This window comes from Parasteatoda tepidariorum, chromosome 8, assembly GCF_043381705.1.
Source record: "Parasteatoda tepidariorum isolate YZ-2023 chromosome 8, CAS_Ptep_4.0, whole genome shotgun sequence".
In the NCBI taxonomy this organism is placed as follows: domain Eukaryota; kingdom Metazoa; phylum Arthropoda; class Arachnida; order Araneae; family Theridiidae; genus Parasteatoda; species Parasteatoda tepidariorum.
Window position 1 is genome coordinate 2,313,606 of NC_092211.1, and position 72,089 is coordinate 2,385,694.

At 28.8% G+C, this 72,089-nt stretch overlaps 4 protein-coding genes across 7 annotated transcripts in view; 1 reads left to right on the top strand and 3 right to left on the bottom strand.

Annotated features, from left to right (window-relative positions):
• Positions 1-5,993: 5,993 nt before the first annotated feature.
• Positions 5,994-24,820, bottom strand: LOC107442270 (Heat shock protein 60A). 4 transcript variants are annotated; one of them, XM_043048205.2, is made up of 12 exons: positions 24,684-24,820; positions 23,050-23,218; positions 19,975-20,227; positions 18,851-18,933; positions 18,408-18,503; positions 17,312-17,405; positions 17,060-17,228; positions 14,555-14,762; positions 13,351-13,488; positions 11,368-11,542; positions 10,430-10,608; positions 5,994-6,315 (listed from the first exon to the last, which is right to left on the bottom strand). In XM_043048205.2, the coding sequence occupies exons 2-12, from the start codon at positions 23,212-23,214 to the stop codon at positions 6,172-6,174; spliced, it is 1,704 nt and encodes a 567-aa protein (XP_042904139.1). In that variant the 5' UTR covers positions 23,215-23,218; positions 24,684-24,820; the 3' UTR covers positions 5,994-6,171. The 4 variants fall into 4 exon arrangements, with proteins under 4 accessions (XP_042904139.1, XP_071040518.1, XP_071040519.1 ...); XM_071184417.1 differs by having other exon boundaries at positions 24,627-24,761; XM_071184418.1 differs by having other exon boundaries at positions 24,540-24,693.
• A 329-nt stretch (positions 24,821-25,149) lies between these two features.
• LOC107442236 (10 kDa heat shock protein, mitochondrial) lies at positions 25,150-31,873 on the top strand. The gene is made up of 4 exons (XM_043048206.2): positions 25,150-25,441; positions 27,957-28,118; positions 30,346-30,435; positions 31,652-31,873. Exons 1-4 carry the CDS (start codon positions 25,439-25,441, stop codon positions 31,700-31,702), a joined length of 306 nt encoding a protein of 101 aa, XP_042904140.1. The 5' UTR covers positions 25,150-25,438; the 3' UTR covers positions 31,703-31,873.
• Positions 31,874-33,126: 1,253 nt separating this feature from the next.
• On the bottom strand, positions 33,127-54,705 carry LOC107442255 (leucine-rich melanocyte differentiation-associated protein). The gene is made up of 8 exons (XM_043048207.2): positions 54,419-54,705; positions 50,982-51,082; positions 47,273-47,399; positions 45,727-45,866; positions 40,144-40,273; positions 36,016-36,094; positions 34,981-35,064; positions 33,127-33,818 (listed from the first exon to the last, which is right to left on the bottom strand). The coding sequence occupies exons 1-7, from the start codon at positions 54,578-54,580 to the stop codon at positions 34,985-34,987; spliced, it is 819 nt and encodes a 272-aa protein (XP_042904141.1). The 5' UTR covers positions 54,581-54,705; the 3' UTR covers positions 33,127-33,818; positions 34,981-34,984.
• Positions 54,706-72,024: 17,319 nt separating this feature from the next.
• Positions 72,025-72,089, bottom strand: part of LOC139426309 (PWWP domain-containing DNA repair factor 3B-like) — a 2,954-nt gene continuing 2,889 nt past the window's right edge. Inside the window, exon 1 of the mRNA XM_071184592.1 lies at positions 72,025-72,089. This exon is cut by the window's right edge and continues 2,889 nt beyond it. The gene's annotated coding sequence lies outside the window, so the exon portion shown is untranslated.

The window sequence follows — 72,089 nt, forward strand, 5'->3', positions numbered from 1 at the left end:
CTTGGTAAAAAAAGAAAAAAATTGTTTCTTTTCAATTTTTTTAAACATATGAATTAATATTAATAACCTTTTTATTAATATATAAAGCATGCAACTATATTTGAAAAATTGATCTTTTCAGACTATATTATTTAAATTTTTATTTGATTTAATATCATTAAAATATTACTTTTTGAAAAAACCCACTTGAAGTTTTCAATAGTACACCTACTATAAAATTATATGAAGATTCAAGTTTCTTTTACTTTATTAATATTAAAAACTTAATCATATAAATCATGGAACTCTATTTGACAAATTTATGCTGCACAATAAATTATATAAAAGTAAATGCGAAACAATAAGTTTTAGTAAAAAACATTTTTTTTGAAAAAACCCACTTGTTGTTCCAAGTGGGTTTTTTCAAGGTGGGCCCACCCAATAAAACCCGGGTGGGTTTTTTCAAAGTGGGCCCACTTGGCGAACCCTGGTTAAGGTTGAGTGAGGTGATTATGAATCAGGCTAATTATGATCAGCACCATTTTTTAAAAAACTCATGCAAGGTAAAAATTAAAGAAAATATGTTTTATAAAGTTTTTATGATAAGTATACTATGTTTCAGAAACCTATAAATAATTTTTAAATAAAATTATATCGAGTCAGTATTCCAATAATTCTAATCTTTGAAAAGCAGTTTTGGCACTTGTGATTCAAAGTTACCCTTTAAAAATATGTTCAGATAAAAATTTCAATAAAAACAAGTTGTTATAATTCACTATATGTGGTTAGATTATCCTAAATGAAATTTTTGCTTTCACGAAATTTCTGGTGAGGTAATCATGATCATTTCTTTAAGAAACTAAACAGAATATTTATTATCTAGATGTTAATTTTTTTTTTTTTTTGCAACATTAAAGAAGTGAAAAAATCACTTTAAAGCATTTATCTATATTGTTTTAGGGAGACATTAAAAAAGTTATAATTAAAAAAAGTCACAAGTGGTCATAACTATCTCAACTCCTGACTGATTCTAATTTATTTTCATAGAAGAGAAAACTTTAAAAAAATTCATTAAACAAATTTATAAGTATGTAATGAATGGATGATACCTGTGAATGAAACACCTGCGACAGTCTCCTTTACTAAGTAAAATGCGCTTAAAATTACTAAAACTTTTACTATTTTTAAAAAGAAGATGGAATTAATTAGATTAAATGACAGAAAGTAAAGATATCTCCCGCTTTTTTCTTTTTTATATAAATAAGAGTTCAATGCAAATCAAAAAATTTTTTCATTTTTAATAGGAAGTATTAGGGAAGATTTTTAAGCCGGTTTCTTAACCAAAAAAGTCATCAAAGTTTGGCAACAACTGTACACAGGCTCCAGAAAAATTAAAAAACATTAAAGAAAGAAACCAACTAGTCATAGCCTTCCTAGGCAAACCACTACACATTTTGTAAAAAATGTTTTCAAGTCTAAAAACACATTTTAGCACATTGGTGAAGCTAGTTGGCATGAGCACACAGTAATAAGGAAATATCTCAAAATATTATCTGACAAAGAGTAAACTGTATTTTGTATATTAACTTTTTCATTGAAATGATAATTTATAAGATATATTTGTTAGATATGTAAATATGATTGGCATAGTTTCTTAGTGATTGTAGTTGGCAGAAATAGGCTGCGATATAAAAATATCCTTACTGCATGTTACAGAATCAACTCCTGACTTCACTTTAATTAACATAAAATAAACTCGCAAAACCATTTATTACAGCTAAAATTTATATTTCTTTCCATGAAGAGAATTCTTAAATGAGACAGAGGAATACATACTAAATAATAAAATTAATAATTAAAAATCACTCCAGCAGATACAGAAGTATGGCAGAACAAAAGAAAAATAACTTTAGGCTTGTGTAAGATAAGAGTTGGGAAAAAGACCATCATTCCTTTCTAACTAAATTTATTTAAAACCATTTTTAGCTCTATTTCAGTATGATTGTTTGAGTTAAAAAGATTTTCATAAGAGCAGTCAAATTTTAGGATTAAAACATGAGGAATATTAAAAAAAAGAAAGAATGAAAAACAATTATAAAAGAGGATCAATTTTTTACTTAATCAGTTGGCGATTTTAGATTATATGAACAAGTATACTGATATGGAAATATCTCCTGTAAGTTTACCAACAATCTTTCTGAAAAAAAGCTTATATTAATAGATATTTTTTAAAAAAAATTTGCATATACAGAGTGAAATGGTCCTACCCTTTTTACACTTCATATTCTTACCGAAATTATATTGTTTATACAAATTAAGTACAAAACATCATTATTTATATTCTTGCGTACTTAGAAACATTTTTAAAATACAAAACACCATTTTGCATTATTATTACTAACAGCTTTCATAATTAACATACTTTCATCTTCAATAAAAACTTTTCCAGTGGGGCGACTAGAGACATCACAGTTTATGAAGCTACAACCAGTAGTTGAGGTAAAAGAATCTTGAATTTTTTGGGAATCCTGGATACTTTCATTCGATTTATTTTCATCAGCAGACAAAGAACAATCAGTTGATACTTCATAGGATTTAAAATTAGAAGGACTAGAATTTAATGTGCTAGCTGCAAGAGTCATAGGAGAAGAGAGAGAATTTAAAGCAGACAATTGCTGCTGGCGCATTCGCCTATTTTGTCTAGCTACACTTGTAGAACTCATATCTTTTTATTCATTAACTAAGTTAATGAAGAAAACAGTTTTTTATATATTGCATAAACATCGATATAAAAAAGTTACTTTCACATAAAAATTGATGCTCATTCTCTTCCATAGACCCCTAGAACATATTTAGTTTGTCACAAAAATTGACTGTCGTAGCAACAACAAAGAATTTTTATAACAAACAAAACATAGTGGACGAAAACGAAACCATCGAAATAATAGTAATGCTATCACTTCAATGAGTTTTTTCAGTTTTGAAACGTTATATACATGAGTTGAACCAAAATAAAACTGAACCAGCACTTATAGATTTATCAGTTTCGTTCGAATTGTTAGAAGTTTCATTTCGATGATAAGGTTTCCTACTGTCTATTTTTGTTACACTTAAATACTTACGGTAGTTTTCTAATATTCAAGCTATAAGCAAACTTATTTTTTGCAAGAAATGTCTTAAACTGCTCCTCCAAAGCGGATTTTTATTCGATCAATCATTTTAAATTAAATTCCAGTTAATCACTTTCAACAAGTCTTAAAAACTCAGGTCACTTTTCAAAATAAAAGTTGAATTTTTAGTTAAACCTGGGGGATACAACCGTATAGGTACTAATTACCAAGGGTGTAGGAAATTCTAATAGTTTAATATTCCAAAAGAGCAGTTTTTTTTTCCTTTTTAGTTTTGAATTTTCTCCTAAAAATTTTGTATTTTTAGCAGCTTTTCAAAATGCTTTTAGAAGGCATAGATTGCAAATATTTTTCTTTAACAAAGGAAAAATTGATATCGCCCCCACACAATTCTTGAATGAATAAGTGTTAAAAATATCAGAAACAGCATCAGTGTTAAAAAAAAAAAAGAGATAACCTAATTAGATAGAAAAAGCGATAATTCATGTTAATAAAGAAACTGACATTACGTTGTTTTATATTTAACATTTTCATAAAAGTAAGTTTTTTTTTTCTTGGAAAGTAAGTTATTTTGCATAAAAAGTTGAAATAAGCTTTGAAAATTTATATTTTAACAGTTTTTGTAGCAATTTCTTTTTATTCAGTCAAAAAATTCCCCAGGTCACTTGAAAGTGCAATAAACTCACGAGCCCAGCTCAGTAGCCACTCCCAAGTATTTCATCAAATATGTTATATGCTATCATACGTTACGGACCGACGCCACGCTGAAATGGATTGTGGTTAAAATGAATTGTGAAAACGTTGAAAAGAACAATGTGAAAACCACGCTTTTGCATAATACTTACCGAAAATCGACAAGAAAGAAATCTAATTTTCGAAAAAAGAAAATTAAGCACTTTTTAGAACATAAGTTTTTTTTTATTTTATTTCAGAAAGACACATTATAAATGAAAAATTTGCAACTTTCTTTTTTTGGGTGGAAATTAAAGGATTATAAAGTAGAACTGGATATCTTTAAAATGGGAAAGTAAGGTACTGTTCCTTATGCATTATTTTACACTGATCCAAACTATTCAGATACTATAGACTAACAGTTCTTTATGCATTATTTTACACTGATCCAAATCATTCAGATACTATAGACTAACAGTTTATAAGTTACAATGGTTATTTTTGCAAAAAATATTCTGTTTGAGTAAATATTTAAAATTGCGAATTTTTTTTTTTCGTTTTTGCTGAATCAAACGTAACCTGGCAGTATTTAAAAGTTGCGAAAAATTTTATGAACGAAAAATTCTACTTATAATAAATGTTCATGTAGACCAGGGGTTTCCAACTTATATGAGGCTGCAATTCAAAACACCAGTCAAATGGCGGGCCGCAACTTTATCAAAATTTTATATAGGACGCTTCAATGTTTGAAGGAACATTAAATATTACTGTTAGATATTTATCTAGTTGTACAAAACATAAGTATTGAATTACAAATAATAAAATATTTTCTTGGATGGTAAGACTGAGAAATAAATTTTTTTGCTCCGTTAGTATGTTAAATTTCACAGAAACGAAAAAATTAGTTTTTTTAAACGAGTATTTAAAACCCATTTAGATTTTTTATGAAAATTGTCCCCAAAAAATGACAACTAATATATTTTAGTTCACAGGCCACAAAAAAAGGCTTCGCGGGCCGGGGACCGCCAGTTGGTAACCACTGATGTAGACATACACTTAGTTAAAACCTTTTATTTTTTTATTTTTACAGTTTACATTCCTAGGAAGAAAAACTACCAAGTAGGAATTAATGAAAAATACTCAATTACAAAATTGCTGATCAGGATAAAATGTGCTTAAGATGGTATGTCAGGTATGAATGCTTAGTCTGTTTAGTTTGCTCAGTCAAAAAATGAAACCCAAATATTTTGAAAATGTGGGATCTTAAAATTAGGCACAAAAGCAGACTATTCAAAAGCTTGAAGGCTAGTAAATGTGGAGCCCAAACCTTGCTAATCAATTGTTTAGATAGCAAAAAGACGAAATTTACTTTTCATAAAACAAATTCCTTATAACTTCTAAACTATTAGTTCTATCATCTCAGGATTAGCATTTGAAAAAAAGAAAAACTTTTATAATTATTTACTTCTCAATAAAGAGAATGCTCCTTAAATCTATCCAAGAAGAAAGGAGTGTACAGAGGAGAGATCTATGGCATATTTATAACAAAATTAAATAGTTTTTCATACTAGAAATCAGCTAGGCTGTGCAATTAAATATGTTGTACTTTACTTGATTCTTTAATTTTTTTTTCATTCTAATATTCCTTTGTGCCCTGTTTCATTCTCTTTGCATTTTATTAATGAATATCTTCAACTTAGAATTTTAAAATATTTCAGGACTTTCTTTAATTTTGTTAAACTGGAACATCTAAAATAATTTATTACCTGCAACTGTCTTCTATGAGGGTAAAAATAAACTTTTTAACACTTATTGCAACACATTATATTAACTTTGATAAAAGACCTATTGAAATTTTTATTACACTTTGGTTTAATACAAATAGCTTTCATCTTTTAAACTCTTAAACGTACATAAGAGTTAATAAATCAAAGAAATAATTGTAGCAAACCATGCACCACTTATATTTCATATTTAATTACTAAAACAATTTAAGTCAATTTTAGAAAGCAGTTGAAATTAAAAGATGAAGACTTTTTTTTATTACAGAGCATTTGTTTTATTATTTATTTAACTTCAAAGTATCACTTAGAAATAGTTGTCCCATAGCAATAGTTGCTTTATTTCATTTGATTACATAAGTTTAGAAATCAAAAAATTCATCATTATAATTTAGAGCATAATGTACCACATAAGAACACAGGAAAAAACAAGTTAATAGAAAAAATTGTTTATTATACAAGGCTCTACAATGAATTAACAAAATGCATGACTTTTGAGAACAGTGATAATGTTATGATTAAAAATGCACAATTACTCGTAACACCTGTTCTTGATCCCTAATCTCTGAGTATCTGTCAATTGTCTTAAAATTCCTAATATAGTTTTATATTTAATAACCTCCCATGCCACCCATTCCTCCCATACCACCCATAGGCATTTTGTCTTCTTTTTCTGGAATATCAACTATGACACTTTCAGCTGTAGTTAGTAGAGATGCAACACCGGCAGCATCTAGAAGAGCAGTTCGAACAACCTGCAATAAAAATTTTGAACATTAATAAATTCTGCACATTGAAGGTTTATATTATTTTGGGTTTTAGCTCAAACTAAAGGACTATCATAAGGTTCAACAATGGAACAAAAAAAACTTAGTTGTTCAGGAAAATGTACATACAAAAAGTTCAGCAACATGCACATAATTGGAAACATGAAAGGATAATTAACATTTTTAAATAATTAAGCATAAATTAGTTTTTAACCATTAAAATTAGATAAAACTATAAAATTGGTTCGATTCTTGAGAAATCAAATATTAAATATCCAACTTTTAAAAATTAAGTAAGCCATAATTTATTCGATAATGACAAATTTCTTTTAAATTTTGCAATTTTACATTGTTAAATGATTAAAAAGGTTAAACTTTTTAATTTTCTCTTTAACTATTTGTACCATATTTCAGTGGCTGTCTATAATTTGAGGGTCAAGAATCCAAGTCAGTCTAAGATTAATAATGTATGATTATTCATTCAATAATTGTGAATTAATGTTGAAATTAGTTAGTGGAAGTGAATTAGTGAGGAAATTATCTTATTAATAAGCAGGGGTGATTGTGAAACAAAGTGAAAACCCCTGAACATTTTATGTGTAAAAAATAGATATCTAGATAGCAATTTATATACTACAGATGTTTCATAGTTACAAAAAAAAAAAAAAACTTAAAATTAAATTTCATACCCATGAGGAATATCACACCTTAATATTAACCAATTTAAGCAAAATCTTAGTTCTTACAAGTATCGCAATGTTGGATTTTTAAAAATTGCCTGAATATGAATAGTGATATAAGATTTTTAAAACATGTGAATACCAATCGCAATGTGTAACTTAAATGAGACCAATACGAAAATTGATGCTTAATATGCAAACCGCGTGAATAGGAATACTGATATTAGCGGATTCTGGTGAAGTTTTAAATTATTCAAAATGGCAAAAATCAGCCAAACTAAAAGAAACGTGTGTACCAGGGCTCGAAAAACCGTCCGACCGCGGCGGCCGAAAATTCCCCGCGGACAATTAATTTCTCGAATCCAACGTCCGCGCGGACGGCCATTTTCCCGTTAATGTTTGTGATACATTTTCAATTTTGGTTATCTTACAAGAGTCTAGCACTTCACTTCTAAATGGTGTAATTGATTGCGTATGGTGCAATTTATGTTTTCTCTGTCAAGCGCTTGAAAGGGGCTTTTCAGCAATGAACTTAGAAAAAAAACCCATTACGTACTGGTTTTAAACAAGTAGCATTATAAACGCAATTATGAACATCTACCTAAATGGAAAACCCCTTTCAGATTTCTGTGACAGAAACCTCTGTAAATTATAGACTTTATTGTGGACCGGCAAACTCATTCACTTAAAAAACGCAGTACCCTTGGATAAATTAACATTCCAGATAACTTGACCTTTGTCATTTAAATTATTTCATTAAAGAAAGAAATTATTTCATAAAAGAAATACTAGGTACAGATGTGCCAACCTAGCAAAATTAACATTCAGGAGTTTCCTAAACAAGAATTCAGGAGATTTCAGGAGGGATAAAAAAAGGCGCACGGTATGCGATATTTGACACTTCTAAGGAATTTTAAGTAAAAAATTTATTAAATATAAGAATGCAAGAAATTTTACACACTAATAGAGCACAAATTGTGGAAAAATATTAAATAGAAATAAAATAATTAAACACAGATTTAGAAACAAAATTATATTAGGTAGATACTCTTTATTTAAAAAATAAATACCATTTCCTTAATAAAACATTATTCAAAAACCCTTGACACTGTAATAAAAATGAACAAAAACTTTTAAAAAATAAACAAATTGAAGAACTATTTTATTTTAAAAAACCAATTCAATACTAATGTATAATAATACTAATGTCTGTAAAATAGATAATCAATTATCCGGGATGCTCGGGACCATCGCCATCCCGGATGACTTAATTTCCCGGTTTTCTGGATCGACCAAAAAATGTCGTTAATCGATGTTTTATCGAGCCCAAATTACAAGGAAAAAGTGTAAAAACATTTTAAAGTAAGAGAAAAAAGAGCACTCCTAAATCGAAAAAGGAAAAAAATTGTAGAAAAATAACATATAAAAGAATAAAAAAATTTGCAAGTTTAGACAAGAAAAACAAGCTTAAAAGGAAAACTTATTAATCTAAATAAAAACAACACTTGAAAATTATCGAACCGAAACGATAGTTAAAAAACGGCACTAGCATAAATATTAAAACCTGGAACAAGGCAAGATCAATTGAATTTATATAAAAAAAAAAAAAAAAAAAACCCTAATGATAAAATTTAGGAATAAAAATAATTTATTAAGTGCGAAATTTATCAGGAAAAGAAAAAAAAAAAATCAAACGTAGTGGAATCAGAAAAACAAAACTGCAATCTACTTCATAAATTAATTGTATGTTTAAATTAATAAACAATTTTCCTTTTATTTTTTTTTATAAAAACACTACTTTTAATTAAAGCAGGTGCGATTCTACATCAAGAAAAACTTGCGAATGGTACCGCACTTCCAAAGAATCAGAATTTATTCAAAAGGAAAATTTTTTTATTTTTTATTAATCAATGTCAAATAGATAAATATATTTTTCTCTTTCATCTTCTGTTTACTGATATGCATGTGCAATGCATTTTCCCCACCCCCTCGTAAATCAAACAGAACACGAAATCAGCATGCCACTCCTCTGAGTTCGATTGACGGCCTAAAGGAGAAAATAAAGATCTAAAATCTTCAAGGTCGCGGAAGAAATGACGTTTCTCTGGGTAAACGGGGGAAAAAATTCTCCCCTTTGTCACATTTTCCTCTACTCAACTTCAAGGATGAGTCCAATTTCCACTTTTTTTTTCCATATCGTTTTAGTTCAAAATGGCGGGAGAAACGAGCGAAACTTTTTCCCGGATTATCTGGATACCGCATAAATGGTTCTCTACTGTATGCATAAAAAAAGAGTTGCAGATTTAGCTCTTCGCAATTAAGTCTTGCTAAAGTCATTGGTACATGATTTTTTGAAATTGGTTGCATACTTCCGTTTCTACTTAGACATCCTTGAAAAAAAAAAATTTTAATATACGAAGACTAAGCGAATAATGGATATCACGTTGCTAGTTTACAAGTTTGTTGCCAACCGTGGTAAAATACGAATTGAAAACTATAAAAACAGAAAGATACAATATCAATTATAACAATTGAGAGTACGAGTTTCCCCACTCCTGTACGGACGTCACTCGATATCGTCATGTGACGTCATCACATTCAACTTCACAGGAAGATTCCTACGAATCCAAGTGTAAGGGGGCGGGTGAAGTAGGAGTGTTAAAGAGGGGTAACGTTGAAGAGGAGGGAAAAATAAAGCACGTGCAGCTACGCCTCAGGCAGATGGTAGTTCGATAAGAGGGGATGGAATCCCCTCCGCAATCGCGGAAAAATTAGGTAATTTTGAGTTTGGCCGTTGATTGCAGTAAAATTCGGGAGTTTTTTAAATCAATTCCGGAGGGCGGGAGAATAACTCAAAATTCGGGAGAGTTGGCACGTCTGTAGGTACTATTAGTAACCTAGTATTTCTTTTCTTACTGTATAACGTAATCGTAGTATTTGTACTCCTAGTACCTACTAATTCATTGCGCAATTGATATAAATGTTTGTAATAAATGAAAGGAAATAATATTTGTATTTATTTAGAAGCGACGGGTATATTATTGGACAAGCCGTCCTCGGCGACGGGTAAAATTTCTGAGTTTTTTCGAGCCCTGTTGTGTACGTAAGCTTATCGTTAAATGGTAATTAGTCAAAATTTCATCCGATTAAAAGTTTTTGATTAGCAGAAGTACAAGAACCAATGGTCCTGAGAAATTAGATATTCTCAGAAAAATTATATGTCCTGCTCTTAACTTTTAGACCCAGAGAGATCATACGAAAACCACGGAACTCAGGGATACCCCCATATTACAATCACTCCTGAATAAGTCATTAATAATTACCTAATTTTAGTGGTAAGTAATTACTTTGACAATAACAAAAAACAAGACAATAAATTTTTGATGATTTGGCTTCTATGACCAACTGATATAAAAACTTACTTTTGTTGGATCAATGATTCCGGCACTGATCATATCAACGTATTCTCCTTTCATGGCATCATAGCCAAAATCTCCTTTGTTACTTAGGACAGTTTGTGTTACAACAGCTGCATCAACACCAGCATTGACAGCTATTTGTGTAATAGGCATCTTCAGAGATTTTCGCACTATGTCAATGCCTGAAAACAGAACAATTGTTAAATATTTTAATTATAAATAAGTATTAATTTTAATAAAAGAAAATATAGCACTTTTACAAATAATTAACTAATGCTTTATTTTTTTTTCACAAGAAATGTTAATTTATTAAAAAATTTAATGAATACAATCAGGATTTCTAGCAAAGCTTCTGAACCTTCAAATTAAAGAATAAAGTAGATCTTCATGGCCCTTATGATTATTACAGTACATCACGTCAATATATTTCAGTTATTTATTAAGATTTGTTATTTAATTTATATTGTTTTGAATATTACATTTAAATTTGATCTATTAAGATACACATAGCATTTGAAAGATCAAAAATAGCATCAAGAACTCTTTAAAAATAATTTTTTTTTTTATTTAGTAAGGACTAATATTTTAATAAGCTTCAAGAAAAGTCTAGATATTTGAAATAAGTTTAAATAATTTTATAATACTATTTAGATACACATTAAATTTGTCAAGACTGAACATAAAGACAATTATTTATTTATTAAACAAATGCCAGCTTTTGACTATTAGGTCATTAGGCTTCTAGCTCTCCAGTACTTCATAACAATAGTCAGTCATAGTGCAAAGCACGTATACAAATGCACAGCCGTCATGGCCTGTCCGGAATTGCATAAAAGACAATCTGATGACGTATTGAGCTTGAGGCGAAACAAATTAGAGTGGAGACAACCATGCCCAGTCAAAAGTCAATATAAATCAACACTAAAAGAAAAAAAAATTACCTGTTTTTTGATCATCATTTTCAGGTTTTAGGGTATTCAAACAGTCAATACACCTCAACAGGGCAGTTCCACCACCAGCAACAATACCTTCTTCAACAGCAGCACGAGTAGCATTTAATGCATCATTTACACGATCCTTCTTTTCATTCACTTCCAACTCACTAGAACCACCAACCTATAAAAAGTTACAAAGTTATCTTCTCATCTTATGCATATAAAAATGTTATTAGGTCTCACTAAATTTAACACATTTACTGTTAGGCATTTTGATGTTATCTAATTATATTGCACATTTAATTAGAGAGAATTACATGAACAACTAGGCAATTATACCAAATTAAAACTTAATTTTCTTTAACCTCCTAAACACAGGGGTAAATAAATATTTTTTTCAGGGCAGGACAGAAAAAAAGTGGCACAACAACATAGGTAGAAAGGAATGTGGTAAATTCTAGAGAGCCTAGAGTAAAAGAGAGTGGACAAGGGAGAAGCGATTCCTGATTGGTGGAAAGAAAAACTCTACCGCCGGAGGCGAGAGTGGAAAATTCGCCATTGGAATTACACGGAGTGAAAATTACCTGACTAAAAAAAAAAATATGTTCTGTATTAATAAATGCATGTAATAAGTTCATTACTTACTTTTTTTCAATAAGAAACTTCACAGTTACAGTAAATGTTAAAATTATGGCTGAAAATTTGGATAGTTGTTAGTTATTAGAATTTATCCTTATTATCACTTACTTGCGTGCATATAAAGTTATGTTTATCTCATTGTAAAGAGAACAAGGTGATGAAATAACTAATGGTTAGATAAGAATAAATGTATTTACTTTTAATGCACATAATTTCTATCTAAATTACTTATAAATTTTAAGATTTGAGCATCTTTTTATCAAAACTTCAGAAGTGCAGAGTTTGGCGATATTACTTTGACATGTTGGCGCGTTACAATGTTCCCGTTACAATGTTACAATGCGCGTTACAAAGTAGCATTTGTTTACTTTTCGTTACCAACTGTATAAAATGCTAGTTTGTTTTAAATTTCAACTAATTATGGAAATTTTTGTTTACAATTTGTTGAAATAAACAATACCTTTTCAGGTGAATATGCGATAATTTTTTCCTGAAAAAGTAATAAATAATAATAAATTATATAATTTGTATTATTAATTACTATTTCTGAAATAAATGGCACAATCATTATTAATTTTTATATTTTATTTAAGGCATTTATTAAAAGCTGAAGTCTTTTCATAAGTCTTTTTTTTCATTGACGTTAATTTTTTAACAATTTCAGATGCTAGACAATGTTTCTTAAAAAATCTGTAATATCATGTGCTTTCCAATCTTAAAGTTTATATTATTGATACTTTAGTATACTCTTAGAATAACAGAACCTTCAGAATAACACCAAATGAGCGAGTGGCGCCAATTTCGGTGTATCATCTGGCAACCCCCTTGGACAAAAATCTGACGGCAGCGCATGCGCTCTTGGATATTGTCATCACTCTTTTCAATACAGGCACTCTAGTAAATTCTAGTTGACTTAGGTCATGAACTTCAACAGTTCGCTTTGGTATTGAGGAAATATTGCATGAAAAATTCAATGGAGCATAACTCAAGCAACTAATTTAATGTTTAAATGGCATCAAAAATAATTAACAATTCTTTCTCACCTTGATTTATTTTACATAGATTTACATGTAATTAGATACAAGTAAATCTTAACAAATAATTTAAAAAAAAAAAAAAAAACTAAAAAATGTAAAATTTGTCCATTAAAATGAAGTTTCAAGAACTTAGACTGCATTTAACTGTTCAAAAACAGTTCTTAATTCTAAAATATTTTAAGGCATAACAAAATTAAACTTTAAAGAACTCAAATTATTTAAATATATTATTTATTGATAAACAGAACTTGGGCATAATATAAACTAAAACCATGTCTGAAGGAAAAACAATTTAAAGTAGATTTTTGCTTACTTTTAACAAAGCAACTCCATTGGATAATCTTGCAAGGCGTTCTTGAAGTTTCTCTTTTTCATATGAAGATGTAGTTTGTTCAATTTCATCTTTAATTTGACTAATTCTTCTATCAATATTTTGTTTCTCTCCTTTGCCCTAAACACGAAGACAAATATAAATCTGCTTTATAAATTTAAGAGAAAATTACAGATAAGCAGTTATGTGTTAGATATGGTAGAACAATGAGTATGCACTTTTGAAATTTTATTAATTAGAACTACTTGGTGTAATAAAATAAACATTGTTTATTGCTCTTTGTGAAGCAAGAAAATTAACAGAATTTTCTGTTATGAAAAATTTTAAAGGACAAATATATTTTTTTTAAATTAAAAATATTGCATCTAAAAGAGGTCCCACTTCATTTCAGAAATAATCCAATTTTTCTAGATATTATTTAAACATAATCCCAATCCACATATTATCTACACAATGTAATTTTTTTTCAATATCAAGAACTAGATTTTATGGGAAGCAAAATATCACTGAAGAGGATATTATGTAATAAAAAAAAATAACGGAAAAGTAGAATTCAAGATATATGATTGTAATAAATGTTTCTTTAACTTTAAACTCAATAACTTGTCTCTCAGCAATTTAAACATAGGATATTTTTCTGGAACATAGAATTTTAGGTTATTGTAAAAAAAAAAAAAAAAAAAAAAAAAAAAAAAAAAAAAAAAAAAAAAAAGGATTTTTAGAGGCAAAATTAAATTTCTTGACTATTCTAGGTTTTCCTTTACCAGCTAGGGCCCTGATCTAAACCAAAATTTTTGAAAAGGATAAAAAGTTTTGAAATTTTAACATTTAGAAACACTGGAATAATTTTATACATTGTAACAAAGTTATTTCTAAAAACAATATGAAAGTATGGAGTGAATTTTTTCCAGTTCAAAACTTACTTTTAATCAACTATTGTTAGTTATAATTGTATAATAATAATACATTAGCATACATCTGCATTAAAAATTAAAGTTTTAAATATAATTTTTTTTTTACACATTATGACTGTCACTTTAGGTTTACGTAAGGCGAAAGCTTGTCCAACACGATCTAGTAAAGCAATTATTAAAAACACAGGCTGGTTAAAACCATATGGCATATACAAATATTACAACATTAGTTTGCATTGTAAATAGGCACATGTTTAGAGCTGGAAAATTACCTTTAATAATAATGTATCATCTTTTGTTATAACAACTTCTGAAACTTCTCCTAGGTCATGTGGCTGGATATCTTCTAACTTTATCAAATCGGCATCATCACCAAACACAATGCCACCAGTAGAAATAGCCATATCGTGCAGTGTACTTTTTCTATTATCACCAAACCCAGGAGCTTTGACTGCTGCAACCTGTAGTCCTACTTTTAACCTATAAATTTTTAATCATTAGATTTACGTTTAATAAACCCAAGATTGTAATAGGAATGCTTATAAAATAACTTTATATTTTGTTATGCAACTTATCTTATTTAAAAAATAACGTATTTAGCCAAAATGCTACATAATAAATGAATTACATATTTGCACTGAACACTGAATTACAATTTTAATAACACGTCAGGCAAATTACTAACCAGTACTCAAAAAGTACTCTATACCGGGGAGTACATATATTTAAGTGCTAAATTTTAATTTGCGCATACTTCTATACACATATTGAAATTAATAATATTCAACTATTGAATACTTAGAGCAAGGATATACAATTAGCCATGCATCCAATGCGAGCTATGTACTATAATTAACAAAACATACAGCAAGTCATTTAAAAAGTTACAAGAAGCTGAAAAATTGATATACGCATTGCATGTACTTCATATTGTATCGATTAGGAAAATCACTTTTAAAACCATAACTAAAATTTAATGCGGATTTGTGATCTAACTAATAAAAATACTAAAATGACATGAAAGTTAAATTTTCAAAACACTTCTTTTAACAGGGTTCCCACTCTTTTAAGAAAGCAAAAATTAACACTTTTAAGAACTTTTTTTGAAAAATTAGACTTTGTACTCCATTTTTGATGATATCATCGAAACTGAATTGCAAAATTAAGTACAGAAATTCAGATTTGCAATTTTTTTCATGTATATTAAAAAGAGTAAAAAAGAAATTTGGCAAAAACATTGAAAAAATTTATTACAAGTTTTTATAATTCACTAATAGACCAGCAAATGTGCTATATTTACTTTTATGATGAACTTTAATAAAATTATTTCCAGCCAAACATGTCAAGAATTAACTTTATATTAAGTTGCAATGCTAACTGAATAAAATGATTAAAACCTAAGAATTTTCTAGTTGAGAAGATTAAATTTTTATGGAACCATCTGCTTATCCTTAAGAAATAAAAATAATAATGTAAAAATCTAAACTTATTTAACTTTTTTGATAGAAGCAAATCACGCTTTCCTAATTAGTTCTCAGGAAAAAAAAACTTTAAAGTACTTTTGAAAAAAAAAAAAAATTTAGGTTTTCATCAAAAACCTAGGTGGGCTGGGATTTTTTAAACCTTGTTTCTCACAGATCTGTTTAATTTTTAGTACAATCATGAATTTTAAAAAAATGCTATTTTTTCTACATATTTACAGTTACTTATAACACATTGAAATATTATACAAATTTATTTAATTCCAACATTTTAGGAAATAGTTTGCATTATGGATTCTAGTTTAAAATTTTTCTTTGATACTTCTTTTCTTAGCATTTTACTTAATTCCTATAAGCAGACTCATTATACCAGATGGATTGAATTTCGTGAATTTGTCTACTTTTTAGGTTAGTGTGGGTCTTCTAATTAGGTACCTTAAAACTACCCCCCCCCCCAAAAAAAAAATTATCTTCCAATTGTAGCATCCCCCTTGTCCACACTATTATTTTCTTTTAGAATGCTCCACTCTCTCTTCATAGAGTATCATTGTTGCGAATCCGCCACCTCCATCTAGGGGACAAAACCGAAACTCATTTTAGCTGTAACCGAAACTGATGAGTTTATGTATTATTTTTTTTGATTTCGAAGGAAGGGAGCAACTGCTACAATCAAAATAATTACTTCGGAGCTTTAATTGTAAATATACTGAATTCAGTAAAAATACTTATAAATCACATGTCTAGTTTATTGAATACTTTAATATTCTGTTTGTTTTTTAGAGGATTACATAAAGAGGCATACCATATTACCATATATAAAAACATTTTGTGGAAATGCTGGATGAATATACATAATTATCTTACACCAGACTTTCCAAGGTTTGAATTTATAAACTAAACCTTTGAGATTTTACAGGATGCAAGTACAGTAAAATAATTGTGAGTGAGCAACTACTAGTTAAAAGCATTCGTCCTCTAGGCCAAGTAGATTTGAATTGGGAAAACAGATTTAAAAAAAAGTAAGTTTCCAACAAAATAATGAAAAAAGGTATAACAAGAAAAATTGAAGAAAACAGGGTCAGTTTCATTTCTAACTGGTATGGAAATCAAAGATATTGAGCATTTAATATGTCAACCTTTCACACATTAATTATTGCAACTAAAGAAGTTTTTATCCTCAAGTATGTCTTAAGCTTCTTGGGATTATTCACTTATTTACAAAGTAAGGTAGCACATTTACCACATTTCATATTATCAAGATGCCACCAAAGGCTTTAAACAGAAAATCTTGTTTACCTGTTCAATACCATGGTGCTAAGAGCTTCACCATCTATGTCTTCAGCAATAATGATCAATGGTTGACGTTTAGAATTTGCCAGTTCCAAAGCTGGTATAATAGATTGAACACTAGATATTTTCTTCTCACTGAATAATACCAATGCATTTTGGTATTCTATTTTGGCACCTGAAATAGGTTTTTAAACATTTAATCCTCTTTCTTAATGCTTGCTAAAAATAGGAATAGTTTATTCAAAGCAATAAATTTACCTTTAGCTGTATTAATAAAATAGGGTGATATATATCCTCTATCAAACTTCATTCCTTCAATAACTTCTAATTCATCAGTTAATGTCTTACCGTCCTGTAACGATTAATGCAATGTTATACACAATAGGAAATTAATAAATTATTTAATTTTAAGAGTAAAATAACTTTACTAAAAATAATCTAATAATTATTTCAAGGGATTCATACTCTCTATAAGGTACACAGTAACATAAGTAAAAAATCGTGAAAATATGGGAGGACTTAATTATAAAAGCATGAAAAATTGAAATTCATATCACTTTGGTTTATATTACCAACATCAAGAATTCCTAACAAAAGACATGACACTTACTACCTATAAACTTTTTTAATATAAAAATATAAAATGAAAATTACCTTTTAATATAAAATGAAAATTACCTTTAGTTCAAGAAGTAAATATAAATCCTCACTATTGCAATAATTGAATTTTTAATTATTTATAATACGGTAAGAGGTTTATGAAAATTTCGTTTAGGAAATAATCGTGTAAAAATCACATATTAAAACAAGTCAAAAGTTCTTAAAAATTTGATTTTTTAGGTTCTCAACTTCTTTTTCCAACTTTCTCTAAATTTACCCAGATTTTTTGTCCACTTTTAATTTTAATGAGTCTTTCAGGTTTAATCTTTTGATGGAGACGATTTGATAAATTATATTAGCACTAACCGAAGTTTGTTATTTTTATAACTTTAAATCTGATTCAGCCTTTTAAAGACAAAAGGAATTTTCTTGAAAATTCCTTTTGTCTTTAAAAATCATTTAAAGCTATTGTCAATGGGTTAAAACTAAATTTCAAAAGTTCTATAATATATTATATACCAATAATGAAATTTTGTTAATTGAACTTTTCACTCTTTATGATATACTAAGATCTTCAAACTTGAAAGACAAAAATTAAATAGTTTCAATGAAATGATTGAGTCATTTAAATCTGATTTTAATAAAATCATTTAAATTAATGAACACTGGTGCTTACAGCTTCATGACTATGAATAAAGTTAGTTCATCAGGTAAATTAAATAAAAAGATACAAAAATGTAGAATTTCAGATTACCTTAACAGTAATAACACCATCATTACCAACTCTCTTCATTGCTTCTGAAATTAAATCACCAATAGCTTTATCTCCATTTGCTGATATTGTTGCAACCTGAAAAATTACAAAAGAAAAGAAATTAGATGAATTAGTAAATGAACAAGTAACAATTGAACCATGTTTTGAATTGTTACCACTTATGCTCTGCTGAAAGTTAATTTGTATGAAAAGATTCAGAATAAGCTGCTACATTGATCTTAGTTTTCAGACAACAATTAGAAATTATGCCATTCAAAACCAGATTTTTTGAAAAGATAAAATTACATTATGTACTATAAATGCTTTTAGAAAATTTGAACAACTGAATTTATTAAAAAGGAAGTTAATTTCAATTATTATTTTAACTTTATTGATGATTAAAATACAAAAATGTAGTGAAACAAAAATTTAAAAACAATTACCTGAGCGATTTCATCAGGGGTAGTAACTTGCTTTGAATTAGATTTTAACTCTTCAACTACTCTTTCAACAGCCATCATAACACCTAAAATATAAAAGTGCACAAAATTTAATAAAATCAAAAATGGTTCTGATGGCTTTATGTTAAAATAATTGATAATCTGAAAAAAAGCAGAATAAACAAAATTGAAAACAGTAAATATTTTAAAAGTATTTCTAAACATCAGATTAAATGTTTATAAATGAAACTAACGTAAAACTTTACTTCTGTACCCAAATTAACAATACTAACCACTTTAGATGTAGAGATAAGATTTAGTACTTCTGCTGTTCTGACTAAAATAATTTTTATTACATTTCTGCACAGAAAAAAATGTTAATTTCACTTAAATTTTTTTTTTTGTCACATAATTGTAATCATATTTACTTAACTATGACTAAATATGATGCGAAAAAGAATAGCTGAATCATATGAATGTTATCTTAACCTACACTAGCGTGTTAAAGTCTTATAGATGTCAAACTCATTATAAATGGTTGATAGAAAATGTAATAAATAATGTATAATTTTATCTCTAAACGTTTTTAATATGCCTATCAACCAGAAAGCAAAGCTAGTGCTACGAAAGTCACTTTAAATCTAATGCAATTTTCATATCAGTGGGATATTTGTTCTTTGTGATGTGATTTTCTTACATCTAGGAATTGGATGAAAATACAATTGAAAGATACAATTTTAACAAATAAGCGTAAGTTTTGCATATTTATTTACGGAAAAAGTGATTTTAACTTTAATTTATCATTGACATTTATTTTTGAAGAATTAGTTCTTACACGACTCAAATTATATATATATAAAAAAAGAAATATTCATCTGAACTGAGTGCAAAGATTTAAATTTAATCCGAAGATTACATTTTCCATTAAATTGCAAGAAAAGTAAAAATTCTGAAATCAAGTGCAATATATATGTTGGCTTGACTAAATAAAACAGAAATCATCTCCACAAAAGAAAAACCCGCATAAAAGGGTAACAATGCCTTTCACACGTTGATCAAAAACTATTGCACACAAGTGTATGTTGAAACGATAGATTTTAATTATCAGTTATAATGTTAAAAAGTACCTTTTCTGAATTCAGTAGGATTAGCTCCCTTAATAATTTTTTCAAATCCTTCCTTGGCTATTGATCTAGCCAAGACTGTTGCTGTTGTGGTACCATCTCCAGCTTCTTCATTAGTGTTATTAGCAACATCTTGAACCAACTTAGCACCAATATTCTGGAACTTATCTTTAAGTTCAATAGCTTTGGCAACTGTCACACCATCTTTAGTTATTTTTGGGGATCCCCATGACTGTTCAATGATGACATTCCTGCCCTAATTAAACAAATAAAAAACTAAGTAAATTACTTAAATTTCTAAAGAATATATTTAGATATTTCAGATTTTAAAGACGAATTTAAATATATGTAGAGTACCATTAGATATAAAAGCTTTTTACTATTAATATATGCTGAAAATTTCAGTGAGATTTTACAAAGTTATAGAAAAGTTATTGTAGTTAAAAACAAGCTTAAAAAATTTTAGTGTTAGAATAGTTATTCCATTTTGAGTATTTTTATTCTGTTTCTGGAGAACTAGTATTAAAATTATTCATTTAGGAGCTCAAGATTTATGCTTATATTTTTGAATTTATTTTTCTTCATTTCAATATTCAGGGGTAATTGTGAGCCCAAATTACAGAAAATTTCTTGAGTTAAGAAAAAAAGCCTAAATTGAAAAATTAGAGAAAAAAAATTAAACAAGGTTTTTTTTTCCTTTTTTTCAATATTTCTTAGTTTACTTAAATTATATTTAAAATTTTACACATACCTATGATGACCTGGAGAAGTAATTGAAATTTACAAATATGTCTTTCTTTCTTGAGTTTATGATTATAACAATTATTTACTGATAAAAAATGAATATTAATCATGAATATAAGCCTATAAAGTATCTCTCTGGCTCTCCCTTACAAACAAATAAAATAAACTGTGTTTTTTAGTTCCACGTTTGAAAATTTGATTTCCAGAAACTTCTATGATCAATGATTTTTTGAAACGTCTGGACCTTCGATCCCTGTTAGCGAAAAATCCGGATTTTTTCCGGAGCACAATCAGCCCTTAATATTTCATTTCTAAAATAGATTTTCCTTCTTAGTTTTATATTACTTTATCTTTGTATTTCATGAGCACAACATTGGTTTGTCTTTAGATAAAACTGAACTGAGTTCACTTTTTATTTTTAATGGACAATTCTTTAAATAATCCGAGTCCATTTTAATGCAGTACATTCAAGTTAACACTTGAAATTTCTTGTGCACTGATAATACTTTTAGAAAAAAAAAGCAATAAAATATTAAGATGAAAAAATATATATCAATATTCCTGTAAATATATATCTATCAATATTTGTGTAAATATTTCTATTAACAGATAATATTTTGCTTTATTATACAATACTATGAAGCACACATCAATTCACCTATAAATCTTATTCTCAAAATTAATCTACAACTTAAATTTAAAACCAAGACTCATTAACTATCTAAAAATTAAGAGAAACCTTGGCCACAAGCTAGTAACATTGCTCTTTGACTTTTCTTGGAAAATTATTCTGAAACATTTTAATAAATAAATTTTCCTTTCAAACTTAAAAATAAAATCACTTGATTGACATAACAGTACAAAATAAGTTAAATACTTTGGCGCAACAAAAATGTGTTTTTTAAAGTTTAAATTTCAGACACTCTTCCTTCATTTATCACTATTATTTTTTTAAAATTCAAAATAATGCTATTTTTAAACCTTTTGTTTAAAATGATAATAAACTGTTACTTTTAACAGAACTGTAGAATGAAGCCCAAAATCTTTTTACAAGAGTACGATCTGAAAAATCTTTTGTTCTTATTAATGAAAAGTTAATCCTTATAAGTTTAAAAAAAAAGATTGATCTGATGATAATTAAGATAATTTATCATCAGATCAATCTTTTATATACTGAATCAGATATATAATTGTTTTAAGCCCAAGTTTAGTCAAACTACCTACTGAAAAGAGAAAAAAAGTCATGTGAACTATTATTAATCATAATTTATTCAAATTCATAAATTTTAATTTTAAATAACTTAACTAAATGAAATTAAAACATATGTAGTAAATTTAATGTACAAAAGTTCCTTAGATATAAATATTCATTAAAGAATTTTTTTATTTTAAGATAGCTACATGCATGTGACTTAACGGACAGTCGTAGCTGTATTCAGCACCCGGAAAAGTTGCAGACCGGACTGGGGTCTATACTTCGTTTATTAAATGCCCTCTCAGCCTCCCATAACATCCATATTCAGTGGATACCCTCACACGTGGGTCTTTTTGGAAACGAACGTGCTGATCAGTTGGCAAAAGGTACTTCCCTTCCAGCCTCTCCAAAACACGGCCCTCACTTACTCCGAATTATTTTTTACCTGCAAATCTAAAGTTAATAAAGCTTGGCCTGTTCCACCGGATCACAATTGGAGCCCTTGACTTTCAGGGTACACGTGCCGACCAAACCGCTACCTGTCGATTTGTCAGCGGGCATACTAAGAGCCTCACTTTCAGTGGACAAATTAAACTTTTTCCATTTTGTAAAAAGTGCAACTCCAGCGAGGCCAGTCCTCACCATCTACTTGATTGCCTGGATTTCACCATGGAAGAGGTTCTTGAGAGACCTCTCCTTTTTCCTCGATTTTTTGAAGACTCACGACCTCATGGATCTGGTATAGCTCCGCTATCCCAGCTGGGATTGGAAACATGCATGCGAGTATATGAGAGAAGTAGTTCTTAATAATGGTTTTGTTCAATTTCAAAATTAAGTACAAACAAGTTTAAAATTTAATTCTCGAACCAACATGTTTAATTACAAATTAGAAAAGTGCTTTTCTTTAAATCTTACCTTTAAAAAAAAAAGAATACATAATGTGAATTAAACAATAATACTTACTTGAGATTTGGTAGAAATCATAATTGAGAATAAGTTTATGTCAAGCTCAAAGGAAAACCTACAGTCTGAGTAACATTTTATTTAACTAAGATTCCGGTTTTGATATTGAATGTAATAAGAAAAAGTATAAATTTAACTTTAGGCGAATATTTTCTTTCAAATTAAATCAGAAATACCTTAGGACCCATTGTTACTGCAACAGCATCAGCAAGTACATCAACACCCTGAAGCATAAGGGCTCGTACATCAGGTCCGAATTTAATATCCTTAGCATAATGTCTTCGGATATTTACAGCCAATCTTCTTGACAACAAAGGACGAAGAACAGTATGGAAATGCATTTTTCTAAGAAAAAATGAAATAAGTTTTAAATTTAAATCCACAAAAAAATATATAGACATAGGTATTTAACAAAGTAAAATGTTACCAGAATCTCAAAGACATTAAAAGCAAATATGTACTACGTAAAATTAGAAATAAAACTCATTCCTGCCAACACAATTTATTTTATTAAGAATCAAAGATATCAATTTAAGAACTTATATATTACAGGAGGAATAAAAATTAAATTATAATAGCCCTGTAAAATCATATTAACACAATACCAGTAGTACCCATTCTGATAGTTAAACAGCAATGAGTTCAATAACAGTTGATTACAACCTTTTCTAACAGAAAAGTTCAATTTTTGCATACTGATAAATTAAGTGTTTAAATATAAGATTTAAGGAGAGTTACAAGGAAATATAAATTTTCCATGTAAAATAATATGCAACTTTGCAATATAATTATTTCAGTCCTGTGATCTTTGTCACCAAATAAAATTGCCAACACGCCAAAATGATTTCAACCTTCCAAATATTTTAAAAATCAGTAGAGGTTTACCTGGGGGTGGTTACCCTACAAGTTGATATCAAAGTTACTTCTTTTAGACTTATGGGTTACTGCTTAACTTAGGAGATTATTCTGCTGCAAATCACGGTCTGGAAATTTTAGACAAAGAGCACAATGTTCTTAACATAAATATAAAACCCTTCAGCACCAGCACAAAGAAACTATTTTGTGTTCATTTATACTTAGAATCTTTACATGAACAGGTGAATATGAGATGGATACCTCTAAGCAATGAAATCTCAAATATATTTACATTCATTTCTCAGAGATCAGCTAGATTTAATTTATTTCTCATAGTTTTCTTTGTTAATATATTGCAGGACAAATAACATTTAACTTTATGCATAATTATATTTAATTTGCTAATATGAGGACTATTATGATCATAATATAAGAAATACTTCAGAAAAAATGTACATGTCTCAAATAACTATATAAGCCAGCAAGCACTCTTCCTCTTACATAAATTTATAATTACAAAAATAAGTGAACAAAATTGTAAAGAAAAAATTTCGATAATCACTATGCTACTATGAATAAGGATTGCGAGAATGTAAAGAAATTGCTAAAATTATAAAATAGTCTACATTAATAAAATAGTTTAAGTCAACAAGACAGTGATGCAATATATTTAACACTTTGCCTAAACATACGTGTTAGATATTTATTTAGTGTTAATAATTCTGTAAAATTTATCAGCGAAATTTCATTTCCTTTGAAATCGCAATACATTAAGAGAACATATAAATAACAACTAATGGACTCTGTTTACTTATCTGGTGATAAAAATCTAATTTTCCTTTAAGACATAAAAAATAATTAAAAAAAATAAAATGAATTAGTCTTAATTTAAACTCACAAATATTAAATTAATGTAAATAATTCTAGTCTGTTTATTATTATTTAGAGAACTTACATATTAAAGAAAAGCACAAAGAGTCAAAAATTTAATGAGCCGGTAGATGCTACTGTAACGATATCAAGGGCGTCAAGAAAACCATGTGGTCGTCTGTATGTCTGTAAAGTAGTTCCGCAGAAAAGCCGGCTTGACCTTATAGAGATTTTTATACTAAATATTCAGCTGGCTTTGAGATATTAGTTATATTTTAAATTTCTGCATAAGTTCAAATGGTGTGTTTTATGTTTGCATGTTAAATTAATGAATAAAATTATAATTTAGCATGTGATTTGAATCAGATTACTTATAAATAGAGATCTGTCATAATGAAATTTCTCCTTTTTTGAAAATTTAAACAGCAAAAAAATGCATTTAAATTATTTTAACACTTGTAATTTAAATAATTTTTCGAGAAAATTTGACAATCATGGTTTGTTTTTAAGAAATTAAAAGCAAAGCCAAATCAATGTTTTACTCAATGTCTGTCCTTAGACTGGTCTCGAAATTTCTGGAAAATGATGAAATAGTTTACGTTTTGATTTTAGAGCTCATTAGAAATCAGTTGAACAACTTAACTGGTTGTAAAATTTTATTATAAGTTTAATATCGTTTTTTATTCCTAAAAATATTATTTGACTCACATTTTGTAAACACGTGGTTTCTGATCCGAGTCGCTTTCCCCCATTTATCAGACCGGCACCTAGTGATCAGATTTGGTCAAATATTTCTCTAATTTGTGACTCTTTCCTGAATCTAGATAAATAACCAAAATAATGGTATGTCGCTTTTAAATTAATTTTTGTAATTTCTTGTTCCCAATTTAGATATATTTTTTGATTTATAAAAATAAACAAATAATTCTAGTAATGATTTTGTCGATAAACATTTAAGAGGCTTATTATCATACTTTAGCTTATACACAAATTGTATGAATGGTTTATTTAAAATTACTTTGCTAGTTTATAAATTTTTTTTGCTTGAAATATTTTGAATAGTTTCAAACGTTTGATGGTTACAACATTTGAACGTTGATCACGAGGAGACTTTGATAAAAACAGTGAAGTTATTACATGAAAACATATTGCAAGCTTAAAATTTTATAGTTGTAAGGGGCGAATGAATTTTGCGAATTAAAATGGAACCTCTTATGTACAGTCTTAAGGTTGCATCTGATAAATTACTGTGTTGAATTTCTCGTCCTGTAACATTTTTAGTTTTTATTCATTATTTAATTTTAAACTTAAAAAAAATTTAGAAATATTAATTTTTACATTTTGTTTAATCCGGAAATAAATTTCATAGGGATTGGTCTGGTGTTTAGCAAACCTACTCATTTAAATCATTTATTTGTAACTTTAATGTAATTATTTTGCTTTTACAATATGGTAGTAATATTGAACAGATTCAATTTGAATTATTGATCTTGATATGATAAAGCCTAACTGATAAATATTATATAAATTTCAGTTAATTTCTCTATGTTTTTCGTTTGATAATTAGTTAACATTCTGTTGCTCAATATTTATTTTAGTGGTTCTGTCCACTTCGTTTAAATTTTTTTCCTTTCATACTTAATCTGAGATTTTGTGTTATAATTTTTTAATGGAACGTCCTTTAACTTCCTAATCTAAATCTTTAAAGTTGTCCTGTTCCTGATTTCGCATAGTGATCTGTAACTCCAACACATTGATTTTGTACTTCAAATTTTAAAAAGATAAATAAACCTATTAATGTTTGCTAGGGAGTGGCTGCTAGTTATACCATTTGATTTGGTTCTTTTCTGTATTATTTTTTCCCAGTTTTTCGCTGACCACTGCTGAAAGTTATAGATACTTAGCGTTTATTTTGCTGTAGATCATAATACCGAAATCTTCTTGGATTTTGTGCCTTAAAAATTGCCTAATTAGTAGTGCAAAGCGCGTAGCGTTTTTAAAAAGTGCCTAAAGGTACTTTTTTTTTAAAAAACCCTCAAAGGTGCTTTTGAAAAGCACCTTGGTTGTTTTTAAAAAGTACATAATTTTCCCTTTTCGTAAGTTAGATTTTTTCTTCACCATGTAGATTTTTGCCACGTATTATGCAAAAGCGTGCATTTCACAATATTAAATTTTTCACCATTCATTCTACCTCGATCTATTTCAGTGTACCGTCTGTTCATAGCGTATGAAAGCGCTAATCATGTTACATGATTGATGAAATACTTGCGGTTCCGCATGTGCGTATACTGAGCTGTGTTCGGAGAGATTATTGCACTCTCATGTGCAACTCTGTTGCATTTTTCAAGGTATTCTCAATTTCTCCCCTCTTATATCGAACTGAAAAATCCCATCTTTTTATGGTGGCTACTATAATTAAGAAAAGAGTTTTGTCAGAAACTAGTTATTTTATCAGGATCATGTAGTCTTTGAAAATTATTTTGCATTTTGTTAAAGTATATAGTGCTTAAAAATATTTTTTGAGTGCCTAAAAAGTACTTAATAGGTGCTTATTTTTTGTTAAAAGATTTGGCTGCACACCTTGCAGTATTTGTGTCTAAGTAATCATGAACTTTAAGGGGTTAGCATGCAGTGGCTGGTGAGAAAAACTTAGAAACAATCTATTTGACTTCCTTAAAAATTATAGTTTATACCCCAAATTTGGACAAACCTCTTTATATTTCTTTTAAAAAAATTTGAAGTTTAAAATAGAATTTTAAATTTTTATAAAAATCTCTTATAGATCAGATTATAAACCTTTTTGTTTAAATACAAGTTTAAAGTAAATTGAAGATTTGATTTAGTTTTCAATGTTATGGGCGCTTGACACCAATAGTTTCAATTAAAATATTTGGGTTCGATTTAATTCACAATATAAGAAAGTTCAAAAAGTGATTTGAATCTTAGATTTTACCATTTAAGTTCTATACAGAATTATTGACTAGATTCAAACTGAAGAATGAAATCTAAATTTTTATTTATACCAAGTCAATGGGTAGAAGTTGTGATTTAATTTAAATCAGTGACTAAATGTGTTTCATTAGATTTTGCTAAATTTCATTAATTCAATCCGCTTGCTCAAATTCTTTGACATTAATAAATTTTGCTATTTCTTGTTAGATAATTTGAATCATCAAACCACTAAAGTAACTCAATTACTTTTTTTTCTCTCTCTTTTTTGAAATTCTTATGAAATGAAAGTTTTGAAAAATTTTATTTTTCTGTTAAACTAATAAGCATATCACACAGAATTATATTGAAATATGTTTATATATTATGTGAGATTTTTACTTTGTGTTTAAAACTTCTTATATTTTAGGCTGGAATTGGTAAGCGTCTTATTCCTTTGCTTGATAGAATTTTGGTGGAAAGATTTATTCCAGAGACTAGAACAAAAGGAGGAATTATGATTCCTGAAAAAGCTCAAGCGAAAGTTTCAAGTGCCACTGTTGTTGCTGTTGGTCCTGGTGCACACAATGCTGTAAGAATTCTAAATTTTTATTTGTGCAGTTCTCTTTCTTTCTCCCAATGGCTGGGGAAAAAATAGTCTCAAGAATCCCATAGATGACCTAGGACACTAAAACTAGGTCCATTATTATGAAATTAAATTTCTTAGCAGGACAATGTTTGCTCCCTAGCAAAATTATTTTATAAAGGAAGTTTAGTGTCTTTTAAGAAAAATAAAACATTTTGTTGGAAAATTGAGTAAATTATTTAACTTTGAATAATTTCAGCTTATTGTAAATTTAAATTTTATATCTAAATTTTTCTATAAATTATTATAAATTTTTACGAAAATTTTTTTTTAATTCCCTATTTTTAATTTTGCATTTTTGTTTTAAAGGCATCTTAAAAAGTGGCGTTGGCTACTTTTTTATTGTCAAGTTTTTATTGGAAAAAATATAATTGGTGGGCAGATTCTTAGCTACGCCAAAAGAAGTTGCAATAAATTTTTTTTATTATAAAAAATGCTTACATTTATTTTGAAAACTATGCCAAAAAAAATTATTTTCTTTCCGTTTTTTTTTTATTGATCCGGTTACAGTGTTATATTCAATATGAAGTGATAATTTTCATTGGTTTGAAAGCTACTGTGAAATAAAATTATATTTTGATAGTATGTGAGTAATTCTAAATTTACTAAAGTTATGAATTTTTAGATTGAAAAAAAAAATTACAAGGTAGAGTAATTTGAAAATGTTATTTTAGGCTAAATTTTTCCTTCAATCTAAGTCATTGCTATAATCTGAATATCATTACCAATCTTTTTTTTTTTTTTAATTGTTAAAAGAAAAAAACATTAGAGATCAATTCTTATACTAGTCGTGTACAGTAATGGTAGAGCTTATAATAATTTAGGGAAAGGTTGAACCTAAAGACATGAAAATTGGAAACAAATTGGCCTTTTTTATTCATATTTCAAAAGCTTTCATTATGTGTTGAAAAGCTAGGAGTACTATGCAAGTGGTTGCAACTATGAAGTTTTGCTGCTTTATGTATTTCTAAATAGAAATATGATCTAGTGTATAGAACTTAAGATTTTTTTTCCCTCTAAAAATGTTTGTACGTTCTTCAGGATTTGTGATTCTTAAACATCTCATATAAAGAATCTTCAATCCCACTTATTTGCATTAGATGCGAAATCCCTATGAAAAAATACACATATATTAGGGGGACCAGATCTGTTTCTGAGGTCAATATTGTTTCTGAGCATTTGATATTTGCATACCTGCCAAGTCTCCTGTTTTTACTATCTCTTGTTTACCTGTATAATTCTCAAATTTCTCCATATTTGTTGCAATTTTTAAAAAGAAAATTTGGTGTTAAAGTATCACAACATTTCTCTTATTCCTCTTCAGATAGTGCTATTGCTAGTACTGCTGTATGTTGAGTGTTAGTAGTTTAAGTAATTATAAACAATGGTTTAAAAAATCTTCTTCAGATTAAGATTTATATACATATTTTTCACCGGCTAAATGTAAGTGCTTATATTATTTCCAACTTTGAATTTCTCTTTTTGACTTAAATGATTATGCAGGATGTATCATAACTTTACTTGTAACCTAAAAAATGTTGCTAGTAATATGTTATTTTATTTTCCAATGTTGGCTGGTTTAGATTTTAATCTTAATAATATATTCAGCCTCGTTAGTAACAACCTTTCAATGTCGGAAATTAATCAAAAAATGAGTTGGTTTTTAGGACTAATAGATATTAAATGCGCAGAAATTACATTACTTTCCGGTCCCTCTAATATTTTGCTTGTTTTAGAAATTGCAACCTTGGAGAAAATATTTACTATTCTGGTGAGCTTCCCTGTTCTATAATAATATTTTGATATCAATTAAATCCATATAGGATAAAACATATAACAAGCTTAGTTAAGAAAATCTTCAATTTATTACATATTTTAAAAAGATTAGTTTTGTATTTTTTTTTAAAGTTTGTTACATTTTGTTATTCTTTAATGACTAAAATAATAATTGAATCACTAGTTTAATTCATCTTTATTTAAATAGTTCTCTACCTGATTTCACTTATCAAGAGTATTTGTTTCGTTAAATTAATATTTTTATTTTAGTTATGCAAAAAAAGGTGAATTTTTTATTGATACCATGCATTTAAAAAAAAATTCTTTTTCTTGCATTTTTCTCTTTGGCAATTTGTAGTTCGACTTACAGAATTTGTCTTTTTTTTTTTCTTTCCAGAAAGGAGAATTTGTTACTCCCAGTGTTAAAGTAGGTGATAAAGTACTTTTACCTGAATATGGAGGTACCAAAATTGAAATAAATGAAAAGGTAATGGTAGTTTTATCAAGTGCTTTTTATTTTTCTGGTAAATGTTAACTTCTATTTTCTTGCAGCTGATTTTTTTTTAAAAATTATTTTTGTGTTGCACTTTTTCTGTTATATTTAATGCTTCATAGACTTAAAAGTTTTTTTTCTTTTTCTTCGAAAGTCAAATAAAATAGCAATCTATTAATATCTTCTGAGTTTTCGAACAATCATAAATTTTTAAAAATAGTCTTCCCTCAATTTCTACTGGCACTTAAATAAAAAAAAATTTTGAATGTAAATTTTTTTGAGAAAAATTTTTTGAAAACACAATTAAAATGTTTCTTGGTGATATTGCTGATTAGAAATGTTGTATTTAATGTAACACTGTGTTAAAACAAATTTTGACTGTGATTTCAAACTTAATATAAGTTTAGTATTGTTATAAAAAATGTACTTGTTTTTTTTTTTTTTAAAGCTATTTTCGCAAAAGAAGACTTGAAGGAGAAAAAGCCGTAGCTCAAGTGCCTTTCACTTGAGACAAAGCTATAATTTATAATATAAACTATGTATACTAAAAAAGTAACGAAAGTTATTTAGCTTTTTGAAGATAGCCGATTTGGTGAGATATTTTAACCTAGGTAAAAGTGAATGAATTCTAGATTTACAAAATTAAATTGCATACTTAATGATCATTTTCCTAAAATGATAGATTTTCTTCATTTTTCCTTCGTACCATTTTCAGAATTAGCATATATGGTCACTAGTAATGAACATTCCACCATTATTTGTTAATCAGCCCTTTTGTCGAATGTTCAACCAAATGTTTAAAAAAGGATTTTTCATTAATTTTTGAATTTGAAGATTTAATAAATTATCTAAAATAGTATTTTTTTAATACACTTTATTTGTCAATAGGTTCTAAAACTTCCACACGGTTTGCAAATTTATATCCTGGAATACAAATGAAAAAACAATTTAAAGAATTAAAACTAGATTACTTTATGCTGAACCAATAGTTTTGTAATGCTAATTGTTTTAATCAATATTTCAATAGCATTATAATCTAAAAATTAACATTTAATATTTTACTGAATTAGTGTTATTAAACTTAAATCTTTCATTTCTTCCAGTTTTTTTTCCTCCATTTGTCCTCATGTTTTTGCTTTCTTAATAAGATCTTTAATTTTATTAAAATGCAATTATTAAATAAATGTTAATTTGTCTTGTATTATTTTAGGAATTGTTTATCTTTAGAGATGCTGACATTCTTGGTAAATGGGCAGATTAAGAAGTATTTAACCTAGATAGAAAAAATTATTGAACAATTAAGTCAATCATCAGTGCAGCATTGATGTCTCATTAGCATGAATCCGAAAATATTGTAAAATGCATTTAAAGATGAATCATTAGTGGTTATAATTTCATTTGTTATTTTGAATAAAATGTTTTTTCTTATAAACATCTCTTTAATTGTATATATTCCCTCTATTATTATTTTCTTGAATCATTCTGTTTTTTTTTTTTTTTTTCTAAACTTTAACTTAAATGTTTTGATATTTTTATTTTTGAAATATAGTTAAATGAAAAGGTATATTGTTTTACCTATTTTAAGTTGGTTGTTAGATTTTTCTTTTGTAGTTGCAAAACTTCTTAACTAAGTAGATTTTCTTTCTGTTATGAATGGTTCTGAATGTTAGTAATATTTTAGTTAATAGCTAATTTATTGATCTTTTCACTTCAATAAAAATTTAATAATTCTGAAATTTTGAGTTTAAACAATGCAGATTGGGAATTTATTTTTCAATATATAAAAAAAAAAATTAGATTAGCATCCATTTTATGTTTTTCTCTCTCCATTAATTAGCCCTATCTAAAGATATACAAATTCTAACACTATTAAGGGACATGAATAACTATTACAAGCTGATAACGGAATTATTACATTATATTACAACATGCAACAGAACTTTTCTAAAAGCAATCATAACAGGTCTCTGCATCTTGGGTTAAATTTTTACTTTGCTTTTTTTTTCCATTCAATAAAAATATGAGATATATGGTTTTGAGTAAGTAATTTAACACTACACGTTTGTCCATTTAAAAAAAATATATTTATTGCAGTTTAAATTGATAAAAACAGAGTTGGTTTGATGCAAAAAGTTTTTTCTTTAAACTTAAATTATACAATAACAAAACTATTTATCAATCGACTAAACTGCTGATATTTATATATTGGTTGTTAAGTGTTAACTGACAAATATATAATACTTACTATCTTTCAAAAAATGCAGATTACGGAGCTGAATGGGTATAATTTTAGAAATAAAATGAATAGAGAATCTTAAATACTGTAAACATTTAATCTCAAATTAGGATTTGATGACTGTCTTGTAATATACACTGTTTTAAAAATGCTAAATAAAAAAATATCCACTATCAATTTATTTGTAAAAATTATAAATGATTGAAAGAACATTTAGCTTTTCTCCATTTTATCGACTGTTCATGTAGAAGGCTTCTGAAAATGTCAAATTGAATTAGGAGCCAATCATGCATAAAGTTCAAAACTAACTCTTCAACTAATATTTCTTGTCTTTCTGATAACAACAAAAGAATAGAAGGAATAAGAATTAAGTTTTTTAATAGCAATATACAAGTCTATATAAAAATGGTTAAAAAGTACAATATAAAATTGAAATAAACAAGTCATTCTTATGATAAAATAATTTTTTATTACATTTGTTAAATGGTACAAATATCTTAACAGGTTTTTATTTTATTTTAGAAACCAAAAACTTACAAGAAAAAAGGTGACAGTTTCAGTGTAAAAAGGTATAATTGAGTTTTTGAAAAAAGATATTGAACTCGTCTTTTGACTAGAATTGAATACATTGGGTTTTAGCTGAACATTTGAATATTGAGTTAAATATTTATAAATTTCAGTTTTTTCTTTGTAAATATTTACATTGAAAAAATTGATAGTTAATTAAAAAATACAAACACAACACAAAATAATAGAGCAAGTTTATCAAAAAAGTAATAGACGGGACTCATTTTGTAGACTTTTTTTATGGTACACCATAACTTTTTTTGATCTTCAAAATGGTATCAGTTGCCATTACAGTGAAAACTGACATGAAGTTATTTCATGAATATTGATTAAATTTTAAAGGCTTGTATCCTAAAAGAAATGCATCATATTTTGAATAATTTTAGTACTTATAAATTTCTTGAAGTAAATGTTTCAAAATGTGTAGTTAATTTTATATTAATATATGATTGCATTGCTAAGAATTTTGTGTTATAAAGAGAACAATAGTGGAATTCGTGCAGGTGCCTTTTCACCTTGACTCCAATAATATGAACCTTCTTGATTCAAGGCTTAATTTACAAGCTTTTCAAATCTAGAACAGAAAATAGGTTTTCTTAATTAGATACATTGCTGACCAATATATGAATGTTAAAGTTTAAAGCATTCAGTTCACACCGCAAAATAATTTATTAAATTATCTTTCTTTGTTTCTAATTGTCCTGATATTTTAAGAGGACTCCAAGCAGAAAATATAAAAGAATTGTTTTTAATAGTTCAATTAGTACCTGGTTCAATAGTAAACTGAAAGCTCCATCAATAAAATAGCGATTTTTTTTTAAGTGTATGACAGGTTATACCTATAAACAGAAGGATTTTTCTTTTGTAACAAGGACGAAAACTTAGCTGTTGGTCGCTCACACATGATTTATAGACATAACTCACTGCACACCAGTGTATGTAAGTTAAAGTTTAAAAAGCATTCACACTAAAACAAATAATTTTTTTTGAGGCCTGATGGTTTTGATCTATCAAGAGAATTACGAACAGAAAATAAGGTGTATCATCCTTTTAACAGAAATTTGTGAATGTTAAAATTCCGAGACATTTGCATCAAAATACAGCTGCAAACTTAATCAGTTGTTGAAAAAGATTTTATATGTAGTAAAATAATAAAGTACAAAAAATTTTCTAAGAATTTGGTATTAACTCCAGAAGGGATTATGCTAAACTGTGATTTAGATAAGATTTAATTTGATACCTGTAAGCGACATTAGACGTGTGTGATTAACCTGATTGGCTACTGAATCGACAAATACCATGATTTACTTGCAGGTACCCAACTGAAGCTACCTCGCATAACTGATAAACCTATATATATATTTTTGAATTATTATCCTTTGCCATTATGCGTCAAATATTTTTCAAAAATCAAAATTAATTATATGAAAATACAAACGTCTATCACTAATAGACATTCTTCTTAATATTCAGACATGTTAGCAGCTATGTGAAGAAAAAAAAGATTATTTTTTTTTTCATTATGAGGAGGAAGTTTTTCTGCTTTAGCATAACTATGGTGTTTGGAAGAAATAAATAAAAGATTTAGCAAAATTAAGTTATCAATATTATTCGATAACATTTTCGATTCGATCGATATTTTATAATTCTAACCTTTTTTTCACTGGTGCATTATAAAAGAACAATGACGAACATCGATTAATATTATTAAGTTGAAAGAATTTTAAAATATTTACGTTTTTAAAGTTCATTATCCCGAATAAATCTGTTTCCTTCAGACTGTGTTCCAGTATACCGTTGTTTTAATCTGCCAAAGGAACCTGAAAAGTGACAAAATAACTTCAGAAATGCTTTGCTTCAAGAAAGATAATCAAAATAAACAACAAAATGAATAAGAAAAATATCCATTTTAAGCATGTTTAGTAGTGGATTATCCACTAGGCCTTTACGTACGGGCAAAAAGGATGATTTACAAATGTAATTTTTACCAAACTAAATAAATTAGCAAATAATTTAGAACCAACGAGTTAAAAAAAAATAAGACATAATAGTTAAGGTTATTGTATTTTTTTTAATTAATTGAATTCTTTCTAAATTAAAATTTGAAAAACCTGGTTCCAAGAAAAGGGTATACAGTCATTTTGGTAAAGAACTGGGTGCCTTATTTAAATTTCTTTGAAAAGAAAAACTACAAAATAATAGAGAAAATTAAATGTCATTTACAAAAAATTGGAATTATTGTTTCTTTTACTTTTTTGATGTATTTCATTTCATTTTTTCTTTTTGTGATTACAGAGTTTGTGAAAATACAATTGACCTATATTTCATCAGAAACCTTCAGATAATGCTATTTTGATGATCATCTAATAGAGACCAGAAACACATAAAATAACAAAATGCCATTTTTATTGATGTGTTATTAAATTTCTTTTTACTTTAATCTTTCCGTTTCTAATTTTAAGAACAAACACATTATATATATATATATATATATATATTGATTTCTCAAATTGAATTGATTGAATGATTCAATATTAATTGATTTCTTAAAACTATCCATCGTTTTTGACACATTCATATTAATGTCCAATATTAGGATATGTTGATTAAAAATGTAGTTAAAATTTACAAAAAAAGATGGTAAAGCGAAAATCTGATAAATTATAATACGTAGTTTATTTAATGATTTGAATTGTTTTAATTTTTAATATCATTTCATACAAGCAAGGAATTTTTAATAGATCTTGAATAATCTAAAAATAAAAAAATACCTCTATGCGTTCCACCGGGTTTTGTAGTGGGTGGAAGTGGTGAATAACGTGGTGCATCAGCTTCGGCACTAGCTTCTTGCTACGAATAAAGAAAAATTAAGCATTAAAGAAAGCATTTACGCAACAAATCGATAAGTCTATCAAGGTGTTTCTTGTATAAAATCTTCTTTATAGGCATTTCTTCGCGTAATTTTGAACAGGCCATAAAAAGGGAGCGCCACTAGCCACGTGTGATGGCATCTTGCATTGTTACCTATGCAGTTTTAATCCTGACGTGAAATAACTCCCCTAGAATTTTGTCTACAATTTTATGCGATGCCCTGCTATATAGAACGTTTTTAATCTTATACATTTAGACAAAAATAGACTAAAAATATCGTTTAAAAAAAACTCTTAAAACTACTGAGATTTGAAATCCCCACCCACATCCAAATCAGGCAATATCAGGTATCTGATAAGTGCAGTCTTAAAGTGGGATAATTTAAAATCAAAATATACATAATTCTGTTAGTAATATATCATAGTGGACACGAATATTTTGTTTACCCTGGATAAATTTCAAGAATTAATAAATTAAATTACCCATTTTTTACTTTTTGGAAAAAATTATAAAATATTGGCCCTTTTAGAGGGTTATAAAAAAATTACAGCCGTTACCACAGCTGTTTCAGACGCTTTCACTCTAAATAATTGAGATACGATTGAAGGGGGGGATATGAAAATGTTAAAGGAACATTACAATATGAAAATGTTATTTATGTGGAGATGGTTTTTGCGTAATTTTATGTCAAATTTAAAGTTTTTTTTTTTTCGTATCTCAATTTAGTTATTAAACTATTAACATGGAAACTATAACTTCTTACGGCCACGCTGTAGTCTCGTGTCTTTTGATGAGCAAATACACCTCATTTCGGTTAAACTTTAATTAATGATATTTTTTTTACGGTTTTTTTGCATTTTTTTTAAGTTAAGGCAAAAGTGATACATAGAAATTATAACTTTATGCATAGGAAAAATAAGTATTTTATTTTATGCAAATCGGTTGGTATTTGATTAACGTTGCACTAGAGCTGCACAATGGGCTATAGGCGACGGTCTGGGAAACATCTCTGAGGATGACCCAAAGACAAGGCCATCCCAATTTTGAGCCTATGCTGCGGGGAATGTCATTCTCGCTTTGGTAGCTCAACGAAGGTTAACGAGAAGTGGAGCACTTTACGGTAGAACAGTTTAACGAGGTCCAATTCCGCGCACTCTCGGTCCCAAGACAGGCTGATGAAAGTGGTCACTCACCCGCTTACAGACCGCAGCCAATGAAGTTTGACTTCGATGTTCTGCATTGAACTGTGTCTTTACGATCAGTCCACTGCTGGACTTAATGAAGATCGACCGTAACTTATGTATACCGGTCCAGTTGGAATGATCTCGAACTTTCTGTTCAGTTTTTAATGTTAAAGTTTTTTTTTTTAACCAAAGTTATATTAAATATTGAAGAATAAACTTTTTTTAATCAAATAGAGTTCTTTTTATCATTAGATACTTCATTTGGAAACAATGAACTGGATAGTATGTAAAATCAACAGTTGAGCGAATGTTTACAATTTGGATTTGCCAAAACCTGCTCCGTGTTTCGTTTAGTGATTAACATGGCAAACAGAGTATCACTTCTTTCTCGAACTTCACCAACAAACAGGATTATCTTTCCCTTGCAGATGAAATTTTAACAAGAATATTAAGATAGATAACATTTCTCCTTATCAAAAGCAAAGAGCAATGCTATCTAACTGCCACAAAAACGTTTTCACAGTTAAATATTTTCTCACTTGTTCATTGCGAACAATATATAATAACGAAAAGAGTTATATATATATATATATATATAGCATATGTTGTATATATATATATACAACAAAATAAATAAATACAAGAAAACACGAAGAAAGNATTTTGAACAGGCCATAAAAAGGGAGCGCCACTAGCCACGTGTGATGGCATCTTGCATTGTTACCTATGCAGTTTTAATCCTGACGTGAAATAACTCCCCTAGAATTTTGTCTACAATTTTATGCGATGCCCTGCTATATAGAACGTTTTTAATCTTATACATTTAGACAAAAATAGACTAAAAATATCGTTTTAAAAAAACTCTTAAAACTACTGAGATTTGAAATCCCCACCCACATCCAAATCAGGCAATATCAGGTATCTGATAAGTGCAGTATTAAAGTGGGATAATTTAAAATCAAAATATACATAATTCTGTTAGTAATATATCATAGTGGACACGAATATTTTGTTTACCCTGGATAAATTTCAAGAATTAATAATTAAATTACCCATCTTCTACTTTTTGGAAAAAATTATAAAATATTGGCCTTTTTAGAGGGTTATAATAAAATTACAGCCATTACCACAGCTGTTTCAGACGCTTTCACTCTAAATAATTGAGATACGATTGATATGAAAATGTTAAAGGAACATTACAATATGAAAATGTTATATATGTGGAGATGGTTTTTGCGTAATTTTATATCAAATTTAAAGTTTTTTTTTCGTATCTCAATTTAATTATTAAACTATTAACATGGAAACTATAACTTTTTACGGCCACGTTGTAGTCTCGTGTCTTTTGATCAGCATTACATCTCACTTTGGTTAAATTTTGATTAATGATATTTGTTTTACGGTTTTTTGCATTTTTTTAAGTTAAGGAAAAAGTGATACATAGAAATTATAACTTTATGAATAGGAAAAATAAGTATTTTATTTCATGCAGATCGGTAGGTATTTGATTATCGTTGCTGTAGAGCTGCACAGTGGGCTATTGGCGACGGTCTCGGAAACATCGCTGAGGATGATCCAAAGACAAGGCTATCCCATTTTGAGCCTATGCGGAGGGAATGTCATCCCCGCTTTGGTAGATAGTCGAGCACTTTACGGTAGAACAGTTTAACAAGGACCGATACCGCGCACCCTCGGTCACTAGGCAGGCTGATCAAAGTGGTCAACCACCCGCTTACATCCAGTGAAGCTTGACTTCGATGCTCTGCATTGAACCGTGTCTTTACTATCAGTCCACGGTGGGACTTTATGCAGATTGACCTCAACTTATGTATCCCGGTCCAAACGGTGAGGTTGGAATGACCCCTAACTTTCTGTTCAGTTTTTAACGATTCAGTTCGTTTTTTAACAAAGTTATTTTAAATATTGAAAAATAAACTTTTTTTCCCTATCAAATAGAGTGTTTTTATCATTAGATACTTCATTTGGAAACAATGAACTGGATAGTATATAAAATCAACAGTTGAGCGAATGTTTACAATTTGGATTTGCCAAACCTGCTCCGTGTTTCGTTCAGTGATTAACATGGCAAACAGATTACCACTTCTTTCTCGAACTTCACCAACAAACAGGATTATCTTTTCCTTGTAGATTAAGATATTTTCACAAGAGTATTAAGAGTGATAACATTTCTCTTTATCAAAAGCAAGAGTAATGTTATCTAACTGCCACAAAAACGTTTTCACAGTTAAATATTTTCTCACTTGTTCATTGCAAATGATATGTAATAACGGAAAGAGTTATATATATATATATAGCATATGTTGTATATATATATACAACAAAATAAATAAATACAAGAAAACACGAAGAAAGTTAAGAAAAACAATAAGTTTCTTTTATTTTGCATAAGCTACAAGTAAACAGAATTCATTAGATGTGTTCAAAATGAAGATAAAAACAAAGAAAAATTACAGACATATGCAAAGGGGGGGGGTAATAATAATGAAAAAAAAAAATAACAAAGAACTGATTTAAAAAAAAGAAAGAAAAAAGGCTGAATTTTTTTTAAAAAAAACCAGAAAATAAAAGATATAATCTTTTCATCAGCCCACACGATTATATCCGCAAAAAAAAAGATATATACATATATACTCTAACAAAAATCTTTAAGAGAAATGGGTAGTTCGTTAAAAGTGGAATTTTTTGTTATTGTTGTTTGAAGTCAATTTTTGGCGAAAAAATGCACACATTCTTTTTTTTTTTTTATCAAATGAAACATGAAAATCAGTTTCAAATGCTAAAATGAGCAAATTTCAAATCAAATTAGCATCACCGATAACTTACAGCAACATCTATTCTTGGTCGAGATACTTTCATGTATGCGCCAATCCTTTGAGCTTCTGTCTTTTCGAATACTTTTACAGGCGTCGAGTCTAGGAACTTCAACTTCGGAATATTGTGCACAATATAATACCTACAGATATAAGACCAGTTACAAGCATCAAACAGAAAATTGCTTTCAAAATGTAATTGCATGGCATCTCTAATTAAGAAATACTGCATATATAGAGCTATATGCTACATACGATTGTTGCTTAATATTGTTTCATTATGTTTTTGATTTTTAGCATAAATGTTAAAAAGGCACTTTGTTTAATTATACTGAAGAAGGGTCTACCATTGTGACACCAAAACGCGTATAGGATTTAATAATTTTTTTTTATTTTTATCATTTATGATTTAAAACTTTTTTAATGAAATTGAACGAAAAACTATTCCTAATACATATGAAATAAAACTTCAATTGTTTTTATACTTATAAAATATGATATTTTATATGAGAGTTTTTCTGTAAAATGGTAACATGGATTTTAGATTAGAGTAGTAACTTTCATTCTAGAAACGGCAGTTTTCCAGAAATGAATTTTTTCAGATAAAATTTTAATTAAATTATAATATAACAAGAGACACTCTAAAAATTTATTTCACAAATTTTCACTTTAAAGCAAATTTTCCCTTGAATGCACTTTCGAAAAATGGTGCACTACACTTTGTTTTCAAACAGTAACTTATAAACATAAAGGGCAGATAAATCTCGAGATTTTCATGAAATTTAGATAATTTAAGATTTTTGGAGTAGAATTTTATAAATTTGAATAATGTGATAACTATAATTATTGTATATAATTATTTACAACAATAGTTATCCTGTAAATCGGAATCATAAAGATGTAATTTTTACTGAAAAGAACAGTTGAATCTCAAGATTTTCTTGCGAATGTGTGGCTGAAGCCTAATATCTCAAGGGATAGATCAGAAATTAATTTTTCAAACCTGCACAACGAAACTAAAATTTGGACATAAATGTTTTCAGAGAGAATAATCTTTTAAACTCTTGTCAAACATTTAACAATTAAGATGTAACTTTTATCAGAAACGCAGTCCTCGAGTTTTTCTTGCGAAAAAGTGCTCGAAATTTTAAAGTCACAAAATTTAATTTAGAAATGTATTTTATAAATTTGCATCATTAAGCCTGTTTTTGACATAAGTAATTACAACGTGAATAATCCTGTAAATTGATATCAAATACTTATTGTTTAAGAAGTACAGGGATTGGGCAAAATATGGAAACACTTCTATACTCTATGTAAGCACTCTTTCTTTTAGCTGCAAATGCTTTGGTAGATTTTGCATGGCAAAAATTTTCAAAAATCATGCTTGAAGTTTTTAAAAATAATGTTATGGGATCAAAAATTTGGATCGACCCTGTAAAATTTACATCGACCAAAATAAGAAGCTAATATCATTTTTCTAGCATTAGTACCAGCAATTTTGAAATCATTCTTAAGACTTACAATATTTTTATTAGAAAGCTTCTTAAGTCAAGGTCTGATTTACACTATCTGGCCAAAAGCATTCGAACACCCAGTGGTATGAACTTAGAGCCTCCTGCTGTACATATTAATATGATGTTGGTCCCCCTTTTGCATCGATGACAACCTGCACTCGTCTGGGAAGACTTTCCACCAGTTTTTTGATAAGTGGCCATAGGAATTGACTTCCAGGTCTTCCATCAAAGCTGAAGCGAATGCTCGTGGTTGATTTGACTAGTTACGTAATCTGAGCTCTAATTTGTCTCAAAAGTGTTCAAATTTACAAACATATTACAATTTGCTTGTGATATAAAAAGTTATAAAAGCATTTTGTAAATGACATTAGCATTTTTTTTAAATTTTTTTTTTAAAGGATCGAACGTTTTGTACATAAGGCCCCTGGATTTCTAAAACAGGCCCTGTTTTTAATAATTATAGTTGTACAGAAAATGGAAAGAAGCTTTTAACATCCTACGCTGATTTTCGTCGATGCAAATTTTGCACGGGTAAAATAGACAGGATTTCTAAAAGCTTCAAGCATGATTTTTCGAACTGTGCCAACAGTTTTGCAATGAAAAATCTGTTATCCAATTATTATTTTATAGCTTAAAAGCAAAACATTTGCTGCTAAGAGAGAGATTGTTTACACTTAAAACCGTGGTTGAAAAGTCGACCCAATTTAGGGTTTACGACTGCTACATTCAAATCTGTAGCCTTATAATGTTGAGCCCGATCCAGAAGACAAGAGAACTCCTGGTTTAAACATTGGGAGAAATTTGCTTTCGTGGAGGACTTTATTGATGGAACTAACCCGCATTTGCGTTACATGCAGAGGAAAACTCCGAGAACCTCCCACGGTTAGCCTGACGGTAAGGGAACTATAACCCATGATCCGTCTACCATTGAGGATATTTTACGTCAGCACTGAGGTTGCTGCAGGCCAGATGCGGAATTTGTATCAACCAGCCATTGCAGGGATTCGAACCCGGTTCAACTCATTGGAAGACGAACGCTCTTCAGCCATCACGGCTCAAGATTGCTATTATTAGAATTAGTATAGAAGTGTTTCCATATTTTGTAGCTTTTAAAAGAAATACAACAGTCGAATATCGAACCTTTTGTCTCCATAACCGCTAATTAAAATGCTTTTGAATATCCCATATATGCAGTTAAAAAATAACTACCTATATCTTTGATAATCTTCGTCATCTTTTTCCAAATTGGAAAGTTGATCTGGACAGGCCGGATTCCCAAGCAAACTCAGGTACGTCAATTCTGGATAACAGCGAGTCAACTGTTTAAGAAGGGTTTCTAAATCTAAAAACTATATTAAACAAAAAAAAACAAGTTAAAATTTTTATAATATTGTTTAAAATACGAATTAAAATTTAAAATATTTCACAAAATAGAAATTTTCATTACAATTTTAATAAAATTTTCGACTATTATTAAATGATTAATAAATAAATGCTAAAAGTTATATTTTGCATGGAATTATCTATGGATAAACGAATTTTGTAATTGTTTTAAGTCTAAAATTTTTCAATTCGTTTCAATTTTTCAAAACGTTCTCGAGATATGGTGAATTACGAAAAAGTAAAATTAACATTAAGATAACATTTACATGAACTTTGGATCGTTCTCCTGATCAAACTAGGGGGACCATACGGCTATACTTTGAGCTACTGAAATCCGAATCTCTCGAAAAAAAGGCATGTTTATTCATAGAAAGTACGTTTATGTGCCTGATTTCGTAATCTAAAATATCGTCTGCACTAATTAATTAACATATTTGAGATCACCTCCTCGAACCAATACGATCGAGTCCTAGAACTTGAAAATCCGACAATTAGATCAAAAGTTATTTAGGATCGCTTTGTTTTCACCTGAATTCGGAATTTTTAGAGAAATTAATTTTCTACCATTCAATAAAATCTTTGTCAGAAAGGGGAGCAGTTGTCATCCGTGTAATAAAATTATTTTGCAAACTAAATAAATTTAAAAAAAAAGGAAATTACTAAAAAAAGTAATTTGCGTTTATTTGCAGTTATTTAGATTTAAGAGAAACAGTTCAACATTGAAATTTCTTTAATTTTCGAAACCAATTTTTTAAAAAAAATGTGATCGCCGAAAGGCTGTCACAGGTTACNAAAATGGTAACATGGATTTTGGATTAGAGTAGTAACTTTCATTCTAGAAACGGCAGTTTTCCAGATAAAATTTTAATTAATTTATAATATAACAAGGGACACTCTAAAAATTAATTTCACAAATTTTCATTGTTTAGCAAAGTTTCACTTTAAGAGAATGGACTTTCGAAAAATGATGCACTACACTTTGTTTTCAAACAGTAACTTATAAACATAAAGGGCAGATAAGTCTCGAAATTTTCATGAAATTTAGATGTTATAAGATTTTTGGAGTTGAATTTTATAAATTTGAATAATGTGATAACTGTAATTATTGTATATAATTATTTACAACAATAGTTATCCTGTAAATTGGAATCATAAGGATATGATTTTTAGTGAAAAGAACAGTTGAATCTCCAGATTTTCTTGCGGTTGAAACCTAATGCTTCAAGGGATAAATCTGAAATTATTTCTTCAATCCTGCACAATGAAACCTAAATTTGGACATAAATATTTTCAGAGAGAATAATCTTTTTAACTCTTGACAAACATTCAACAGTTAAGGTTAACTTCTATCAGAAACGCAGTCCTTCTCGAGTTTTTCTTACGAAAAAATGCTCGAAATTTTAAAGTCACAAAAAACTTAATTTAGAAATGTATTTTATAAATTTGCATCATTAAGCCTGTTTTTGACATAAGTAATTACAACGAGAATAATTCTGTAAATTGATATTCTACAGGGATTGAAAAATAAATTCTACAGGGATTGGGCAAAAGTATGGAAACACTTCTATACTCTATGTCACCCCATACCATTATGCTTCCACCACTATAACAACCTGGTTCCCGGATAGTTTTGGCCAGATAGTGTATCATAAGGCCTGAGAGGCCCTCCCGTAGCAGTTCCCACATGTCTGGAGATCCTCTTAACGTTACAAATATTTGTGTGTATTGTTTTTCTTTAAAAATTGTCTGTAAGAATTCTGAGTTCATTAACATTTAAAATATAAGCACAAATTTACAAACATATTATAATTTGCTTGTGATATAAAAAGTTATAAAAGCATTTTGTAAATGACATTAGCATTTTTTTTCTTTTTCTTAAAGGATCGAACGATTTGTACCTAAGGCCTCTGGATTTCTAAAACAGGCCCTGTTTTTAATAATTATAGTTCTCCTGAAATTGAAAGAAGCTTTTAACATCCTACGCTCATTTTTGTCGATGCAAATTTTGCATGGGTAAAATAGACATGATTTCTGAAAGCTTCGAGCATGATCCTCCAAACTGAGCTGACAATTTTGCTATGAAAAATCTGTAATCCAATTATTATTTTAAATCTTAAAAGCAAAACATTTGCTGCTAAAAGAAAGATTGTTTACATTTATAACCGTCGATGAAAAGCCGACTCAATTTTGGGTTTACGACTACTAATGTTCAACGCCGTAGCTTTATAATTTTGAACTTGATACAGAAGACAAGGGAACTCCTGGTTCAAGCATTGGGAGAAATTTGCTTTCGTGGAGAACTTTTTTGATGGAACTAACCCGCATTTGCGTTACATGGAGAGGTAAACTCCGAAAACTTTTCACGGTCAGCCTGATGGTAAGGGGACCATGACCCATGATCCGTCTACCATTGAGGATATTTTAAGTCAGCACTGTGGTTGCTGCAGGTCAGATGAGGAATTCGTATCAACCAGCCATCGTAGGGATTCGTACCCGGTTCACCTCATTGGAAGGCTAACGCTCTATCTCCTGAGCCATCACGACTCAAGATTGTTAACAGTAGAAAGTATAGAAGTGTTTCCATATTTTGTAGCTTTTAAAAGAAATGCAACAGTCGAATATCGAACCTTTTGTCTCCATAACCGCTAATTAAAATGCTTTTGAATATCCCATATATGCAGTTAAAAAATAACTACCTATATCTTTGATAATCTTCGTCATCTTTTTCCAAATTGGAAAGTTGATCTGGACAGGCCGGATTCCCAAGCAAACTCAGGTACGTCAATTCTGGATAACAGCGAGTCAACTGTTTAAGAAGGGTTTCTAAATCTAAAAACTATATTAAACAAAAAAAAACAAGTTAAAATTTTTATAATATTGTTTAAAATACGAATTAAAATTTAAAAGATTTTACAAAATAGAAATTTTCATTACAAATTTAATAAAATTTTCGAATATTACTAAAGGATAAATAAATAAACGCGAAAAGTTATATTTTGTAATTGTGTACTAAAATTTTTCAATTCGTTTCAATTTTTCAAAACGTTCTCGAGATATGGTGAATTACGAAAAAGTAAAATTAACATTAAGATAACATTAACATGAACTTTGGATCGTTCTCCTGATGAAACTATGAGGACTATAAGTTATTGTATGTCCCCGACCCGCCCATCTATGGGCATACGGGAGATGCTATATTGCTATATAGCATTATAGAGGACTATAATGCTATATTTTGAGCTACTGAAATCCGAATCTCTCGAAAAAAAGGTATGTTTATTCATAGAAAGTACGTTTATGTGCCTGATTTCGTAATCTAAAATATCGTCAGCACTAATTAATTAACATATTTGAGATCGAACCATTACGATCGAGTCTTAGAACCTGAAAATCCGACCATTAGACCAAAAGTTATTTAAGATCTCTTTGTTTTCACCAGAATTCGGAATATTTAGAGAAATTAATTTCTACCATTCAATAAAATCTTTGTCGGAAAGGGCAGCAGTTGCCATCCGTGTAATAAAATTATTTTGCAAACTAAATAAATTAAAAAAAAAATGAAATTACTAAAAAAAGTAATTTGCGCTTATTTGCAGTTATTTAGATTTAAGAGAAACAGTTCAACATTGAAATTTCTTTAATTTTCGAAACCAATTTTTTAAAAAAAATGTGATCGCCGAAAGGCTGTCACAGGTTACCCATTGGCATAAGCTCACCAACTTAATGCATAATTACAAGTGAAAAAAAAATTCTAAAAAAAAAACATATATCAAACAGCAGCGGTTGCCATAGCAATGCATGCAATGACGACGCATTGTGCATTGTTAATTAATACTCTTGAACACAGTTGAAAAGTGTGATGACGTCCAAATAAGGTGCGCCCACCATCAAACCCAAAACAGCACCTATTTTGCCAATGGGTAAAAAAAAAAAAAATTTAATTTTATTTTTTTAAACTTCAAAAGAAACAAAATTAGATCANAAAAAAAAAACGATCTCCGAAGGAATGAAACATACTAAATATTGCTCTTTATAAATATTAAAAGATGGCTGACAAATTTCAATTAATAAGAACTATTGTATATGAAGTTATTATTTTCAGAACCAAAAAATTATTATTATTTTACTATGTGTTAAAAGAAAACGAACGGTCGTCATTGTAATAGGAATATTTAATTGCGTTGGTCTATAAGTAAGCAACGCGCTTCCTAACAGAAGTTAACTTAAAGGGTGTATACTTACATGATTCTTGTTAAGTGATAGGGTGTGAAGGTGAGGCAGTGGAATGAAAGAGACTAAATCATTCAGGTCATTGTTGTCTAAAATCAGCTCTTCCAGAACAGGAAACAGTTGGACATTTTCTAAAGACCTGTTGAAGACAATCACAGTTTTTTAAAGAATTCTTTGAAAAATGAAATCAAATATGAAAATTATGTTTAGTGTCAATCAGTGGGGCGATTGTGACCCAATTTTTCGTGTAGGTGTTTTTCATACATGGACCCCCTTCTTTAGCTGAGTATTAGTGGGTTAACGCTTTGTATTGAAATAGTGATAAGCCACAAAAAAAAAATATTGGAAGAATAAAAACCCTTTAAATTTTCTCAACTTTCGAACTAGGCTTTTTTTTCAGACTAGTCTTCATGAGTAGAGATTCATTAGATTTTTATAAAGTTATCGGTATTTTATTTATTTATTTATTTTTGGCAAAGATATTAAAAGTATGTGTTAAGGGTGGTGTTAACAGAACACCCTGTATTCCACACTTACCTAATTGAGTTAAAACTTAAGTCTAGTCTACGTGTCTGACTTCCGTAAATTTTGCCTAAAATACTTGGAATGGCATAGCAGTCTTGTCCAATATAAGAGAGCTAGAAAGAGAAATAAAAATAATTTTACTGTCTTGTCAAATCACAAAAAATCAAACATCTGAATATTTTTTGAAAATTATATTAAAGGAATCATCTGAATTTATTTGTAAAGAAAAAAAAACATGAATGTTACAGTTTAGAGATTATTTTTAGTGATTAAATATAGAGTTTCTGTTTGTTTGATTTTATGCAATTGTTCTGCTATAGGGATAAAATCTTACAAACTTGGATGGGTAAGGGGACTTCAAAAGGATTGAGAATTCCTGGACAACCCTAGTCCGAAAATGCCATATGGTATGCCAGTACTAAACCTTCTCATAATGAACTGGCTGCCCATGCGCATTTGAAAACAATACTTTTATTTAATTAAATTATATTATTTTTATATTTTATAATGATTACAGGTATATGAACAACTTGCCGCGTTTGAAAAGTTAGTTGACAAAGTTATGACATTATGTCTGGGCGTATTAAAAAAAAAGATACTTTAGAAAGGCGATTGTGTTACAACTATTGTGTCAGAGCCGCGATGGCTCAGGTGATAGAGCGTTCGCCTTCCAATGCGGCGAACCGGGTTCGAATCACAGTCGATACAAATTCCGCATCCAGCTTGCACCGACCACAGTGCTGACGTGAAATATCCTCCGTTGTAGACGATTCATGGGTTAGAGTCCCCTTGCCGTCAGGCTAACCGTGGGAGGTTTTCGAGGTCTTCCTTTCCATGTAACGCATATGCGGATTCCATCAAAAAGTCCTCCATGAAGGCAACTTTTTCCCAATGCTCGATCCAGGAGTTCCCTTGTCTTCTGGATTAGGTTCAAAATTACAAGGCTACGGAGTTGAACATGAGTCGTCGTAAACCCATAAAATTGGGTCGGCTGTTCAACGACAGTTATAAAATAAAATAAAATTATTGCGTCAGGAATTCACTTGTCTTCTCGGTTGGGCTCAAAATTAAAAGGTTACGGCCTATCTATAAAGGTAAAAGCCTATCTATATGAATCGGTTGTTTAAGATGAAAATACTCCAGACAGGAATTGGACAGAAATATGGAAAATTTCTATACTAACAGTTTTCATTTTAAATGCAAATTAATTTGAAACGCTAGGCAGACGGGTGAGTTCATTGTGGCCCCTCTCGTTTCTTATTGCTCTATAACTCAAAAAATTAACCTTCTGAATGCATCAAGTCCTTCTGACTTTTCATAGTTTGATCCAATTTAAGTGCCTATTTAATGATTCATGTCTTAGCCTTATAGAAACGCATAAATAATGGAACGTATAAATATAGGAACGTACCTAGAATGATGGGATGAGCCAGAGTGGCCCCTATGGTATTTTGGTAGGTATCCCATACCATAACCCCAAGTTGGTTTGAGTATATGGTATCCTTTAGTAGGAATAAAGTACCCCAGTTCCATTAAAAAAAGAGAGTATTTCAACATATCTTCAATTATTATTTATAGAGGAAAGGAAACTCAATTATCTAAGAAACAAATGCATAAGTATAATTGAAAAGTGTTCCGTTTGATCAAACATTTTTGATAATAAAATAGAATAAAATAGCATAGAGCTTTGATGACCGAGTTTCTAATACACTTCTTATTAAATAACTCATGATTATATTTTAAGATTTTGGATGTCTAATTGATTTACACACAAACAATCTGGGAAGGGCAAGACTGGCCCCTGTTAATAATATTTCTAAAATATAAAAGATAGCGCTCTGCTCAGCAATGCAAAAGTAAATTGTTATTCAGAATCCCCTCAGACACTGTAGCATTCATATCATACCTTTTTTTGTTTTGTTATTAAATATATTTTCTTTTGAAGACGTTTTATAATGATTTGAACCCCGAGATCTTCGTATTTAATATTGGTCCCACGAGTTGGATTCGTGGAAATACAAATCAGTGGACATTTATTTCAAACAGAGTAAAAGAGATCCAAAGCTTAACAGGACACGTTCCAATATTCGCATCGGTGACACCGGTTACACTGGTTCAACAGATCATACTAATTGGAAGTACATCATGGGAAAGGATAATCCAGCTGATATCGTATCAAGAAGATGCAGAGCTATTGATTTGCTATCAAGTAAAATTATTTGGAATGGACAAAAATGATTGAAGAGAATTAAGTGAAGAAAATTGGCCAAAAGATAAAGAATCATTCAGAAGAACCAGGGTTGGGTTTTTGCAGTCAAAAACTGGTTTTTGACATGACAGTGGTAAAAACCGTGTTTTTACCTGTAAAAACTGTCAAAAACCTACTGTTTTCTTTAATTTATGGCATATAGCCGACAATATATTATTTTCACATAATTGCCTTTGTAAATGATTGAATAAATGAATGTTGTAAATGATTGCTATTGATTTTGCAACTATATACATGTATTCTTATAGAAGGATATACATTCATATAGAAATATACTTATTGAAAATAGTGATACTTATTTTTATCATTATAGCTTGATTTGCAAAGGATTCAAAATTTTGCTCTTCTTAATTGTTAGAAATAAACAAACAATCAAAAAAGCTTGGAACTATTAATACATTCAAGAACTAAAAAGAAGAATTTAAAATTTGGCATTTCTTAAATATTAGAAATAAATATTAGAAATAACTTTCAAAACTTGTAGCTACTAACAAACTCTAAGTCAAGAATGACTTGACATTCTTCAGTAATGTAATATGCCAAACAAAATGATGCCTGGAAATGTTGAAAATTTTGTTTAGTATCCTAATATATGTTTCAAATAGTATGTTTTGATATAATCATGCTGGGAAAATGCAAGAATCTGTTCTTAAATATCTTTTAACAACTTTTTTTCTAATTTTATTGCCTAAAATGAATTAATTTTAAATTACAAGCAGTTAAACTCAAATAAAAATACAGTTTTACCAAAACTATGGGTTTTTGACATGNAAATAGGCTTTTTTTTCAGACTGGTCTTCATGAGTAGAGATTCATTAGATTTTTATAAAGTGATCGGTATTTAATTAATTAATTTATTTTTGGCAAATATATTAAAAGTATGTGTTAAGGGTGGTGCTAACAGGACACCCTGTATTCCACACTTACCTAATTGAGTTAAAACTTAAGTCTAGTCTACGTGTCTGACTTCCGTAAATTTTGCCTAAAATACTTGGAATGGCATAGCAGTCTTGTCCAATATAAGAGAGCTGGAAAGAAAAAGAAAAAATAATTTTACCGTCTTGTCAAATCACAAAAAATCAAACATCTGAATATTTTAAAAAAAAATTATATTAAAGGAATCATCTGAATTTATTTGTAAAAAAAAAAAAAAATGAAAANAAAAAAAAAAAAAAAAAAAAAAAAAAAATGAATGCTATAGTTTTGAGATTGTTTTTAGTTGATTAAAAATACAGTTTCTGTTTGTTTGATTTTATGCAATTGTTCTGTTACGGGGATAAAATCTTAGCAATCAAATTTTCATAATTCTATATTTATGAAGATATTTCTATTGGATGGCAAACTTGGATGGGTGGTAAGAGCACTTCAAAAGGATTGAGAGTTCCTTGTCGTCCCCAGTTCGAGAATGCCATATAGTATGTCCCTACTAGAGTCTTCTCATAATGAACTGGCTGTTTAGGCGCATTTGAAAACGATATTTTTATTTATTTAAATTAAGTTATTTTTATATTTGTAATGATTCAAGGTACCTGAACAACTTGGCGCTCTTGACAAGTAAGTCGATAAATTATGACACTGTATCTGAGCGTATTAAAAAAAAAGACACTTTACAAAAGTGAGTGTGTACCAATTATTGTTCCAGAATTCCTTCTTGGTTGGGCTCAAAATTAAGAGGCTACGGGAATTGAATGCCGAAAGTCGATCTATATGGATCAGTTGTTTCAGATGAAAATACTATAAAGGGGTTAGATAAAAATACTGAACATTTCTATACAAACAACCTTTATTTCAAATGTAAATGAATTTTAATGCCAGAAAGATACGTGTTTACATTAAAAAGCATATACATATTTGAAATATCACCCTACTGCATATAATTACACAGTCAGAACCTCAACGATCCACAGGAATACTCCTTTACTTCATTTGTATTCCACAACCTCATTGGAGCAACCACAAAGTTCAAGCTAAAGATGAATGGGAAAAGGGCCGCAAGCGGCTTCAGGTGCCCAGATGTTTTATACATATTCAGTTTTTTTTTAAAATTTTAAATAATATACTAAAAGAAGTAGGTTATAAAACTGAACCCATTTTATTTATTTTTGCATTGATTACTACTTTTTTTCTAGGCAACTCCTTTTTTTCTTAAATTTTTAGACACACTTAACACAGTTTCATGCAAAATTTGAATTTACTAAAATGAGAGAAGCAGATTGACAGACTATTTCCTTATTTAATACCAACATAGTTGAAAATATTCTTTAAGCTTGTTATATTAAAAGTATAATTTTAAATTTATAGTGGTTTCATAGGGTTAGCATAAAAGTTTTCTCATGTTTTTGTCTTACTCCAGTACTTATTGTTTCAAAGATTTAAAAGCTTGATTTGTTGTATTTTAAAACATTGATTATTTAAAAAAGGAATTTGCAATTATTATTATTTTGAAAGTTGGAATCTTTATATAAGTATAAATTAATTAATTTACAAAGTTTGTATTATATTTTTGAAACTATTTTTATGATTTTTTATAGGCTTAACTTTTAAATTCGTATTTATTTTCTATCGTTACAATATACTAAATGCGAAAATTTTGTCCAAAGGTGTTCAAGTAAAACAAGGACATAGCTTCGATGAAGAAAATTTTTTGTTAGTAATATTTGTAATAGGAAAGTTAAAAAAATTTTTTTTTTATATCAGTCATTAAAAATGGAACAATTCAAGCATATTCAAATAAAAGTCGAGCTTTAAGGCTAGTTTTAAGGTTAGGTACGAAGACATGCAAGTAGCCAAATACCTCAATTCTTAGAATTTTGTTTTACAGTTTTCATAAAGTTACAAACTTATCTAACAATTCTTCTTACAACTCAAATTCTGATCATACCTTCACATTTTATTTTATAACCGTCGTTGAACAGCCGACCAAAATTTACGTTTACGGCTACCAATGTTTACCTCCGTAGCCCTACAATTTTGATCCCAGCCCAGAAGACAAGGGAATTCCTGGATCAAGTATTGTGAGAAATTTGCCTTCTTTCAGGACTTTTTGATGGTACTAACTAATATTTGTGTAACATGGAGAGGAAAAGCACGAAAACCTACAACGGTTAGCGTAACAGCAAAGGAACTCTAACCCATGATCGGTCTACCACTGAAGGATATTTTACATCAGCACTGTGGTCGGTGGAAGCCGGATACGAAATTCGTATTGACCAGCCATCGCTGAGTTTCAAACCATTGGAAGGCGAACCTTCTATACCTGAGCCATCATGGCTCAGTGCCACCACATTATAACACCCCTTCAACGAAGAAAAATTGACAGTTATGAGTACAGAGCCATCATAAGGGACCAGTTATAAGGGCATGTATCCAAGTCCACGTTAAAACTTAAATATTGTTACCAGTAAGAAATTTGCTTTTCAAGTTGACCCTATGGATNATTTAGAATGATATGACTTACTAGCAGATGTATTTCTAATTGTTAGAGGGGGGCACCAAAATATTTTCAGTGCTTAGGGCCTCAAGAGGTCTTAATCCGGCCCTGGCTATGAGTACAGAGCCATCATAAGGGACCAGTTATAAGGGCATGTATCCAAGTCCACGTTAAAACTTAAATATTGTTACCAGTAAGAAATTTGCTTTTCAAGTTGACCCTATGGATCCCCTGTTTTGAATTTTTAATGGTCTCGTTGAATTTTTTTAAAATAAAAATCTTTGTGGGGAATAAAATATGATCAAATTTTTAAAATTATTTATTTACAAATTTAAAAAAAAAAGTGCTTTCTCAATAGATTGAAAATTTCTTTACAAATACGTTCAACTCACTTCAAGCATAATTTCAAAATTCACCAAATTATTTTTTTACTATTATTATTTTCATATTTTATATGTTTCTACATTAGTTTAAAAATTACGTAATAAATTTTTTCAATTTACTTTAAACATATTTTCAAGATTCATGAAATTAGCTATTTGTTAAGATTATTTCAAATTTTACTTGCTTTCAATTTAGGTTGGAAGTTACTATTTAAGTATGATCCATTTAATTCAAGCATCTTTTTCAAAATTCACAAATTTCTTTATTTATTATTCATTCCCCAAAATTTTAATGCGTTTTCTTGTTAGTTAGAAAAATACTTCCAAAAATATGATTAACTTATTTCAAGCATATTTTCAAAATTCATCAATTTATTTATTTACTTTTTAAAATTTTACGCGCTTTTTCCATTCGACTGAAAATTAATTTTAAAATTATAGTTCAACTTACTTCAAGCACATTTTCAAAATTGACCATCATCATAAATGATTTAAACAATTTTTTTAAAATTAAAAAAACCCCTCATCCAATTCTTCAAACGAATACTCACATCTAAGGCACACACGACCTTCTCTTTCGTCCAATAAGTCACTATGCAAAGGTGTGAATATTTTTTGTTCTCATATTCCAGCAAATCCTCTGCACTGTCACCTAAACTTCCCACACTGTACGAATCGGCGATACTACTTTCATCCGACAGTTCCTGCATCATTAGCAAATCGGTCAGAAAATAATCATCCTCTACGAGCGAGAAAGTGCTGAACAAGGCCACAGTTGTAAATCGAAACACATGTTCGAATTTACATCGTCGTAAGCAGGATTGAAAGAAATTGTAACAGGGATTTATACCAACTTATTTTTTGTTCGACACCTCGTGTCAGAGGAGGTTATGTAACAGAAATTTGAAGATGCGGAAACTGGTTTGAAACGTGATCTATTTGTTGTTTTTCCACCTTCTTTTATTTCTGGTTGCATTGAATTGAATTTAGAGAATGTCTCAAGTTCCAACAACACTTTTGCACTGTTCCGGAATCGTTAAACTTTTTCCGAAGAAGAAGCCTTATTAAAATTTATGTTTTAATAAATTGAAAAGTTGAGTATATTTTAAAAGGGAGTTTTACACGATATAAATAGATTGGTATATACGTTTCTTCCGGTTTGAAATGGTATGAAATATAGCATAAGAAAGAAATATAGCATAAGAAATGCTTCAGAAAATATATTAAAAAAAGCTTTAAAAATGTTAAATAGAAAGCTCATTTCCTATACAATTCTATATATGTTTGGGGCGTAACTACCACTATAACTATTAATTACCAATTCACTAGTATATAACACATGTTAACTTGTTATTATCATGAGGTAATTATTGATAGATGAAGGTTGACGTAGTTGATAAAGAATCCTTTCATGTTCCACAAAAACTTTCTTCTCGTGAACTTTTATTTAATTTAGTTAAATTTATTTATTTACATTAATTATAAGGTACGCAGAGTTTAAAAAATTAATTTGAAGTAGGAATAAGTCAAGTATAAAGCAGGATTGTCAATTTTCAGGAAACATACAGCACTGGAAGTAAAATCCAGTATTCGCAGTACTAAAGTAAAATGAAAATACTAAATAAAACTAAAGTAAAATGAAAAAATAATATATTGGAAATGTATTACAAAAAGTGAAAAAGTAATATATTGGAAATATATTACAAAAAATGAAAAAGTAATATATTGGAAATATATTACAAAAAGTGAAAAAGTAATATACGTACTGGAAAACTAAAGTACTGTTAGTGAAGTCAGAAAAATTCTCAATTTTCAGCAAATTTTTTTTTACTGTTTCGGAATCGTTAAACTTTCTCCGAAGTTACGAAGAGGACTCATTAAAATCTATATCTTAATAAATTGAAAAGTTGAGTATATTTTAAAAGGAATTTTTACACGATATAAGTAGATTAGTGAATAAGTTTCTTCCGGTTTGAATGGTATGAAATATAGCATAAGAAATGCTTCAGAAAATGTATTTAAANTTTTAAAAAAAAAGGTTGAAAAAACGTTAAATTGAAAGCTCACTTCCTATTCAAACCTATACGTGTTCTACAAAAACTTTCTTTTCGTAAACTTTTATTTGATCTAGTTAAATGTATTTATTTACATTAATTATAAGGTACTCAGAGTTTAAAAATTTAATTTGAAATAAGAATAAGTCAAGTATAAAGCAGGAGTGTCAATTTTCAGAAAATATAAAGCACTGAAAGTAAAAACCAGTATTCGTAGTAAATACTGATACTAAAGTAAAGTGAAAAAGTAATATACTGGAAATATATTACAAAAAGTGAAAAAGTAATATACTGGGAAAGTAAAGTACTGTTAGCGAATTCAGAAAAATTCTCAATTTTCAGCAAATTTTTTTTTACTGTTTCGGAATTGTTAAACTTTCTCCGAAGTTACGAAGAGGACTCATTAAAATCTATATATTAATAAATCGAAAAGTTGAGTATATTTTAAAAGGAATTTTTACACGATATAAGTAGATTAGTGAATAAGTTTCTTCCGGTTTGAATGGTATGAAATATAGCATAAGAAATGCTTCAGAAAATGTATTTAAAAAAAAAAAAGGTTGAAAAAACGTTAAATTGAAAGCTCACTTCCTATTCAAACCTATACGCGTTCTACAAAAACTTTCTTTTCGTTAACTTTTATTTGATTTAGTTAAATTTAATTATTTATATAAATTATAAGGTATGCCGAGTATGAAAAATAAGTATCAATCAGGATTGTCTATTTTCAGAAAATATGAAGTACTGGTTGTAATACTTTCTCCTTTCTACGCTTTTTTTGAAAAATAAATTAACCGCTACAATGTATTTTGCCTTTCCTGAAAATTCGAAGTCTTGACATAAACTGAACTTCTAGAAGCTACTTCTTTAACTCATAACAAGTGTCTCTATCTTTTCCGACAAAATGTGTGTATATTGACATAGATAACAATGTTGTCCAATACTTATCAACAACTAGATAAATATAATTTCTTTTCGTCTCATCGTCGGCGAGTAATATTCTACATAATATTCTAGTAACGAATAATATTCTAATAACGAATAATATTTTAGTAACAAATAATATTCTAGTAACTTAACAAGAAAAACTTAATTTAATAAGTGCCAAGCTTTTTATATAAAAGCATGTTAAATGTAGTAACTTGAAATGTTTACATAAATTTCAGCTAAAAAAAACTTTTTTAAAAATATCCTACTTCTTAATGTAATAAATAGCATCTTGACATGTACTATATTTTAAGTTAAACTGGCACTATATGTTAAGACAAATTGCAGCTGTAAAATTTAAGTATCATGCTTTCAAATGTAAAATTAAGTTCTTTATGTTATAAACAGCAATAAGATTTTACTTTAATATGCATCATATTTTTAAATGTAAAACGTAGTAACTTGACATGTTTACAGCTATAAAACCTTTATTTCATAAGTATCATATTATGCAATGCAAAATACTGTAACTATACATTAAAGTGACGGAGCAATATTTACATATATTATTATTTTCAAAAATGTTTTAAAAGTAACGTGAAATTACAAAAACAAGACAAAAGAAATTATAGCGTTAACGAATTTATTAGAGAATCGACCTTCGACTAGCCCCCTAGGTGGCTTTGTAATAATCACTCTTAATATGTATTTTAAAAACCCTAGTTAAAAGTGAAACAAAAACGTTTACCCGGAAGGGATAACTTGTTAATACTTTAAGTGATGAAAAAAACTTAAATTTAGTTGTAAAACGATAACGTCTTAATTTTGCAGATGTCTGCCAAAAATAAAATGAATAAGTTACCACTCTTTTATCTTTTTGAAAAAGAGCGCATGCCCTAAATGTATATTTTATTAATGTATCTGCAAATCTGGTTTGAAAATATAGCAATTTTATAACTACAGAATCAAGCATAGTTTATTTTTTATTTATTTTTAATATTCAGGTGAATATGAATGTCAAGGTTATTCAAGAGAAATGTTAAACATGAAATAAATGATTTACCAGTGTTCATCTTTTTTGATAAGAAATACGTCCTAGAAATTTAAAAGTGGTTATTCTATAGGTGTATTACCAATCGACGATCTATCTGTTCAGTTATTTTATGTAGTAGTGCGCAATAGGGTATACCGAAAAAAAGTATACCTGGCAGTAGAACACAACCTTAAAAAAATGTTAGGTATTTTGGGCAGTGGCACTTAACATTGAAAAGCATCAAATTCGGATTTCTTTTAAAAGATTAAGTAGCGGGCAGGGATAGTCTGATTGGTAGGGCACTGGGCCCATGTCCAAGAGCTCGTGAGTTTGATCGAAGACTCTCTTTGTAATAAATGGTGACTGATGCAAGTTAAATCTGTCGAGTAGCAAAGTCCTCCATGTTCCCATAACAAATCAATACTTCTGGGGATACTGATTCAGGAGTTTACTTGTCTTCTGGATTGGTTCAAAATTACAAGGCTGCGGAGTTGAACATTAGAAGTCATAAACCCAAAATTGTGTCGGCTGTTCAACTACGGATAAAATAAAAATAAAAGATTAAGTACCTCTGCCCGGTATGCTCGACACCAGAGTTCTTACTGCCGTTTTGCATTGAACCAAATTACGACAAGACATCTCATTCGGGGGCTAAGTGAACGAACAGATTCGTCAAAGTTTGAGACCGTCAAAAAAAAAAAAGAATTTTTTAAATCTCTCAGATTTAAGTCATTTATTTAGAAAGTCAAATATTTCTAAATGTTTTTTACTATATTTTATCAGAACTCGTTTTGTAGTTTGTATAACTGATAATTGAGTTTTCAGTAATTTGGTGTGAGAGGAGGAATTAATTTTACTAACATGTTTTTTCTGGAGGATTAGCCAAATTGCTCGGGTAAGTTAAAAGCCAGTGAGAATATTGCCCTACAATGATATTCTTTTAAGGTTAAATGTCGCAGCTCTGTATACCGTAAAATAACTACACAGGTAGATCGCCTATTGGGACTATAGCACACTATATTTATTACTGAAGAAGGGTAAACTATAAAGATCAAATCATTGTTAAATTTCCTTATTTGAGCAACCATTTTAGTTTTTAAATTTTACAATAAGTTTATTTTAATAAACTATACGTCATCGTCATGAGAAGACACCTGATTTTCTGCCAAAATAGTTGGATGATAATATGTATCTATTACTGTGAATGACCAAAATTGGCGGTTGTTGTCTTCCACCGGTGAATGTTGACAATCGCTTTGGAAAATGCTCCAAATATATACTAGGTCTAGTTAAGTGCCACTGCCCGGTATGCCCTACAACGTTTTTTAAGGTTCAGTGCCACTGCCCGGTATACTCTACACTGATGTTTTTTAAGGTTAAGTGCCACTGCCCAGTATGCATTTAACAGGTACTCAGAACATTGATATTTTTCATAATCTATCTTCAGCAGATATTAAAATATAGAATAAATATAATAATATCAACTAATAAATTAATATAAAATCGGATGTAACAAACATTTCGGACATTCACAGATGTGACGATGTGATTGTTAACATTCACCAATGAAAGTTGACATTCCCTTGATTTCGATCATTCACGGTAACATATCCACTTAACCCGTTTTATTGAGTAAAAGGAGTATTAAGTAAAAGGAAGAATTTCGTTTCGCGCGAACGACATCGAAAGTGTTTAAACGGTTACAACGCGCGAAAGATAAGAACTTTCAGATCACGAGTTAGAATAGAAGGAAACTGTGATGACGAAAGGTCGAATGACAAAGAAATAAAATGTCGGCCGGAAAATGTAAAATAAATCTTTTCTTATTGAATTCCCTTTGTTTACTTAGAATGCAATTCATTAAACCGTCCTTATTAAAATCATATTCATTTAAAATAAAATAATAAATATAAATAAATAAATATAAATAAATAAATATAAATAAATAAATATAAATAAATAAATATAAATAAATAAATATAAATAAATAAATATAAATAAATAAATATAAATAAATAAATATAAATAAATAAATATAAATAAATAAATATAAATAAATAAATATAAATAAATAAATATAAATAAATAAATATAAATAAATAAATATAAATAAATAAAATTAAATAAATAAAAACAAGTAAGTATATTTTTCTAAAATTTTGATTTTTCTTAGTTTTGGGCCGTCAATAAATAATGTCACACTTCAATATTTCAAATATTTTCCTCTGCGTCACAAAATGTCACATTAAATAAATGATCCCAAAAAACTGAAGCTGTAAAATATTTCTTGGTTAAAAACTGTTCATTCACTTACATATTACAAATAGCAGTCGAAATGTTTCAAGCTTTCAAAAAATAGGCGCTCATTTTCAAAACCTGTTGGACGTGAAGGAGAAGAAACAAAAGTAATTTAAAACAGAAACGTAAACTGCTAACTAAAAATGGAAAAATAAAGGAGAGAAATTAAAACAAAAAGTGTGTGTGTGTGTGTGTTTTTTTTTTCTGAAATAGTTTCGTTTTTATTTCAAATCACTTTCGTTTCTTCTTCTTCACGTCTGTCAAAGTCTTGAAAATGAACGCCTATTTTTTGAACGCTTAAAACATGTCAACTGTTAATTCCCACAAGCTGGCGCATGTCACACTCTGTTACATAAACACACTTCAGAAACAAAATAGTAGATATCTTAAACTTTAACTGCGTTCTTTAATGGCATCTGCGAAGATAATAATCATTTGATGTATATTTATTTTGAAAAAAAAAATGAAACAATTTATATATACATGTTTTTGATATTCAATATTTTAATTTTTACAAAAAGGGGGTTGTCAAACATCTTGTAACCCCCTACTATCCCTTCGCCACAATTTGCCAATGCTTGATCCAGGAGTTTTCATGCCTTATGGATTGGGTTTAAAATTACAAGGCTACGGTAGTTGTGAATTCAAAAGTGGGTCGGCGGCTGTTCAACAACGATTATAAAATTGAACTATAGCAGATTTGTACAGATATAATAAAAAGTTTTCCTAATTCCTCCAATAAAGCCACTTGGAAAGGAAATTTGCCAGTTCCAAACGCATAAAAACTGGTAACACAATTATTTCAATCTTAGTCTTATTTTGGAAAAATAAAACATGTCTATCTACCATAATATTTTAAAAGTAAAAAGCCTCAGATTTTAATCTATCATTATGTATTTACAGTTCCTTTTCTGTAGCTTAAGATTCTCACATAATTGAAAACAGTAAGGAAATGCCATTCTTTTTGCAATAGTACGTTCATATTCATGCAATATCAAATGAGCGGTACTAATAGGTTTAAAACCCTTTGAAGCATAATTAATCGTATTTTTTTCATTGTTTCATATTAATTTAGGTTAAAATAAGTAAAAGTAAGAAACATGATATGATTTGACATGACATGACATATTTAGCATTTTAATAATTTATGGCTATGAAACATCGGTGTCTTTCTCTGCGTTAAAGGTAAAGCTCGCGAGGCTACGGCATATTACAAAAAGTTCGCGATTATGACAACTTTTAAAGTCATCACTAAAATGTGCAAAAATTATATGTTTATATCGTGCTAAATATTATCTAACTTCCGCTATGGGAACAACCACTTGGATTAGTCTGCGTAGGGTCCGAGATTGTACGGCATTAGTCCTCAGTAAACTGTTCTACCGTAAAGTGCTCGACTTCGCGTGCAGGTCGTCGGGCTAAGATATTGTCTAANTGAGCGGTGTTGGTCCTCGTTAAACTGTTCTACCGTAAAGTGCTCGACTTTGCGTGCAGGACGTCGGGCTACAGAAGCGGGGGTGCCATCCTCTCTGCAGAGGATCAAAATTGTGATGGCATGTCTTCGGACCATCCCCAGGAATGTTTCCCAGACCGTCGCCAATAGCCCATAGTGCAGCTCTAGTGTGACGTAAATGAACTAAAACTATGGGAAGAAATACTTTTCGAGAAAAACACGTCTTCCGTTTTTTAAGTGACATTCTTATTTTTATTTTTTGTACCATTTTTATTTTTGGTATCAATACAGAAAAGTGAAAAGCGGTCATCATTTCACTTTACTTTCTGCCGACAATATAAATGCTTTAAGTTTGAAAAGAAAACATGTGTAAGTAAGTTATATTTTTCTCCTCATGAAAGAAAAACTCTAATATTTTCAGGAAACCTACCACACACTCCAAAAGAATACATCTTTCTGTTAAATACGTCTGTCATACTCCCTTGTATTTGTCTTTGCCAGCTTCAGGGGCGAATTAAGCGTACGCGGGACCCCGGGCCATTCAAATTTTTGGGGACCTCAGATTAAATTTTTTTCTCGTATATTTTTTATTTATTCAAATATAAAAGTATTTAACAATCTTTTCATTTAAGAAAGCATATTTAAAATTAAAATAAATAATAAATAAAATTTTACTTTATTTTGTTAAATTAGAACAAAAAAAATTATCACATTTTATTAATATATATTTGAAATTGATTTTTTTTCTTCAAAAAATCATTGTTTTTCTTAATTTTTTAAAACTTATTTTCAAAATTTTTTTTAAGGGGGCCCCTAATCATTGGGGGCCCCAGGTTATGGCCCCTGGCCTAATGAGTAATCCGCCCCTGGCCAGCTTGATAATTTGCAGTTGAAACCAATATTTAGTGTTATTAGTGACGTCAAAAACTATTGAACTTCCTTTTTTAATTTTTGTACTACTACTTTAACAAGTGCGACGAAAAATTTACTATAATGGCAATTATATTTTCTATTGCGAATTGTCGTTTTAACGGATTTTCACTGTATATTTAATGAAAAATAAACTTACTTTATTTATCATTATTTTCTGTAACGAATAAACTTGCTCAAATTATTATATTCAACAGCGAAAATAATAATACCATTTCCTTTTTATTTATTCAACGATTTGTTTTCCCTTATTCGAAATCAGCATAAAAAAATTTGTAGCGACTTTAACATTGAAAATGTGACAAATAATTCTAAAAAAAATATAAATAATCGAAGAAACTCAAGTGTTTTTTTTAAGCTTTTATATACCAAATATAGAACTATTTACTTTTACTGTTTGCCTACATAAATTACAGTAAGATTAAATGAAAGAGAGTAAATAGGAAATGAGAAGAGACTGCATTAAGTATTAAAATAAAATGGGGTTTCGAATATCCATTATGTGAAAGTATTGGATATTCGGAATAATTCAAATACACTCTATAACAAAAAAATCGACTGACCAAGAAGCAATCATCTGATTGCTTTGAAATTTCGTATGCATGAATGTTTTGAACAGATATGGCTGGAATGATGCCGACTGGGGACGTATAGTTTTTAGCGACGAATCCCGCTTCCAACTGTGTCCTGATGATCATCGAAGACGTGTTTGGAGACTCACAGGGCAGAGGGGGGATCCTGCCTTAACTATTGCAAGCCACACCGGCCCTCAACAAGGCATTATGGTCTGGGGTGCCATTTCCTTTGACAGCCGAACCCCTTTGGTCGTCATTAGAGGTACACTTACTGCACAGCGGTACGTCGACGACATCCTAAGACCTGTTTTGCTACCGTTCCTTTTGCAGCGCCCTGGGCTGGTTTTTCAGCAGGACAATGCCAGACCACATACGGCACGTGTTGCTATGAACTGTCTGCAAGCTTGTCAAACTCTTCCTTGGCCTGCCAGATCACCAGATCTCTCTCCCATCGAGCATGTCTGGGATATGATGGGAAGGCGATTGCATCTGGCACGGAATGTTGATGACCTCGTTCGACAATTGGATCGAATTTGGCAGGAAATACCGCAAGAGACCATCCGGGAGCTTTATCGGTCTATGCTACAACGTATGGCAGCTTGTATCCAGGCTAGAGGCGGGTCAACATCTTATTGAACTAGTTACTGTAACTCTGCAATAAGTTATTCAATTGTTCTGAAATTTTAATCATTTACTTTATTCTGTACATTGTCTTCCTATCCACTAATTTTCGTCTCAATCGGACAACTCCTTCTTGGTGCGTCGATTTTTTTGTTATAGAGTGTAATTATTTGTTCTGGTTTTTATCGAAAATTAAACAAAACTTTTTTTTTGGGGGGGGGGGGAATTAAATACATCACAGCTTTTTATAAAACAACCCATTTTTTTTTTATAATCTACATAACCAAAATGAATAATCCATTGCATAAACTGTTAAAATTGAAACCAAATTTCAAGTAATCATAAACTTATAAGTAAATAAAGCATAAAACAGTAAATTTTTGGAAAGGGCAAATAATAGTCTATTTAAATAAATGAATAAAAAAAGAGTACACATTGGAAAAATATACATCGAAATTCATATTTTATACGTTAATTAAAGCCAAAATTAAGTAAGCGAAAATCTGTAGTAAAATACTATTTTCGATCGCGATCTTTTTTTGTTGGTACTTGAATGCCCTAAAACTTACTTATTAAATTAATTTGAAAATCATATTACATTCGTCATAAAATATTTTCTTTTAGAGCAGAAAATTTACATGTTAAAAAGTTAAATTTCATATAAAAAATAAAATTTAGGTAAGGCAAAAATTATTCTGCTGTAAAAAAAATTAGTAGCCTTCTTTTTAGCAGGTAATTGAAGACCAAAAATCTATTCAATTATTAAATTAAATAGTGTAAATTTCATCATTAAATTTTTTATAACTCATACTATATATCACCATAAATTTTTTTCTTTGAGCTAAATATTTTACCGTTAAAATGTTTAATTTTATATAAATAATAATAGATTTAAAGTTTTACTGGTTATAGCTTTGAAGTTGGAAATTTCCAGCCAAATTTTTATCATTCCAATGTAATTTTTTTTACAGTTATAGAAGGTTGTCCATAATAAATTATAGAAAATGGGAGAGGGGAAAAAATGGTTTAAGAATCTACTATTTCATTCAACTATAAATTATTATTTTAGTTTTCAACCAGAATTTCTATGCGGGGGGGGGGGGGNGGGGGGGGGGGGGGGGGACGTTGAATCCACATAAATGAGGAGGCAGCGTAAGCTCTCAACCGATAACTTATTGGTCTAAATTTTTTTTATTTATTTAATACCAACTATAAACTATAAACTAGGCTACGGGTTCGGTCATAAAATGACCAATTTATACTTTTAATGCAGTTGACGTATATTTGAAATCATTTTTGTTTGCATTTGTTTTGTGTGAAGAAAGTAAACCAAATTACAATTTTTTTTGTTACGGTAAAATTTTAATATGTTTCAAAATTAAACTCCTAAATTAGTCATCAATTATCATCTTCTACGCATTACTGCAGTAATAATTATTTTAAATTGAATTTTAAGAGATTAAACATAAAACATGGATGACAATGATTTCTCCAATGAATGAAATTATAACCAAAAGAGATAAAGAAATCGTCGCTAACATCAAAAGATATTGATAAACACGAAATCTGACGCTTGTCAAAAAGTGATAGGACACTAAAATCATAAAAAATAAAACAATAATAAAAATAATATTTTGAAAAGAATTAAATGAATATTAAAAAATAGAATGTACAAGTTAAAACATTACGGGTAAAAAATTAAAATTTAGTAAAAAATCAATAACGGTCACTTAAAAACTAAATGATAAACGAATAAGAAAACAAATATTTATATGAAAGCTGGAAACAAACAGATAAAAGACACCGTTTTGATAAGAAACAATCGGAATTATTTATATGAATTAAATTAGTAAACGTATAAAAGATATCTACAGTATAAAATAGCCTACCTGCCCATCTTCAAAATGTATAGAATCTTTGTCGATTACAGTTTCCATAAAATTATTGTAGCCTACAAAAATGTCATGTTTCTCTTCGCAACAGTAACATCTTATGTATGCTGCCATTCATTAACGCTAGATGGCGGTAGCAATCATTGATATCAAAGTTCATAAACAGAAAACAATTACGTAACAACTTGTTCCGACAACAATTTTAACAACAAAAAGAAAAGTGATCAGCGCGCGGAACTGAAATTCAAGGTAATAAGTCTGTACATTTGAGAGCGAAATAGGAATAAATTTCCGAAAATAAAGACGGAATGGAGAAATGAATTTAATTGTGTGTTATCTTTAGCAATGTAAAAACCACTATCATATTTTTATTTTATTTTTATAAATGGACTTTGACCTTAATTTTTTTATTATGAGTTCAGTATTTTATATACAGCAAATTAATTGTTGCGTGCTGAACTCAATTGTTATACAATTGTAGCAGAGGTAGTAGGGCCATTCAAAGATTACGTAAGCATTTAAAGAGAAAGAGGTTGCTGCCACTAGATTCTTTTTGACAAAAAACAAACAAGAGTATGAGCAATCCTTATATAAGATACCTTGGTAGTAAGATACTATAAATTTCAATTATCTGAAGAAAGAAAAAGTAACCTTTAAAAATTGTTAAAATAATTGAATTTGGAAGAAGAAAAAATTACATGTTTAAAAAAAAAGCTTACGTAAGAATAAGGAAATTTGCGATTTGGTTATTATTGCTGTAATGGAGGAGGGTTTTATTCCTAGAAGGGTATTATAGTGAAACTTAATAACTTTTATACATAAAATCAGCGGTTGGAATTAAGGTGCAACAAAACTATTGTAGTTGCTACGTTTTTTTTCGTTGTTTTAATTGCAATGCGCTATTCCTATAAAGTGTAGTGTAGTAAGCAGAGTAATTTTAAAGAAAAAACATTAGTTTTTGGTGATTTCTTGCATCTTTTTTAACATTAGTTCAGAAAAGAAACGAAGGTTCAACCGCAACTATTTTTTGAAATCTGATTGGTGCAAATTAGCGGACATAACGAAAATGTCCCCAAAGCGCAAAATAAAAAACGAACCACCTTAAATAACTTGATTCTAACGATCGGATCTTCACGTTTTAGGACTTAATGGTTCGACGGGGTTACCTCAAATATGCTAGTTAATTAGTACAGGCGATATTTTAAGTTACGGAATCAGTCAAAAAAACTTACTTTCTTTCAATAAACATGAAGATTCTAAAAATATANGACGGATAAAATTAATTCGGATTTTTGATTCTCAAAATATAGGGGGAAGCCACTATAGTTTGTTAGGTCAGGAGAACTTTCCAATCATTGGATCCCCTTAATGTTAATTTTATTTTTTGCGTATTCCGCCATATCTCGAGAACTTATTAAGCGAATAGAAATTTTTTTGCACACGCTTGTAAAATTCGTTAAATAACTTCTAGTTGATATTTATTATTTTGTTTAATAATAGTCCAAACACTTTTGAATTGTAAGGTATGGAATTTAAATAATGTCACTTTACATGGCAAAATACAAAATTTGAATGAAATCAGTGAAATACTTCCTGAGAAATGGAATTTTAAAAATACGACTTTTTATAGTAAGTGTGAATCCTCCTGCAGAATTTGTCTCGTTAAAGCAGTTAGGTTGTGATTGCATTTGGAAAGTACTAGTTAATAATCATTACAATAGAAAATTTTTTTTACAATAAATATAACAATATCAACGAAAAATGTTAGGCATTCATAGTAAGATGGATTTCCTCCAACAAAAAAATCCATCCTACTAGTAGTATTAGTAGGATAAATTTTTTGTATTTAGAAAAGCTAAATTAGTAGATGATCCTAATCACAAAAGATGTTCCATAATAACTACCCTGGATATATATTTTTAAAATTCTTGTCTTAATAGTATACACATTAGGGGATTACAAATGAATATTTAACAGGGGAGAATAAACAGTAAAACTAACAAATTCTAAATGGGAAGGTGAGACATCGAAACCTGTTTGACTATCGGATAAAACTTACTGTCGTTGAAAAATTCCTCTTTTTGCCTTCAGCAATCATTCAACTCCAGTAATGAATTTTTTTTATTTTGATAGCATTAGTATTTTTTACCTTGTTCAAATAAAAAATTTTGCACTTAATGTGCAATCTTTTTTACTTTATTTTTGACTGAAGATTCTAAAAATATATATTAAGGGCAGTCCGTGTATATTTTTAATTATTTATTTATATTTGGCAACCATATTTTTCTCTCCTTTTTTTGCACCTATTTATTGGATAAGTACCTTTACCAATAACTGGTCATAAATATTTCTAAAGAAAAGTACAGGAATCATTTATTTGTTGAAAACATTTTAATTTTATCTAAATACATTGTTTTTTTTAAAAAAAAATTTAATGTATCAAAATCATCAAACAATAACTAATAGATGTTATTTGGTAAAAGAAAGATAATACATAAATTTTTTCATGCATGAAAAATATTTATTGAGGGAAATATATACAAAAGACATAACTAATATTAACTATTATCTGCAGAGGCCATACAAGCTCATTTGTTAATATAGGTATGAAATTAAAACCATAAAATCCATTTTAAGCACTAGTTTCCGTTCAATTTATGATATTTTCCGTTAAACGCTTGCCAGATTTAACTAGCTCAAGATCAAAACCCAAGTAAGACAATATATTGGGAATTATTGATATTTTTCAACATCATGGTAATAATATTTTAATGATTATTTGCACAATATACTTAAACACCATCTTTTATAATAAATATCGAATTTATGATAATGATAATATTGTGATCAATAAATAACAATATCAGCCACAATAATGCCAAAATTAAATAATTGATAGTATCTCATCATTATAAAAAATTATAAATTTTGCAAATAAAATATTATTCTGCTAATTGATATATTCTAAATGATTACTAGTATTCATAATGAAGTATTGGTATTTCTTTACCACACATTATAATGTTGACATCTTGACATCACCTAGATCTAGTCAACAAGATTTACTCAAGTACAAAAGTTATAGTTACAGGTACAAAGAAGATATAAAACACAAATACATTTGAACATATTGCAAGTAAGTATAACTCCAAAGAAGTTGAAAACATTTCAACATTATGTAGTAAGTATTGATGCAGTTACTAAATTTATTTAGAGGGAAAAAAATGTTATTTATGAAATTTAGAAGTAACCATATTTTAGTCACCATTTTATAAAACAAATAAAATTCATCAAGTTTTTCCTGAGTAAATATGAAAGGTAAGCATGCTTCTTGGTTATTAGGCAAAATAGTTGTTCAATTTAAAACAGAAAAATCTTAAGTTAAAGCATATTGATGTGTATCATTGCAATGCATGTAACAAGAGTAAACATGGAATCGCCCATTAACATTAAAAAGTAATCGATATTCTGTAAGAACTATAAGTTGTATATTTTTTAAACTAAAATCTTAAAAAAACTTCTACAATTTAACTGTTAGAAGATAAATAAGTTTGACTGCATGAAAAAAGTTTGCATTAAAACCAAAAAAAAAAAAAAAATTTAATAAATAAAATAAACAAAAACAGAAGGGAAATTTAGGAAAAAAAAAAAAGATTGTATTGTAAATTTTAAAAGCTCCTAGTAGTTAAAACTATAACTTATTAGAAATTTATAGAAAGTCAATTTACAAAATAGTGTGAAAAAGAAGTAGTTAAAAAATAGACCTTTTCAGAAGCTTAAGAAGAAAAGTTCACAACAGTTAGCATTTTAGGAAAGATAATACATGTATCTGTACATTTCAATTATAGAAATTCAATTTACTTAATAATCGGAAAATAGACTTTTTCATAGTTTTCAAAAGGTTAAAAAGAAAGATAACCTCTTTGAGGATAAATATTTTTACTTATTTCTAGTGCTCGAGAAGATATATCACAATGTCACGTGGCAGAATTTTTTCGGGCCTTCTGCGTCTCTAGCACTAATATTTTTCTGCAAGATACTTCTAATAATAACAAATATATATGTTACGAATTTAAAGTAGCAAAAGCGTTGTGTTTACAAACAAAAAACCTATTTGGATAAAATAAATTGTATCTAATTTTTTTAAAAAATAGACTATGTAATATTTTTTTTATTCTAATACTATGGGCGACATTCCTCTTCCATCTATTTTATTTCCTTTGAGCATTATTTCTTTTCTCACATTTTGAAAATCATTATCACATAAAAAAACTAATTAATATTTGTAAAATTTGTTGCAGTAATTACCAAAAAAAGATCAATTACGAAATTATGTGAATCAAACTCTTTATAAAGGGATTACTCAAATGCGTGTTTCGCTTTGACTGTTATAATAAACATCGAATTAAAAATATCGGACTTAAAAAACTACATGAAAATTAATATTAGTAACTATCAAAAATTTAATCGAAACTGTATGGACTTACGATTTAATTGGCGTCAATTGTAATTTGCATTAGAAAGTAATTTTTTAATGTGTGATTCGAAATTTTCATGTAGAAATAATATAAACTGAGAAATAACAATAACTGGAATTGAAATGATGAAATCACATTAAAATATTAAATTATCAAAAAAGTGATTTGAGTTTTGAGTGCAATAAAATTGTCTAAAAAACAAGGATTTTTTAAAAACATTTATAAGTTAGTAACAATAACTGTTGAAGGATTTAGATATCGTATGGATTAACAATGATATTGATGCGAACCAGGTGTGTGATTTTTTGAATCCGCAATTCGAACTTTGCGTGCCATAAATAAAATCGGCATTTAAAAAAAAAAAATATCATGAGAATATCAACAACAGTAACTGAGCAATAAAAGACATTCGAATTATTTTTTTAAAAAAAGTTAAAACATGTAGCAATAATTGCCAAAAAAATTACCAAAACATCACATATACTTCTGAAGGAATTGGTGCGAGTTGTGATTAATAAAATGAAGACTAAAATTTTCATGAGCATAATATATTAAAAATATTCTATAGTTTTTATTCAATCAAATTTATGAGAAGTATTGCAGTTTATTGCATTAATAAATTAATTCTTTTGCTATAAATCTGAATTTGTAACAAAATCCCCATTCACAGTCATATTTTAAAATATAAAAGATGGCATCCTTTAAAAAAATGAAAGGAAAGAACATGATTTCTAAAGTGAACTATTTTTTAAAATTTTGTGATTTTGGAATATATGTTTATATATATAATATATATTATTTATATATATTTTTTCTTTTTAACCTTTTTGTTTTTATTGCGCTATACATATTTCTCAAATGAGAATGGAAAAATCGCGAGCACATCTTTCCCCTCGAGAAAGGCAGCGTCTTTTGAATATAATTCTGCAGAAAAGAAAAATATTTCTAAATTTTTGCAGAAAAAAATCAATATTTTTTACTTCTTAAAAGAGAGATCTTTCTGCAAGAACTCAATACCCTTCTGTGACAATGTTGTCGTGATTCTGCCACGGTGTCACAATGCAAAAGAAAATGCTGTACTAGAAGCATGAAATTAGTCAGCATTTAAAAGTAAATATATTCAGCAAGATTATATAAAATAAAAATTCAATAATCCAAATACTTTAATTTTTAACAGCCTTTTTAAAAATTTGAAAACCATTGTGATATTTCTTGAATATTCTTTACTTGAGCTTTAAAATTTTTCTAGAATTAAATTAAGAAGATCAATTATAATCTTACTTTCAGCATGAATAGAACAGAATGTATGAATAAAATGGGCCACATCAAAAATCACTATATTTTAACAAATAAATATTTTTTGTTTACTAAGTAGAAGGTATAACTGAGCAAAATTACTTTCAAAATTTAATGAGAGTTATATATACAAAAATAAACACTGATATATGTATTTTATATAATATTAACTCTTTAACCGCGATAATCATAAATGGAAAAAAACAATAATCGTTGTATTTTTCTTTCATAATAACATAATAAATATAGAAATTTAATTGCAATAAATATTAATGCTATTATTTTTAGCTCACACTTGATATCATATAAAAAATTTGCATTAATTATAATAAAGATAAGATACCACAATTGCAACATGAAACATACATAGATAAGTTAGATCAAATTATGAAAAAATAATAATATACCAATGAAGTATTAAATCCTTTATGTAGGTTTAAACCAGAATTTCAACTGTTACAAACTAGTTATTCTTAAATAAAAATAATTTATGAGCAATTAAAAACAAAAACATGTAGATGTTTGCCCGGAGGTGGATATGAGTTATACCTTTCGAGTTGGTTCTTTTTTGTGATGCTTTTTTAAGTTTCTGGCGGACCACTGCCCGGAAGTTGCCAATTACTCTGCCACAGATCACGATACTGAAATCTCAACATTATATGTGT

What these genes read in the sequence shown, in the direction of transcription:
- LOC107442270 (XM_043048205.2), bottom strand. Translation starts at nt 23,214, where the DNA reads ATGCATTTCCATACTGTTCTTCGTCCTTTGTTGTCAAGAAGATTGGCT. An exon ending in CAGTAACAATGGGTCCTAAG is followed by an intron (nt 20,228 to 23,049) that starts GTATTTCTGATT and finishes TTGTTTAATTAG; the next exon opens with GGCAGGAATGTCATCATTGA. An exon ending in AAATGATGATCAAAAAACAG is followed by an intron (nt 10,609 to 11,367) that starts GTAATTTTTTTT and finishes TTCTGTTTTCAG; the next exon opens with GCATTGACATAGTGCGAAAA.
- LOC107442236 (XM_043048206.2), top strand. An exon ending in GTCCTGGTGCACACAATGCT is followed by an intron (nt 28,119 to 30,345) that starts GTAAGAATTCTA and finishes TTTTCTTTCCAG; the next exon opens with AAAGGAGAATTTGTTACTCC. An exon ending in AAATTGAAATAAATGAAAAG is followed by an intron (nt 30,436 to 31,651) that starts GTAATGGTAGTT and finishes GTATTATTTTAG; the next exon opens with GAATTGTTTATCTTTAGAGA.
- LOC107442255 (XM_043048207.2), bottom strand. Translation starts at nt 54,580, where the DNA reads ATGATGCAGGAACTGTCGGATGAAAGTAGTATCGCCGATTCGTACAGT. An exon ending in AGGTCGTGTGTGCCTTAGAT is followed by an intron (nt 51,083 to 54,418) that starts GTGAGTATTCGT and finishes TTTTCTTTCCAG; the next exon opens with CTCTCTTATATTGGACAAGA. An exon ending in GACCAAGAATAGATGTTGCT is followed by an intron (nt 36,095 to 40,143) that starts GTAAGTTATCGG and finishes CTTTATTCGTAG; the next exon opens with CAAGAAGCTAGTGCCGAAGC.